This window comes from Amblyomma mixtum, chromosome 2, assembly GCF_055824585.1.
Source record: "Amblyomma mixtum isolate Tamu chromosome 2, ASM5582458v1, whole genome shotgun sequence".
Taxonomy (NCBI): domain Eukaryota; kingdom Metazoa; phylum Arthropoda; class Arachnida; order Ixodida; family Ixodidae; genus Amblyomma; species Amblyomma mixtum.
Window position 1 is genome coordinate 171,179,313 of NC_143013.1, and position 63,581 is coordinate 171,242,893.

At 47.1% G+C, this 63,581-nt stretch overlaps 1 protein-coding gene across 1 annotated transcript; it reads left to right on the top strand.

Moving 5' to 3' along the window:
• Nucleotides 1-37,811: 37,811 nt before the first annotated feature.
• LOC149361600 (uncharacterized) lies at nucleotides 37,812-54,440 on the top strand. The gene is made up of 5 exons (XM_089569548.1): nucleotides 37,812-37,925; nucleotides 41,814-41,971; nucleotides 47,744-47,817; nucleotides 48,168-48,251; nucleotides 54,289-54,440. Exons 1-5 carry the CDS (start codon nucleotides 37,812-37,814, stop codon nucleotides 54,414-54,416), a joined length of 558 nt encoding a protein of 185 aa, XP_089425674.1. The 3' UTR covers nucleotides 54,417-54,440.
• The last annotated feature ends 9,141 nt before the right edge of the window (nucleotides 54,441-63,581 follow it).

Sequence of the window (63,581 nt, forward strand, 5' to 3'; positions counted from 1 at the left end):
ATCTATGTAACCGCGTCAACCCTTCGATGTGCGAGACTGACAAGGCTAACAAAATTCTTAAAGTGATAGCCGATGACGCTTTTCAAATGCTCCTGGCGAAGAATCCCACCTCCGTCGGTGCCGTCATCGAGCTGTGCCGCAGCTTTGACGAGTTGCGCAAGCAACGCGCTTCTACGCGGAAGTCTGGTGCGCCTACCGAGAGTCTTGCTGGCTTGGCTCTTGGTCCCTCGTCTTCGGACCAATCCCTATTCATGGAACGTGTAAAAGATTTTATACGCGAGGAAGTCGCCCGCCAGCTTTCTCTTCTCCATCACGTTAAAGACCCTCTCTGCCCCACTGCCGACCTAGCGCCCTCCCTTGCGCCGACTATCCGCCGTGTTGTTCAGGAGCAGGTCGCTGCAGTCCTGCCATCCAGCCCCCCGCCTCTCCTGTCGCAGCACCACTCACCTAGGCTGAAGCCGTCACGCAGACACCGCGCTCGCTTGCCTGTCCCACGTACCGCGGCAGCCCTGCCTATTATGCTCCACCCCGTCCATGCCACTTCCGCCAGCCCCGTTTCCTCGAACAGGACGGCACCCTACGAACCCTTGGCGCACCGCCGATAATCGGCCCATCTGCTACGCTTGTGGGCTTCCAGGGCACGTCGCCCGTCTCTGCCGTCAGCGCTTGCCTCGCTCTGGGGATGCTGTGCTACCGCACGGATACGATCACGAGCCGCCCTTGCCCAATGGCTCTTCTGGCTCGTCTATGCCTCCATATGTATCAGCAGCGCGAACACCACACAGGAAGAAGAAGGAGAAGAAGGTAAAGAGCGCCATAGCCGTGTTAATTGTTGGCGCTCATCCCTTCGCATCGCTTACGTTGTTACCGTGTCTCGCCTTCTCATGTTTTTTTTTTTTTTCTTTGTTTCTTTTAGCAAAATTCGCGCCCTCAACCCTGTTTTTCCATTTTTTCCATTTGCGCACACTCAACCCTGTTTTTTACCTTTTTACCGTGTTCTTGCCTTCTCATGGTTTTAGCAAAATTCGCGCCCTCAACCCTGTTTTTTCCATTTTTCCATTCGCGCACACTCAGCCCTGTTTTTACATTGTCTTGTTTTTTCCGCATGTCATTCGTGCTTTTCATGGAAGTCTTTGAATAGTGCGATAGTAGTTATCATTTTGATGCCCTGGACATCGTGTTGGTCCCAATTCGATAGAACGCCTTGATTACCCCCTGGTGGGATTTTACCTGGTATGTGTATAAAAGTGCGGGTTCAATTTTTTGCTCAAATAAAAGTTGGAAGTTCAGCGCTCTTTACCTTCTTCTCCTTCTTCTTCCTGTGTGGTGTTCGCGCTGCTGATACATATGGATCGCAACCAACTAGCCCGACAGATGGTGTTAGTCTATGCCTCGCACCCAGTATTCGACACGCCGCTGGCCTTCCCCTCGCTGCCGTTCAATTTCCCCAATGCTTCGGCGACCGGAACCCCTCCGAGAGGAAAACTAAATGCCGCAGTTCCGGAGGCAAGAACCGCGTCTTTTGCGAGCTCGCCAAGTCCTCCGTTTCCTCCCGCTAACGTGATTCAGGCATTTGTCGAAGGTGTCCCTGTTCTCGCGCTCGTTGACACGGGCGCTGCCGTGTCTGTGATTACTGACTCTCTTCGCCGCAAATTTCGCAAGGTTACGACGCCCCTGTCTGACTTTTCGCTCCGTACGGCCAGCTCGCAGCGCATCCACCCCATCGCAGCCTGCACGGTACGAGTTTCGATCAACGACGTAGCATATCTCATCAAGTTTGTTGTGCTGAGTGCGTGTTCTCACGATGTCATCCTAGGATGCGACTTCCTCTCAACCCACTATGCAGTGATTTATTGTGCTCGTGCTGAACTCGCGCTATCTTCCGTGTGTAACGTTTCCTTGTGCGACCTGCCTGTGCCCTCCGCTTAACTTCTCGTCGCTGCCGACACCGCCATACCTCCCTTCTCGTCTGCCCTCGTCCCGCTCCTACCTGACTCTGCCTTCACAAGCCCTGTTCTCTTCACACCCACCACAGCTGCCACCCGCCGTCACCGCCTTCTGATTCCTTTCGCCGTTCTCAGGATTTCCGATGGTCACTGTGCCATTTATGTCGCCAACCCTTTTGCTTGCACGTTCTCTCTCCTTCCCGGCGAATGCCTCGGTCGTATCGAAGAACTGGACCCTGCACTTGCCTACGAGTTCTCCGATCACCGTGCCTGTCCCGAGGTTGCTCTCCTGGACATTTGCGCGGCAACGCCCGATCCGCTTCCCATCGACGTCTTTCATCGCGCCATCGCCGCCGACCTTCCGCCTGCTAACGTGGCCAGCTACTGACACTTCTCCAACGCTTCAGCACGTCTTTTGATCTTTCCCAACCTTCCTTGGGCCGTGCGTTTGCCGTCTCTCACGAAATCGACAAAGGTACGCACGCCCCCTTGCGCCAGCGACCGTACCGCGTCTCGCTCACAGAGCGCCGCGTGATCCGTGACAATGTCGACGATATGCTACAGCGCAGCATCATACAGCCCTCTCACAGCCCTTGGGCCTCTCCTGTTGCCCTGGTGAAGAAAAAAGATGGCTCCATCCGGTTCTGCGTGGACTACCGTCGTCTCAACCAGATTACTCGCAAGGATGTTTATCCTCTACCCCGAATCGACGACGCACTGGATTGCTTGCAGGGAGCGGAGTATTTTTCGTCCTTAGACTTACGCTCTGGCTTGTGGCAAGTCCCGATGGCTGCGGCTGACCGGCCGAAAACCGCTTTCGTCACCCCAGATGGCCTGTATGAATTCAATGTCATGCCATTCGGCCTATGCAACGCTCCAGCCACATTCGAGAGAATGATGGATAATATTCTCAGCGGGCTCAAATGGGAAAAGTGTCTGTGCTATCTGGATGATGTTGTCGTTTTTTCCAAAGGTTTTTCTTCTCATTTACTGCGCTTGCAGCGTGTTCTCACGTGCCTTACGGCAGCCGGGCTACAACTAAACCTGAAGAAATGTTATTTCGGTGCCACGAAGCTGACGATATTAGGCCACGTCATCTCCAAAGATGGCGTTCTTCCTGACCCTGCCAAACTTCGCGACGTCGCTGACTTTCCCAAACCGACCACCTTAAAAGAACTTCCTAGTTTTATAGGCTTGTGTTCCTACTTCCGCCGCTTCATCCAAAATTTCGCCTGTATCATCGCCCCTTTAACACAGCTTCTTGCCGGCAGCCCGAATCTCTCGTCTTGGTCACCCGCCTGCGATGCAGCATTCAACACTTTACGTCGCCTCCTGGTCTCCCCCCCCCCTCCAATACTCCGCCATTTTGATCCCGAGTGTCCGACCGAGATTCACACTGACGCGAGCGGTGTGGGGTTGGGCGCAGTTCTTGCCCAACGGAAGTTTGGGTATCCAGAATATGTTGTCGCTTACGCCAGCCGCGCCCTCACCAAGGCGGAATCTAACTATTCTGTCAAAGAAAAAGAATGTCTCGCCATCATTTGGGCTATTGCAAAGTTCCGCCCTTACGTCTACGGCCGGCCGTTCTATGTCGTCACCGACCATCAAGCTCTCTGCTGGCTCTCCTCCCTCAAAGATGCCTCTGACCGACTTGCCCGAGGGGCTTTACGTCTCCAGGAATTTGATATTCACGTCCTTTATCGCTCTGGACGCAAGCACTCCGATGCTGACGCACTTTCCCGTTCACCACTCCCTTGCGATTCCGCCTTTGCCCTCGTCTGTGCTTACGATTTCTCGTCGTTCGGTGTCCCTGATATGCTCTCCGAACAGCAGGATCCTTGGATTAACTCCCTCCTCACCTTCCTGTCTAATCCCTCGCTACTTTCTTCGTCCCGGACTCTTCGTCGCCAATCCTACCATTTTGCCGTTCGCGATCGCCTCTTATACCGGCGTAACTACCTCTCCGCCGGGCTGAAGCGGCTGTTGGTGATTCCTCACCACCTCCGTGCTGCGATATGCGCCTCTTTCCACGCAGATCCACAATGCGGCCATGCCGGTGTATTGAAAACCTATGCTCGTTTGCGTCTTCGATTTTATTGGCACGGTATGTACCGCTTCGTACGTCAGTACATTCGGTCATGTACAGCCTGCCAACGTCGCAAGAACCCTCCCCGCCACGACCCCGCTCCATTGCAGCCGTTACTCTGCCCCGCCCGCCCCTTTGACCGCGTCGGCATTGATCTTTACGGTCCGCTTCCAACCATTTCGTCTAACAACCGCTGGGTCATCGTGGCCGTTGACCACCTAACCCGCTACGTAGAAACGTCGCCTCTCCAATCTGCTACCGCACAGGATGTTGCTTCTTTCATCCTACACCGTCTTGTTCTTCGTCACGGCGCCCCGAAAGAACAGCTCAGTGATCGTGGCCGTGTTTTTCTATTGGATGTCGTCGCGGCGCTGTTAAAGGAATGCCAAATCGTTCATCGCTGTTACCAGCGCCTATCACGTACCCCCAAACCAACGGCATGACTGAGCGGTTCAACCGCACACTCACTGATATGCTCGCCATGTACGTTGATACCGCCCACTCCACCTGGGACAAAGTACTTCCTTTCGTAACCTACGCGTATAATACGGCTACGCAGACATCGACGGGATTCTCCCCTTTCTTCCTTTTATATGGTCGAGAGCCTACATCCACCATGGACACCATCCTTCCCTATCGTCCTAAGCCTTCCGAGACCACATCCCTTTCCGAAGCTCACATGTATGCCGAAGAATGTCGACAACTTGCGCGCTCTTTCACCACACAGCTCCAGCGGCACCAGAAGCACCGTCTGGACCCCTCGGACCCTCCCGCGTCATATCCCTCCAGCGCACTCGTTTGGCTCTGGGTGCCTTCCTCTACCCCCGGCCTTGCCACGAAACTGCTTTCCTGTTATCACGGCCCTTACCGCGTTCTACGCAAACTTCTCCCGTGAATTACATAGTTGAGCCCCTTGACCCTTCTCCGGATCACCGTCGCCGGGGACGTGAAACTGTACACGTCGACCGCCTTAAGCCCTGCTATGACCCGACTACTCTTTTGTCCCCGTAAGTCGCCAGGATGGCTCCTTTTCGCCGGGGAGGTAACTGTAATGGGAACGACCGGCAGCCGTTCACGCGGTGGGACGAAGAGGAGAACGAAGTGCTGTGCTGGTTTCGGTGTGACTCCTGGGTGTGTGCCTGCCGTGACGCGTCTTCCATCAACGGCCTCCGACCTGAGCTTCGAAGACGCACCCGTACAAAATAAATAAATAAATAAATGGTTGTGACTGTGAAAGAGGAAACAGTGTCCGTGCCCTTAAAGGCAGAGCTTAAGTGTCCCCCAATTTTTTATCAAAGCTTTAGAGGTGATTTGTGTGAAAATTACTATACGGTCTATACTGTTTGTCTATGATCAAAACGAGCTGTGAATTGTGTGTTTCTAATAACTTCGGTCGCTTAAGTGGGTCGGACGAAAACATATGGGCACCTACATGTACGAGAAAGCAGATCGAAGAATTTTTTTCTACCGGCGCACGCAGGTCTTCCTAAAGCATGTACGTCCAACCACAAAGAAACTTTTATTAATTTAACGGATAATCGTGGTCATTCTACTCCAGCTACAGACCTCTATCGCTCGTGCCATACTGCACCGCTGTGCACTAAAAAAATCACGCGCTTTTTGGGGCCGAATTCTTTTGCTTTCCCCCATTCATTCATTTCTGTTGCTCTACCAAATCTCTCTTGACCTTGAAGTTCTCGCGAGGTTCCACTCCCTGTCTTGCGCTAATGTGCAGTAACGCCTGCACGTTATTCGCGTCAATGCGTCCTTTTAACGGAATACCAAGCGCTAACGGAATACCAAATCAAAAGCTTAACCGCAAGCTAACACCACCAGCGTAATAGCAAAAACGGCACGTACGACCTTGTGCCGTTGCCTAGCAACCCGAGTTACTACCCGCGCTTACACGAGTTACTCGGGTAAGCTGGGTAGTAACTCTGGTAAGCTCGGGTAAGTTCGGACGAGCGTCGTGCCATCTGCTCGAAAGGTTGCCCGGGTAGAGCAACATGGGTCGCAAAATCCCGACGGGTGGCTGGGATCGAAACAGCCACCTTCCAGTGCAGTGGCGCATCGCTTAACCGCTGCGCCATTGCACTGGTAGTGCTACATGAGGACTCGCCGCCATCTATGAATCTTAAGTAGGAATTACCAGTTCAGCATACATGGGCATTAACCCACTAAAGATATCATTATACACCCCTAAAGCGGAGTTTAAGTGCCCGCTCCAATTCAAGAATGAACACCTGCTTTCGAAGGTCTACTTGGTTTAACTACATTAAGCTCATACCAGTTTTTTATCGTTTTCATCAATGGGAGATAACTAAAAACAGAAGAAAAAACAACCACATGCAGCCGTTGGAATATTAATCCATGATTTCTGAAACTCTACGACCTTCGCGAGGCAGAAGACTGGAGAGCCGTCACCGCTCCTACGTGGTACTCACGGCAATACACGACGTACTGCATCCGCTGCAATGGACAAGGATGACGCTGATGAATGACCTCAGGGTTAGGCTACACTACACGCAAATACCCCCGAAAGGAGATGATTGGACAGCAGTACCGTAGCTCGGTTTGTTGAGCACCGCAAGCGAAATTCGCAGGCCGTGGGTATGAATCCCACCGGTGGCATGTTATTTTATTGCGAAAGCAATACTACTCGCACTTTCAAGCCTTCGCGTGACCCGGCCGCAGTTACGTTTGACCTTTAGCGGAGTGAATATGGGCGACCAACTCGTTCCTTCAGATAGCCGGACTGCAGTTACGCCGCGCCGCGCACCTGTGGCGCTACTGCCGCTGTGACGTCATACGAGCTGTAGATTATGTTTTCTTTCTCTCAGTAGCAACAAGATCAAAAACAAAATTAAAAAAATTACCGAAGACGCTTTGAGTCAACGCGCAGCGGCGGCCGGTAGTCACGCGTGACCTGTAGACGCGGCGCACGCGTTCCTTCAGTTGGGTCGCTGCGCTTTTGCTTTCGCAACCTACCAGGCTTAACCAAAGCTAAGCCCCTACAAATTTTTTTCTTTTGCTTTTATTAATCTCCCACTAATGAAAACGACAACAAACATCCCATGTCCTAATTGCTTTCGGTGTCTGTTGGCTTGCGTCATGTTGATATTTTAGTGGTAAGACAATTACACTATTAATATCTCATTAATTAAACCCACAAAACATAAAAAGAATAGCATTCCCTAATGGTACTTGGTTTCAGAGAATGTTGGCTTACTTCGTTCGTTGTATGACGAATCTTGTTGATCGTTTATAGCTGGTTGTGTATTGAAGCGGCAGTCTGGAATAGACAGCTGGTTACTCCTAATGTTACCCTTACCACTCTTCGCACTTCTTGGAGAGATTCAGTTTTTATTTTGTGGGTAGTTTGTACTAAAAGAACCGTACTGGATCATAATCTTTCTCTTTCCGAAGAATTTTCAGGAACGCCTATTCTATATCTGCACTGAGCTAAATGTTGCGTGCGCTTACATTGACCATCATTTCCAAAGGTACTGGATATAATGATTCGTTGGGCGGCACGCCACTCTCTCAATAGCGCCACACACTCCCTTCAAACCTTGGTTGGCAGGCTATCAGGCGTAGCACAGCTCGATGAGGCATGCAAAGCTTTTTGTTCCCCGTCCTACTCGCTTTTTTTCTTCGAGGTACTGATGTATGACATCATCGTTCAGCGTTGCCTCAACCTACAACACTTTCTTTCAGGTGAGGTGGGCTGAGCGATTCGTCGCAAGTCCTAAAATTGTCGTCAAGGGGCAAGGACTCTGACCTCCCCAGAAAAACAAGTCTACATCGCCGTCGATGAGTTAAAAATAGATTCAAATGCGTTATGAGCCTATCTACGCTCTTGCTTAGATGGAGGGTATTTGACAGGTTCCACTGTTTCGAGCTCCACAGAGAACATCAGCTCAGTGCCAGTGCACATGTTCTGTCAGTTATACTGAGTGAAAACGGCAAAAAAAGGTTGCACTGGCATTGGCACGTGGTACTGTTCCTTGAATTTTCCACCCTACGTGTGTGTGCGTAAATGCTACTACATCCCCATGCAGCCTCGGATTATCGCCGGTCACTAGTTTCCGATAACAGTTACCACAATACGAGGGGGTACCCAAAAGAAACCGGACCTATTTTTGTTTGAACTTATTTGTTCACAGTTTAAGCACAGACCTTCAATCTCCTTCAAAGTATTCCCCACTTGCAATGATACGCTTGTCGAATCTTTCGTTCCATTTTTGAAAACATTGTTTAAATTCATCTTTTGTGATGCTTGACAGTGCCTCCGTCGTTTTTTTCTTAACCTCAGCACCACCAGCGAAACGCTTTCCATTCACCTATTTTTTCATTCTAGGAAACAAAGAAAGTAGCACGGGGCAAGTTCGGGAGAGTATGAGGGTTGAGGAATAGGGGTCATGCCATTTTTGGTCCAAAATTGTCGTAGAGACAGGGCTGTGTGAGCAGGGGCATTGCCATGGTGGAAAAACCAGTCACCCGACCACCACAAATCTGGCCGCTTCCACCGAACACTATTGCCCAATCTTTTCAAAACATCCAAGTAGAAAGCCTGGCTAACTGTATGACCCTGCGGAACAAATTCTCAATGGACGACTTCTCTCACGTCGAAAAAACAAATCAGCATTGTTTTGAGGTTTGGTTTCATCTGACGAGCTTTCTTGAGGCGAGGTGAATTTGAAGTTTTCCATTGGCGTGATTGTTGCTTTGATTCAGGATTCGATTCAGGAACACTTGAGTTGTCCCCATAGCATCGTCCTTGTACGTCTTTCTTAATATTTCAAGAGTTTCCATTCAACTTTTTCCGATCAAAAATCAGAATTTCACCGGCGCACGCTGTTCACGAAAATCAGCCATTGCAAAAACGACATTCATACAAAACAGTCGTCAATCTAAAACTCTGCCTAAACTTGTCTGACCTCCTACAACGATGGCACTCGGCTTACTGACTCTGGAATGTTCGTTCTATGCGCTCCTAGTGGCAAAACGCGGTACCAGAGAAGCTTTGCCGACCAAAAAATTTAGTCCGGTTTCTTTTGGGTACCCCCTCGTACCTCTGCCATTTCTTGTCGATTCTGCTCGTTTTCAAGGCACTGTCCGAAAGCTCAGTCACTTTCTTTTTTTTACTGCTTGTAGTGCAGCCTCTGGGAGCAAAAGCTCATCGGAAAAGATTACATCTTCAGACAACTGTAGATAATGCTCTTTTAAATCATACTGGCTCCTCAACCTAGTTAGCATTTGTTTGCGGTTTTTAGTATTTAACACTGCCTATCTTGCCAAAGGAATGAATTGATATATCTTCCTCGCCCAGTACCCCCAGCCGCAAGTGACGCGGAAGTTCTATAATTAAAGTTTGTTGGCTTTTACCGTCAAGAGCTCCGTTCCGCGTTCTTTGCTGACCAGCGTCTGCCCAAACTTGAGATGCCTGAAGCAGCTCATTGGGGAAGATCACTGTCTTCTTATGCGTCCACAGTGCGACTGAGAGAGCGTGTTATTAGACCTTCACCACGTTGGTTTGCTCATAGCAGTAATATGGCTTTTTCTCAACTTCACATCTAAGTCTTTCGTTGCGACAGTCCTTAGGAGTGTACCCTCTGATTAAATCCCGGAAATATGGGCCAGCGTACGGCAACTTTTTCTTCTTTTCCTATGAAGATAGCGACGTCTGGCACCCCTGACGAACGCGACCTTTCGAAGCACAAAATGTGCAGTCCTCATTCTGCTTGAGTTGACTAGTTAAAAAGAAGCTGCTGAACATTTGCGAGTTGCATACCATTTTGGATTCTGGATGTTTCATTCAGTTTTGGTTCGTGGCCTGCTGCCTTCCTTTCCCACTAGCCATTTTAAATTGCTTTCTGTAGACTTCAAACTTAAAAACTACAGGAAGTTCTCTGTCTTCAAGTTGTCAGCCAGCATTAGCCAACGGCACCCATGTTAACCTCGTTAACTTATTCTCCCTTGCTTGAATGCCTGCAATACGTGACAATGCCATTCCTACAAGAATTGATCAAAGGAAGAAAATTTTCAAATCTATTGAGTGTGGCACTGTGGTGAAAGACCTGCCGAAACTGCAGCCAGAACGGCTCTGATTCCACTGAGGCACGGGTGTATCGTGGTAGCTTCGTTTTGGCAGTTTCGCTTTCGATGCACCGCTATTCCTAATTCTTTTGGAGACCTGGAGGGCATTTCGGCCTCTAGACCACCTATCTCTTTAGCAGAGCCCCTTTCACCCTCTCCCCCAGCTTGGCTGCGCTGTTTAGCTCAGGAGATCAAGGAGACCTTTCACAAGGAGACGTTGCTCAAGGAGACCTTTCACAAGTGCAACATTGGTGTAACACGTGGCTCATGTCTCTTAATATTTCAAAGACCTCACTGATTTCTTTTCACCGTCGCCCCAACTTCATCGCGCCACTGTACACTATTAATAACTGCCCAATTTTTTCGGTAAATCATTACAAACACTTAGGCATCCATATCTCTCGTGATCTAACTTGGACTCTTCATGTCACCAGCATAACTAACTCCGCAAACAGTGTCCTTGGGTATCTTCGGCGCAACCTTGCTCTAGCACCAAGTTCTCTCAAATCGCTCGCTTACAAGACTTTCGTCAGACCTAAACTTGATTATGCTAATTCTGTATGGGATCCCCATCAGACTAACCTAATTAATACCATTGAGTCAGTTCAGAATCGTGCCGCGAGGTTCATCTCATCCGACTACTCCTATCATACCAGTATCTCAGGTCTGAAATCACGATTGCAATTGCCTACGCTAGTCACCCGTAGGAACGCAGCACTCCTCTGCTTATTTCACAAGTTCTTCCACAACTTTCCCGAAGTCAACCAATTAATTCCACGAGTGCATCGCATTTCCCGCCATAACCACCCAAACGCTGTTTACCCTGAGCGTGCACATACCACCACATTTCAGCAATCATTTTTCTTAAAGACTGCCCCTGACTGGAATGACCTCTCTGCTGAAGTGGCCACCATCATGAATCATCGAATCTTCAAGACCACTATCGAGGAAGCCCATTCATCAATGTAATTTTTGTCCATTTTTTTATTAATGTATAATATTTTTTTGCCCTGTTATCCCCACCCCTCATGTAATGTTCCGAAAGGGACCTTTGAGGAATAATAAATAAATAAATGAATAAACTGTGCAAATATAGATTTCTTCAGTTTCGCTATCTGGTACGGGCCGTTCTATAGCGCCACCAACTTCTGAAGTTTGCGTTCCAGAGCACTCAGTGTTGCACAAAAAACGTTCATGTTTTATTCGCCGTCATCGCTCTGGAGGGGAGACTCATTCTCCGCAGCCAGCTTAGTTACTGTAGCGCTCAAGGCCTCGTTTTCGGGGTGAGCCGCTTCATGGCAGCTTGTCCGGCTTCGAGTGGCAGGGAAGCGCTGCGTCCTTACAAAACTACACATTGAGTTTCAGTTCGCCGATTACTGAATACATGCATGGTCTATAACATTTCAATAGCAACTCAAACTTCATTGTGCTCATTTTTTAAGCTGTCAAAACGTTCGCTCCCGATACGCGTCCGCACGAAGCCAATTAACGACAGTTCAATAGTCTCAAGAGAATGTGAGCCATCAAGAAGCCATTTGCCCAGAGGTCAGTTCAGTCTCATTTAAATTTGAGTCACTAGTAAGCCAATTGCCTACGGGTCAAATAAACCTGAATTAATTTCGTTCCGTATTGATTTTCCTAGCGCTTACTATTTCCTCGCGAGCTCAATAAAAAGCTGATCTGTAAAGTTGTAACTAGACCTCTCAGCAATAATTATGAAACATTGGCTCGAAGCGACAAACACTGGTGCCGCACAAGTAGACGTCTGCATCAAGCATCGATTTCAATTGCTAAAATATACTATCTTGGACTATGCATTGACTAAGGACTCACTACAACATAAAAAAATTTGCACTTAATCATATTGGTTTGTGCTGCCCACATATTGCGTCAACTGCAATGAAATTCTTTTCGAAACCTTAGCTTATTAACAGCTCAGCACTGATACTAGATCCTACACCCTGGGTAGATATAAAAGCATGAACACGTAGATTACACACAGGCGAATGTACGGGTGTAGCATGTTAATGATGCGTTGTAATATCGTTTCCACGCACTAGCTACTTGCTGCTTCCAGAATGTTGGCAGAGCGCACTTACTGTAAAATTTCTTGGTAGCGGTTATGTTTCAAAGAAAGTTGGGCCTACGTATTCATAAAGCTTTAAAACGTATCATTGGAATGTACGCGCATTCTTTCAGAAAGGTAAGATTATATGTATTATATTTTATTGCTTCCTGCTCAAGGAAAACAACTCTCTAACATTGGGGCCTCGTTTTCGTGCCATGATATACGTTGTTTGCGCGCAATTACCACTACAAAGAGGGAGCAAAGGGACGGAATACACATTAAAATTATATTCAAGGGACGTTATATTTCCACTAAATAGGACGTATTGAGTGAGCTCTGTCGATTGCCGCTCTGTATTCTGTTTCAGTTTGAAACTTTGGCCAATTCCTTGCGGTAGCTAAGCATAAAATACCAGTACGGAGTAAATATATCCAGGTTCTATTGAGCGAAGTTATTTAATGTCACTTTGAACTCACAAAGCATTTTTGTCATGCCTGGGGCTTCGCGCACTTGCATGGCAGTGTGCGCACTCCTCCTGCACCTGTGCGGTTGCACACGCCTTGTTCACACTTGTGGGAAGCGTTGCTTCTCGGTTTAAAATTCCATCGTTGATGTAACTGGATCCAAAGCTCGCGCGTTTTTGTCCCGAAAATAAACAAACTTAAGTAAAACAGCGACACATCCCCCACCCGTGAACGAAAACGTACGATTGATGTTTATTTCAGCGATTTATTCCGATAAGGGTTAGGTAAGTTCATGGTTTTACTGGAGGTAGATTAGAATTCCTTGAATTTGCAGCTGATATAGTGCCAGAATCGCTTAAAATTTTAAATTCTCGAAGAAAAGAAAACGCGCCGGCGTAAGCAAAGAGATGTAACCAAGAATGAGACATCTGGGCCGGTTAAACACTCCCTAAACCACAGAAATGCCTCTAGAGCAGGCCCTCCTCGATATCCTGTCAAATTTCGTCCTGCCCGTGACCTCAGCGAAAGCGAAGACTGGTCTCCTGCTCACATCGCTTCGGTGTTGTTATGGTTGCTCCTTGCCGGTTCATACGCGGCCAAGAAAGCAGAACTCTGTCAGTTTTAACGAGATAGTGTTAAGAGCCCCGTGTCGCAGAAAATTAGGCGTCTTCGTAGGCGTCGTTAGCCCTGACCCAAAAATATACGAAACGTCCACAGAGGAGCAGCCAGGGGGCTGCTGGGTCAACTAAGAGAATTGACCTTGCGGCGTCATCACAACCGCCCCATTGGATTGTGAGCAAACTGCTCACCGCGGCAGGAGTCAGTTATAGTAATGATTGCCAGCGTGAGGTTACTCGAGAAAAGCAAGCTTAGTCTCACAAGCCCATTCTCACCAGTGTTAACACCTGCCACCGCAAGGTAGAGGTAGACGCGCATCGCGTAAGCGGCGTACCACTGCGCCGGGAATGCTATGCGGACTCCAAGGTATCTATGAATGTAATGTAGAGACTGAGCATTATCGCATATATGGGCATCAAACCATTAATGTATCGTATCATACTCTTAAGGCGTAGCTTAAGTACCGCCTGCAAATTTCTAATCAGATTATTCGCACGGATAGAACGTGCAAACTTAAACGGAGGGCCGTCAGCTTACAATGGCAAACACATGGGTGTATGGGCTTCGTTGCGGGTGGGACTAAATACAGAATTGGCTAGAGAGGCGTCGGCGCCTAAAATATTCTTGTGGAGGCATCAAATATTCTTGAATAACGTGGTGTGAACCTTAAGAACTGGGGGCATAACGAGTGGATGCAACAGTTCGTATTTCCGAACACTCTGTAAAAATGCCATAAATGAACACAGAGATAAGAGCCCCGATAAAGCGTGGACTTCATGCAGTGTTTTTCCGGGCGATTCGTCTGTTTAGGCGGATAAGCCCCGAGCTTTATTTCACCGTCATCATCAGCCTGACTACGCCCACTGCGGAGCAAACGCCTCTCCCATGTCTCTCTACTTAACTCTCTCCTCCGCTACCTGCGGCCCCTGTATCCCCCCACACTTCTTTATCTCATCCGCCCACATGACTTTCTGCCGACCCCTGCTACGCTTCCCTCCTCTTGGAATCCACTCCGTTACCCTTAGGGACCAGCGGTTATCTTGCCTTCGCATTACATGCCCTGCCCAAGCCCACTTCTTCCTCTTGACTTCGACTGGGACGTCATTAATCCCCGTTTGTTTCTTCGCCCACTCTGCCCGCTTCCATTCCCTTAATTTTACATCTCTCTTTTTTTTCCATACCTCGCTGAGTTATCCCTATCTAAAGCTGTACCCTTTTCTTTAGCCTCCACGTTTATGTCACATAGCTGAGCACCGGTAAGATACAGCAGTCGTATACATTTATCTTGAAATATATTGGTAAATTGTCATTCATGATCTGGGAGAACTTACATGCTCCACCCATTCTTATTCTTTATGTATTTTCCTCCCATAATCCTGATCAGAGGTCACTACCTGCTCTCACGTGTTCCTCTACTACTTTCAGCACCTCGCTACCAATTTTGAACTGCTGTTCCCTTGCGATACTCTTGAACGATACTTTCGTTTTCTGCATGTTAATTTTTAGAACCACCGTTCTGCTCAGCCTGTCTAATGCACTGATCATGCTTTGCAGTTAATCCCCTGTGACTCAGCACGCAATGTCGTCAGCAAATCGCAGATAGTATAGTAAGTTACTTTTTTTCTCTTATCCGCAACGGTTCCAAATCCATATGTGTGATTTTTTTTAATTTTAAATTTAATGGTTTCTATTTTTTATTCCTTCACTTCATTTTGAAAACCAGGCTTTGCGGCCTGGAAAATATGCCTGGAAAATCTGCAACCTTGTCCTGTGGACGAAATATTTGGGGGCCCCTGCTCGAGAGCCTTTGGCATCAGTGTTGATTATAACCGTTATCTTCACTTTGGCATGTCCTGTAGGTCAGGTGTAGTCGACGATCCCTGCCCTGAACTGCACAGGGAACAGTGGCACCCCGCTGGATGTAGGAGAATTCCTACCCTACCTGTATTACTAAGCCACGGAGCCACCTTAATTGGAAGAATGGAATTCAATCAATAATTTCTTCGTAACTGGTGGTGTGTCGATCTTTCATGGCACAAGGGCAGCTTTCACTAAATAGCGTCTTGGCACAGGACAATTTTCTGTTCTCAATGATGCATCAGAGACCAATTTTTCAGTATTGCATTGCATCTCGAAGAAACCGACCCTCAGGCCAGAGGAAAGCTTCTACTGTTGTATCAGCGGTGGGTACCCGGTGGCACTGGGGATCGATCCATGTACCTCCGCATGCGAGAAGGATGCTCAAACTACTAGGTCAACGCTGCGGACCTTTCTTCGATACTCTTGATATCGCAGGCCGTGCTGTTAGTCCCCATGAACCGGGAAGAACCTGTCTTCCGAGCAACTCCATGCCTCATTTTACTACTCAGGATAATACTCCCTAGTCAGAAAAACCACAGGGTACGTCAGAGCTACAGCGATGGTTTCTGCAGGTTGTATCTGGTACCGCTGATCCTTCAGTGTCCCAGCCCTATGAGTAGAGCATGCGTATTCGAAATGAAAGCAGCCTCGAAGATCCCAGCGTCAAAAGTATTACCAGAGCCAAAATATCTGACCGCGGTCCTATAGCAGCTCCACGACGATGTCGATTCCTAAAAAGAAGGCACCTTGAAGCGGCTGAATTGACCCAGACAGACAGGGGCGACTCAAGCGTGCATTGAAGCACCATTTTATGGAAGCGGTGGTTTCTGGTTTTTGGGATTTAACGTCCCAAAGCGACTCAGGCTATGAGAGACGCCGTAGTGAAGGGCTCCGGAAATTTCGACCACCTGGGGTTCTTTAACATCCACTGTCATCGCACACCACAAGGGCCTCTAGAATTTCGCCTCCATCGAAATTCGACTCCCACGGCCAGGATCGAACTCGTGTCTTTCGGACCAGCAGCCGAGCACCATAACCACTAAGCCGGTGGCGTCATTTTTATGGATGCATGACACAGGATTTACAAGAGCATGCGCAGACCTTTTTTTTTTTGAGCAGAAACCATACAAAAAGATGGCCGGTGACACCTTCCGTTGGTGAGGCCCGGGAACAATTCACTTCGCACGTCATTGTTATTGTCACACGTCTTTCCCTTTTTCCAGGAAAAGCACGCTGTTTTCAGTCACAGTAAACTGCGCAGCGCTCGCATAGGAATCGCTCTTGTAAATGAATAATTGGCGAAGATCTCACCTTCAACTGTTTGACTGAAACGCCTGTCGGTTGGCTGTAGCGTTAAACACGATAAGTGGTATCGTCCACGGGGGCCACTTATTGGCGTCTTCTAGTCACAAGCCTTCTGCTGAAAGCAACAAACAAAACAGGCTTGCGCATGCTCCTGGCAATCATGCTACCGTGCTTGCACTTAATTTTTTGTCAAGTCCAGCGTTTTTGTCGTTCATATCTTTACGTCTTGGTCCATTCTAGCGGTGCAAAATGTCTCGTCCTGTATAAAAAGGAGTTCAACCGGCCGAAAGTTCTGCTCTGAGTGGTTGGTACCCCCCACGGGTTATACACGGCAACCCAGATTGAACTTCGGTGACGTCTCAGCAGCGCCACGTCGCTCTGCTGGCGGCGAAAGGAGAATTTGCCGGCAGCGTGAAAAGGCGTTTAGTTGTGTCAACGCGCGGAGTGCGTCATGGTATTCTGCTTTTTGCAGTGCAGTGGAACGCACTTTTTTCTTCACGGAAAGCTGAAGGTCATTTCTGTAGCGTTTTAAGGGGCCACAAGGCCTTCCAATATTTTACCGCTTCCGGGCTTCTGGTACGGTAACCAGAGGCGCAAAGCATGGACCGCAGCACTCCGCAAAGTAAAGTTTTTTCATTGCAGTTTTTTCATTCACATCATGTATAACAGTGTAAGTAATTGTAGGAACACCTATGATGCTATGATAGTGCCGGCTTAGCCGACTGCCGACGCAAGGCGTTAGAGCTTATGATCTGATGTTTTAGCGCTTGCAAAGGCATTGACGTCTTTAGTAGGTACACGTAAATGAATACTGCAAAATCAGAAAGATTAACTGGTTGGAGAGTTGAGGTAATTTTTTCTGATCCATTCTGAATTAGCTAGGCAAGCCCGAAATACTCAAAGAGAAGCGACATGCTTTCAGAGCTGTGTATGTGTTACTTTTTGCCGTTTTCGGTCTCGTATTGATTGAGGGTGCTTTCTGATTCGAAATCGCAGTTGACAGCACTCTATCGCAGTTTTTTTTTTTTCGGCTGCAGCTAGCAGGGGATCATGATAGCGCCGCTAGCGATTGCTGGCTTTACCTTTTAAGTGCGTCTAGAAGCAAACTGTCGTCAGCAGGATTATGGAGGCCTACGTACGGGCGGCTGCTTTTTGAGCGCAGCTTATTATTAAATCCAAATTAGCCAGCAAGCCGTTGTCCTTAGCGCCCTGCAATAATTCTGCCGAGGAAACGTTTTAGGTGTAACAGTAGCGCGCTGGTTTGACCCTTTATCATGGTCGTCTACTGCTTTATTATTCTATTATGCTTGTCTTATGCATCAGAGTTGCACCTGTAAGTTAGTTTGACCAAATTCGTTTAGAATGGACGCTGAGTGGTCTTTGCATTAAGCACTGGGTCTTTGGTTTAGCTCCCCTCTGTAATAATTTATGCTACTAAGGGTAAAAAAATATAATAGAATGAAATAAAAGTTTCGCATCCACTTCATATTATGCAGTATATGACAGCTTAGCGCTCAGCATGTTCTAGAAACGAAGCAAGGGCGTCGATATCACCAAACAAACGTTCATCGCTTCGCGAGCACGCCAGTAAATATCGCTGGCATGCTACTCTGCATAGGGAATGGATTTTAAGAGAAATCGGGAGGAGAGCGGTGCGGAAAGGTTAAAATATAACAAAAAGCGGAGAAGGTAAAATGCAAACATTAAATGAGTACTAAGGTACATCGGCGACTAATGATGTCACATATGAAGCGACCCAAACAACCGCGCCTCCACTTCATGAAATTCGTGCGAAAGAGGACGCTGATTGCTCGCCCCAGAAGCGCTGTCTCGCGCAGGTTGGGATCCCTAAAGCCCTAGTAAGCGTCGAAAAGTATTCGCGGCGTATGTTGCTGAAATACTAAAGGGTTTTCATACTGTTTAGCAGGAGCTGCTTGTTACTTCTGCTCTAGATTGCTGTTGGACGACAACATGTACATTACTCAGAGTCATGAAATGTTGCCCCCCTTACTGCTCTCAATTTTGTTGTGAGCATGCTGCCACGTATAGCGGGCACACGCAAAAAAAAAAAAAAAAACTTCTGATAGAACGCGCCGCCACACCACTTGGCAAAATACTCTTAGAAGTCCGGCACATTTTCGGTTTTCACATCGTCTGCACCGCTCACCTCAATGGCGTCTTCGGAATGTCACACATGTGCAGAGCAAACGTTAGTTCAGTAGTCGTGATTGGGACCCAACATGGAATGCTTTTAGCCCAAACACACGGCAAACTCACGCAGATGTTCCGAAACCACAGCGATACTGCAGACCTCCTTGACCTACTTGCAGCGTACTTGAAACCGAATTTTTCTTATGCATTCCGAAGCGCTCCGCAGCCGCACCTCTCGTTAAGGCGGCCAATGCAGGACAACGCGTAACTAAGGCCGACGAACAGCGAACGAGCGCTATGCCAGGTGAAGCTGCCAAAGTGGCGAGGAACTGTGAGCGGGCTGCCAAGATGAATGATAAGTGCCTGAAGGCAGTGGGTTCTTACAGCGCAAAACAGCTGGTCAGTACTAGAATACAGCTATACCAATGTCCTACAAAGGATTCCGTGCTTACACCTACCCTCGGCAATCCCGTAGATAGCATATTCTATTCATCGTATAGTTACTTTCAGCGTAGCAGATTAATAAACTATGAAGAAAAGTATTTCGCAAATGCACTTCAACATTGCCAGACAAAGCTATGCGCGACAATGGTGGGGAGCATGAACATGACTTCCATTGTTACGCTTTAAAGGTAAGTACATACCTGCTGCCATGCATAAGCTCTCGTAGTGGAAACTCACTGCGCGCTAGCAATCAGCTGGTTTGGGTGAATCGGCTCTTCGGGGATTTGCAATCAAGCAGCCATTTTTCGGGAGCTCCCATTTGAACATACAACCTACTCCAAAAATGGAAAAAACCGTGCACAGTACCAAGTTCCACAACAGCAGACGATGTTATGTTCAATGCCCTTGAACTAATTTAATTTTACTCTTGCAACAAAGAACTCACGGGTAATAAAGTTGAGGGATTAAATATTGCCTTCAGTGCCGGCATCGACGCCGCTGTTATAATTCGCTTGTTATAAAAACAGCCGGAAGAGCTCCTTGCCCCATCCACTAACATGACAGTTCTGAACCTCTGTGGTTGTCAATGCATTTTTATGTATGCATCAGGCACGACTGTCGCCGTTCGGCGCCATATTTCTCCTCTAATTGTCACTCAAAGCGAGCACATAGTAGTCAGGTGTCGAAAATTTGGGACATGAAACTGTCAGGTTTATAAATAGGTTTTCACGGTAATGGCAAAATGAGAACAATAAAAACTGATGTCTAGCAGAGTTGGTTTTTGACGTCTGGCTGATAAATATAGGTAACTATGAAGGTGACTATGACTCTGAAGTTACAGCGGTCAGGGAACAATGCACTGGCGTGTGGTTTAACAATTTGAAGAAAATAACTGCAGATTGAGGATGATCACCTCCTGAAACGTTATTTGCATGAGCACTCTCATCTGAACCGCGCGAAGCGCAAGCATTATGCTGCGATGAAAAAATGCGTTCCTTGACTCATATTTCCCACCATTGCCGAAAATTGCCGTGTTTGACCGCCAGAATTCTGGACCAACTCAATGTAGTCGAATTATTCAAACGATAAAATGGCGAACGCAGCGATGATTTGTGAGGCTACCATTTCCCTAGTTTGGCAACCATTTATTTGAAGTGTAAACTGTTGAGATACACCTTCTTTTGATTGCGAAAGGCATTAAAACAGCGTCACAATGCAGCATTGTAAATGAGCACGCCTTCACAACAATAATAATGAGGGCTTAAATTTACAGTGACATTAGGGATCTTCCTGCTCTCCTGTTGCAAGCGCTTCGCTCACGAGCAGAAGTCATCAATCAGCGAGGTCGCTACAATGCGACAATGTCGGGGACCGTATTAAAAACTGCCGTTGGTTAACTTGACCTGGAGGACACGATGAATGACGCCACCAGATCATATGGAAGATGATCGCTTCTTTGAAATTGGCCACAGAAAACAAGCAGTGTCTGGTTAGCTGCTTATCGAGCAAAAATGGTGAATAACCCATTGATGTTTAAAGATAAATGAAGGAACTTTAAGTGAAGGCGACATCTCTCTTCTAATGTAGCTGGTTTTCAAGTGCCATTTTAACAATGGCTGGAGAAGTCCAGATTGGAATTGGACGATGAGGTAAAAACAGCGCTTCATAAGCAGCAGCAGGGACAACCTGAATACTGCTGTCTATCAGGAATATAGGTACTGGGGTAATGCTGGAGCCGCTGCGCTAGAGGTGCTGTGCCCTTATCAAAATGGCAAAAAAACTTTCCTGCAAAGCACCATTTTTAACAAGAAACCAACTTAATTCAAGCCCTTTGTGGCCTTCACTTCTATGTTTTTCGTTTGTGCGCCACCAAAAGGTGTCAATCAGTGTAATATAAGCTTCGAGCTTGAGAGTAGATTTAACCTTATTCTCTCTTGCTTACCTGCAGAAAAAGGTCATGCATGCGACAAGATAAAGGACGGCAGTATTCTGCCAAGATATCACCTTCATTTAGATAGGCTAGCTTAGGCGAGCTCGGTTAATGAAAGCGATGGTAGGCTAGCCGCAGAAAATGTTAAAAATTACAATTATAGACAACGAAGCTGAAGTACTTCGAAGGGATGCATCATCACGTCATGCAAGGCACGCTCCATAAATTCTAATTTGATTGCGTGGTCGCAACATATTTTTGCACTGGCAGTCGACAAAGCCAACAGGATAACTACAAAACAGCATTTAAACTTTCGGGAGTGTATCTTTATGCTGCCTGCAGAGAGGAGCGAAAAATTTGCTCTCGAGATGCACTAGCATGCAGCAGTGTGCATTTGTCGGGAGCCTTCTGAGTTCTGGACCATCGGTCGGTTATCGGGCTCTAAGTCCTGGAAGAACAGTTTTAAAGCGCAACTCATCAGCGTCCGTTCATCGTTGAGCGGTGTGCCGTGGGGCCGGCATCGGCGTAACCGGGCAAACCGCCGCCTGGGGGAGGAGAGTGCGAGCCACTTCCGTCCCGGCTAATTGGAGAAACTTCCGCTGGAGCCGTAACTCCGTGCGTCATCTGTTGTGAACATAACTCAAGGAGAAATTGGCACTAACGTATGTAGTAAAGGACGAGATCTAACCGCCACAAGTAAGAGGTCTCTCGCTGTCTCTCTCACTCTCTATCCCTTTCGAATTTTTGACCCGCGCGGCCGTTGCAACCGCCACGTAATCTTTGCATGTTCCGCGCGCGTCGTCAATCACGTTATCTAAAGTGTTGTCGCCTGCTTTGCGGCGTCTGTCACAGACACTTTGGCATCGTGTCTCTTCTTTTGATTGTCACGTTAGGGCTGCGAACACTACGGCGGCGTTTAGTTTTGTGCTTGTGACATTCAAAACTGCTAAGAGCGCAACGAGACCCTCATGGATCAGGCGGAAACCTCTACCTGCGCTCGTTTCTCTAGAGCCACCAGTAATTTCGGCACCGGAGATCATGCACACCGATTTAGTCACTGCTGCTGACGAAGCAGTCATCGGGTTTGGTCCGCAAACAGTTGGCTCATCGTGAGAGCCGATTATGAAACTGCATGTTAACTGAATTTTGTTTGTGTCCCATATATCAGTATGGCCGTAGCGGGATACTGGTTTGCTTTCACGCGTTTACAAAAATACTAAACAATTTTTTTTGCAGTTATCTACGATTGTAAGGTACACCGCGCATGCATAAATTCATACAGTCCCTGTGCACAAACTGATCATTCAGTACAACGTGAACATTATGCAGGAATAATATCTTATGGATTGTGTCAGTGATACGCGAAATGGTGCACTGAAAATGTCAGCTGTGCCATTTTAGATAAAATTAACACCTCCGGTACGTCGACACACATTATCTGTACTTTGACCCGTAGGCAATTGGCTTACTAGTGACTCAAATTTACATGAGGCTGAACTGACCTCCGGGCCAATAGCTTCTTCTTGGCTCACATTCTACAGTATTGTGCGGAATTTTGTAACGTAGATATATAGTGCATCTTGAGAGATATCTCTTTTAGTCAAGAAAGAACGACAAGGATACACGTATGTGTCAATAAAATCATGAAAAATATGTTCTCAGTTCTCCCTACTTTGTCCCAGTGCTGCGGTTACTATTGTTGACCAGCAGCGCAATAAATTTCATCATTACACAGGAGCAAAGAAATGGAGCACGTAAACCTAGTTAAGCGCGGCGCGCGGCCGCGCGCACCAGGCCGACAGCGATACATCCGCTCACCTCGCTTAGTGGGCCAGCCCGCGCGTGAAGCAGATGCCATGCAAACATATATTGTTATCTTTTTATTTTGTTTATTTTCTTATTTTCATTTCTGTTCATTTTTATTTTCGTTTCGTTTCTTATTTAATTTTTTTATTTCTTTCATTTTATTTATGAAACCCATGCATTCACTAGATGCGCCTTTATTATGCTCCAAACCTGAGCCCTCGTGCCGGAGTGGTAGCGCCTCCACTTCAAATGCCAAAGGCTCTGGTTTGGTTCCCAGCCACGGCACAGTTTCTTTTTAAGCAGTGACGCCAAAACGCGGGCACACTTGCTAACATACTTTGGTCACGACAGCATGAGGCATTAAACGCTTTCGCCTTAATACCGGCACCGTGAAGAATACAGAAGTGTACCACGCGCCGTCCTCTGCTCGCGATGACCTCACCGACGAGGTATGCATCAGTCGCCGGAGATGCGCCAGCTCTCAGTGACTACGGCGATAGCAGAGCGCGAGAAGGAAAGAGAAGAAGAAGGGGAACGGCGGCAGTGTGAAGAGTAAAGAAGAGGAGCGCGCTGGTCGTTCACCCGAGGCGGAACGATGAGTGCGCTGTGCAGGTTAAAACCCAGAGCCGCCTCCAATCGGCACTGCGTGTTCCGTACGCAGCCACCTTCGGTTCGAGTACCGCAGCAGCTGCGCTCAAAAATCTCGTTACCGAGAAGCGTAATCGTCGGTTAACTTCTGCTCTGCTGCTCTTCTACCACTGGAAAGCCAAATTAGGCGTCTTTACTTCATTTCGTAGCGGACGTAACAAACGTGTTTCGCGTTATTTAGAATAGTACAGGTCAGTTTATGAATCGCAGAGCATGCCCGACACCTGCCCTTTTAACGAGCTTAAACCGCAGAAACCACTTAACTTTTAAAGACTTGTGAGGGCGAGAAATTAATAGACGCAGTGACTGGGCACGTCACCCCCCCCCCAAAGCGAGATAACGAGGAGACGCAAACTGAAGAAATGACCACTGACTCCTTCATCTATAGCTCAGGTCGATAAGCTTCCTCGGGATATGTCGCTAGTGAAGCAGACTTCACCCCCACATGAGGCGTCACAAGCCTCAAAAAAAGGCAGTCCGTGCATGGGTCCGAGGAAGGAACGAGCCTGTACTCCGCTGTAGTACAAAAAATATCAACCATAGCTTAACGAAGGCTATGTCCGGGCGTCAAATACAATGAAGATATAAAAAAAAAAGCGGAGATAAAGGAGGCCACAGTTACGAAGAAAATGTTTATAGGATACATTTGTTGCAGTTTACACGAAGTATGTGCAAAATGATACGGTTTCGGGAATTGAGTTTCTCAAAACGACGCCGCGCTGGATGCCAGAGGTTCAATATGCTGTACTTGTAATCCGAGGGATAGCTTCAATATTGACACAAGTGATGACCGGAGTACAGGTAGTCAGGAATACAGCGAAACGTCTTTTTAAAAGAAAACTTTATTGGGCGGACCTGCAGCCACATTGGACTAAATGACTCAGTGGTGGCGACAGAAACAAGCTTGCTCAGGGGTCGTCGAACAGAATTCCCGCCGCTCTCAGCCCAGCTCAAATTAAAGCTGATAGTGAACTTTCGAGATACGGTGTGCAATGTTACTACAATAGTTTGGAACAACCTAAAATCGGCTCCGCCTGAATGCTATCAATCGAGATAAATCTAGTCGCGTCTTGCATCACAAACAAAGGGATAAATCTGCGTGCCGGCTTATTGAAACAATGAACAGACAAACACCACAAAGATTCGCCACATTAGTCCATTCCTAAAGAAGCATTGTCCTGGTGCTTTAAAACAAATAATGTGTCTAGAAAATAAAACGGACTGCGTACGATAAACACCGAGAGTGAAAACACAGCGTCCTTTCACGCGCTCAATAGGACTTTAGACGGACGACATTGACAACTTCTCGTCGTACGCGGCGTCACAGCTATGCAGTCATTTCCTGAAGCACGACTTCTTAGTCACGTCGACTCAGACGACGAAGAACCTTGTAGGGGCCTAAATAACGGCGCAAAAGTTTTTCACTCAGTACGAGGCGGCGAATGGGCATTCAAACCAGGCTCAGTCCCCTGGCTTGTATTTCGCGTTGCTTCTTCGTAGGTTCTAGCGTCTGGCGTCGGTCTGCTGCTCGTCGTTGACCCGTAATCGGGCTAGTCGTCGTTCTTCTGTGCGCTTAAAGGTATGCGGCGACGTCGGCGTTATCTCCGTTAGTAACGTTCGGCGGCATGGCGTCTTGCGTAGTCACGGCCTCTCTGCCATTAACGAGCCTAAAAGGCGCAATTTTGGTGGTCTCCTGCACTACGGTGTTGAAGGCGAAGACGATGTAAGGTAGGATGACGTCCCAAGTCTTGTGTTCTGTATCAACATACATGGCGAGCATGTCAGCGATGGTTTTTTTCAGGCGCTCCGTCACTCCGTTTGTCTGCAGTTGGTATGCAGTTTATCCTCAGGTGGCTTGTTTGGCTGCAGCGCAGCATGGATTGCGTTATTTCCGCGGTGAACGCTATTCCTCTCTCAGTGATGAGCACATCGGGGCCACGATGCCGCAGAAGAATGCACTTCGCGAAAAATTTGGCGTCTTCTGCTGCTGTTCCGTTCGGTAGAGCATTTGTGTCAGCGAAGCGGTTCCGGTAGTTGATTGCCATGATGATAAAATTATTGTCATGAGTTGACTTAAAGAAAGGGAAAGCAGGTCCGTGCCGATCTGCTGGAAGAACTTTGAGGAGGGTTCAACTGGCTTCAGAAATCTTGCTGGTCGGGTGTCAGGGGTCTTTCATCACTGACAATATCGGCAGGTTTTCACATAATGTGCGACATCGGCTGACAGTCGGGGACAGTAATACATGCCCTGAATGCGGCGGAGGGTGCGAGAAAACCTATATGTCCAGCGGTCGGCTCGTCGTGTGAAGCCTGTCGAACGTCTTCACGGAGACTTCATGCTACAGCAAGGAGGTAGGCTATTTTGTTCGCTGCGAAGTTCTTCTTCACGAGGACATCATTCTGTACACAGAAGGAAGACAATCCTCGCTTGAACGAGGCGGGAGGGGAGAAGAAACCTTACCTTCCAAGTACTCCACGAGGCGTTTTTGCTCGAAGTCCGAGTGTTGCTGTTGTGCAAAATAGCTGGAGTTGAAGGCTCCCAGGAAGGAGCCCTAATCGTCGTCCGGCGGCGCTGCATCTACAGGGACTCGTCACAGGCTATCGTCATCAGAGTACTTGCGTCTGGACTGGTAAACGACGCCGACGTCAAACTCCTAGAGGCGCAGGCTCTATCGAGCGAGACGGCCGGAGGATTCCATCAAACTGGAAAGCCAGCACAGTGCTCGGTAATCGCTGGTCACCTTTTACTGTCGTCCGTACAAATAGGGGCGAAATTCCGACGTAGCATAGATACTGGCACGGCACTCCTTCTCAGTTGTCAAATAGCTAGCCTCGGCTTTGAACAGGTAACAGCTATCGTGTCCTATTACTTTCTCCAGTCCGTCAGTTTTCTGAACATAGACGGCGCCTAGGCCCACGCTGCTTGCGTCGGTATGAACTTCAGCCTCAGCGTTTTTCAGTAACGTTAATTACTGTTGCCTCGAATGGGGGAAAACTTCGAACACAAACATTCATAGGCTGTTTGTTTCTCAGAAAAACGTTATTTGTACCTGATGCAATAATCTCACGGCTTTCATTCCTTTCCTCTTTTCATTGTGCTCAGAACCCTAACATAGTCTGCCTTAATAAAAAACCTCTTAACGACCAGTTACAGAAGAGATGCAGAAAATATTCGCGTTCTCACGTCTCTCGCTAAATTCATAAAACACCCAGCCCCTTAAACAACTCGTGCTAACGAGTCTTGGTGTGTTCCTCAGCTGCGTACTAATTATGACCCGCAAATGTTATGCCACCGGCTGCCGCCCTGCTTGATGAATATTTCCAGATCTAATATTGATGTACTCACTTTTTCCGCAAGAAATCCGCAAGTATAGGTAAGGGCAGAATTTCGACGTAGCCCAGATGATGGCAAGGAACTTCTCAGTTGTCGAATAGTTAGCCTCGACCTTGGACAGGGAATGGCTAGCGTATGCGATTACTTTCATCACTCTGTCGGTTTTCCGAACCAGGACGGCGCATGTGCCCAAGGTGCTTGCGTCGGTATGAACGTCAATCTCAGTGTGTTCATCAAAGTGCGCTAGGATCGACGGAGACTGCAAACTACGCTGCAGTTCCTTGAATTATTCTGCATGCGGCGCTTTCGATTTAAACGGCACCTTTGTCAATTCAGTCAGAGGCTCGGCACTGCTGGAAAAGTTCTCGAGAAATCGTCGGTAATACGCGCACAGTGCGAGAAACCTGCGCAGAGCTTATGGGTAGGCTGTGGAAACAATGCGAAAGCAGCTGTTTTCTGCGAGTCTGGGCGCAGTCTCACCTTGCTAACGATGTGACCTAGAAACAGCAGTTCTTCATAGACAAAGTGGCACCCCTCTGCTTTCAAGCTTAGGCCCGACGACTTGGATGTCTCTAGAACTGTTCGAAGCCTGTTCAGGTGTTCTGCAAAGCTCCATGGAAAAAAAATAAGTGCCCGATTTTCGCCGCATCACTCCAATGGTTGAATGATGCCACGGGCTCAGATTGGTCCAGCCATTCTTCGCAGTCTTCGCCTTCGGATCCATTGAAAGTTGGCGGAACCCGCGGCTGCTACAGCACGATTGGGGTCCACATTTGTGGCGAGGTTGTGGCGCTCGTAGCAGCGTCTTTTCGCTGTCGGGTGCAGTCCGGCAGGGTCCCGAACTCAGCTTGTGTACCTGCAGACGTCGGCTGGAGACGTCGGCTGGCACAGTAAACTGGCGCCTCGTCCTCTGGTGTGAAGCACAGAGGGCTGGCGTCACGGCTTGCAGGGGTTTTCGGTACATCTACAGTTACTCAGCACTTCCATCAGAAGTCACGTGGTAGTAACGGCAGTCCGTGCGTGTAGGAAGAGTGCGAAAAGAGTTTCCGAACGAAACTCTTTATTTGGCTTACTTGCGCCCACCGTGGACTGAATCACGCGGTGGTGGCGTAGCAAAAAATGTGCTCGGCGGTCATCGAAGAGACTACCCGCCGCTTTCGGCCATGTTCAATTTAAAGCTGACAGCGAACTTTCGAGATACGTCGTGCAAAGCTACTACAACTGTTTGGTCGCGTCTTACATCAGAGAAAAAGCGATAAAACTTTTCTTACAGTTAACCTCCCTGCCTTACCTCTTATTCCTCCTCCTGCACATAGCTGCTGAATCAGCCATTTTTACATTTATAGATCACTGGGAGTCCTCATACCACTCCTGGCACAGTGGTGCAGCGCTTAAGCGATGCGCCACTGCCCCGACAGGGGTCTGTTTCAAAGAAAACCACCGAGGGGGGGTTGCGAGATGCAGGGTGCTCTTTCCGGCCAACCTCTTGCGACCAATAATTAACCGCCACCTGTCAGAGTGGGCAGCTTACTAAAAATCGGGTGGGTAGGTTATAATGATGCCACTTGGTCACGTGACCTAGGTAGTGGCAGGTGGGCAACCTGCTTCGCTGGTGATTTTTTGCTCACAACAACGATGACGGCCACGGCGATACGGAGTTTTCAGCTGAGCGGTGTTTTTTTTTCATTGCGGGAGTGTACCGGCTGGCGTAAAGTATTATCTCTCAAAGGAAGTCGAGTAACGTCCGGTGGTGCAGCCCAAAAATTCAGTCTTGTACATCCTGTAGACGCCCTGTGGGCGATTCGCACCTGCGTAGGGTGTTTCTGACGAATGGCATGCAGAGACAGGCAGGTACTTATAACGTTCTCGCGATAATAAAGAGGGTACTGGCCACCAAACTTCCTTTTATCAGTCATGCTGTTAATGATCAAAGGTATGAACGCATGCTATGCGCATGGGGGAAAGGAAAAGCAAAAGAATATTAGGAATATGTAGCATACACTTAAAAAAAGGTAGTAAAAAGGTAGTAAGTGCAGCGGTTGCAAACTCTGACCTCGTTCTACTACTTTTTGTCAGTTATTTACTACCCTATTTAAGGTATAGCTAGTAAAAGTAGCCCTTGCTACCTTTTTACTAACTATGGTCGCTACTCCTACCTAGTTAGTAAGCGTTCCTTTAACCCTAACCTAAAGTCAAAGAATATAAACTGACAGAGATTGTCGTGCTAATAAATTGGTTTTGTAATTAAACATTTCTACAAGGTCGTATGGTTAGGTAGACTAAGCTATTTCTACAATCTCAACTTCATAATTAACGTTTATGCTCAACCGATCAGAGCCACTAAAGCGTAAATGAGAGTCTGATTTACGGAGTATATAAGACTGATAAAGTATTTCCTACATGTGCACGCGCAGTGAGCCAGTGTGTCTCTTTCTGATTCGGGCTTTTCGTGCATTCTGAACCTTTGTGTGCGCATGGTACAATTGTTGATGACATCATCTCGCATAATTTCTACATGTAATGCGCGATAAGCTTGATCCTAAGTGTGTGATTTACGGCCAGCACGCTTTGATAGTTCTTTCTGGATACGGGAATTAGCCAAATTGACTGTCTAGCTTTTTTGTTTTTAGAGTACGCACAAATTTTACAAGCCACGTCAGCACACCATACGATGAATCTAGCAACATATGCTAGTTTCTATTCATATTCTTAGTAGATAGTACAAGCTTCGCGTTACTAACTGCAGTTAGCAGCCGTTACTAACTCAATGGGTTAGTAACTGTTACTAACCTTCACGTTCTAACTGCAGTTACTAACAGGGTAGCAACATATGTGACAGCCAGTTACTACCCCAAAAGTTAGTAAGCACTACTACCTAATTTTCTAGGAGTGCAGGGTGGGCAAGGTGCTCTCTTCGACTTACAAGATGACAGACCCGAAGCTCCAGGGCATCCTGCAGAACGGACGATAGGACGAGCCTGCTAGCGTCCCTGATCCCAGTGGCCACACGGATTAAACTGCAGGGCCGCATGAAATCCTTTCAGCTCCTATTCTCGGTAAACTCCGGCGAATATTGTTCGAATCTGACAATGAACCTCTCCGAAACATGGTGAACTCTTGTGTCACACAGATAGGCAACCGAAAAAAAAGTTTCACTATGCTTGCAGCCCTTATAGAGATTTTAACTATGGCTGGAAAAAAACAGCAGCTCCGTTTTGCGATCCTTGAAAACTTTCAGTTACAACCCTTTATTTTCCATTTAGTGGCAGCGTAGTGGACAAAATAACCAAGGCGTAGTACAAATATATGGCTGTAAATAATCTTTGGATTGATAACATTGCCTAAAATCTTTCTTTGCAGGAAGTTCATTGCAGTAAGCATCTCCAAAAGACTTTCATGGACATTGCGCTTCTTCAGCACATAGTGACACATGTAAACAATTTCGTCTAGGTAACTGTATGCAAACATGCGTCTATATCACAATGACGTGGAGCCAGTCGTCTGCGCCAAGTAGTATGAAGGCCCATTAACATTATTTTCTCTTGTGATATTATTCCGTTTGCACTAGAAAGGCCATTTTCGACGCATTATAGACAGACACTTCTTTTCAATGTTTCTTTGAGAGCATTCCAGTAAATACGGCATTTAAAATGTCCCTTTTCTTGCCGAGCCACGTTTTGACTGGTAAACGGACTACTTGGAATTTGAAAAAGATTTGGACCACCACCACGCCCTCTCGTTCACATTTATTTATTTATTTATTTATTTATTCATTTTATTATTTATTACAGATACCTGCGGCGCCCGAGGGCATTATTGCAGGAGGGGAAACACAATAACTTCTGTTCATTTGGCTGAAAGTACACATGACAACAGAACTACAATCACACAACTAATAGATGAGGAAAAGCATGCACTGAAGGAAGACAACCACGCTCCACAAATAAAATGACACTAATGAAATGAAAAAGACACGCGCAAGACAACTGCGCGCCGCGTCACACATCAGATAAAAATGCGCGGAATTGGCCTTCCGTGCAGCACTCAGTGACGCCGGCTGGTAGCCTGTTCCACTCATTGATCGTCCGTGGAAAGAACGAGGTTTTGTAATCATCTGTGCGACATTTAACAGGAAAACTCTATAGTTACACACCGTAAATTGTTGACTCCATCATGCATCTTTCGTTCGTTCTGCAGTTACAAATGCTCGTCCGCAAGCTTCCACTCTTGCAGTGCAATTCTGCCGTTTTAGTCAAGAGACAGAAAGTGTCGCCATTGTCGTCAGCGCTGGCTATATGCAGTTATCGGCAACAGTGAGAAGGCGAGCAAAGGCATTGCTCGGGCCGATGAACAAAGAGTGCGCGTCATAAAGCTTCAAAGAGCGAAATATGACAAGGAAGTAGAACCCCCTGCCGAGAGCGAGAAACTGAAGCGGCTGAACGGCGCAGCATGTAAAGCACCAGAATCGGCGACGCAAGGCAGGTGCACTATCAAGATAAGAAAAGAGAAGGCGCCTCAATGCGCTAAAGCAGCCAGAGAGATTATTCGCGCTGCCCAGCTCGAAGACCAGAAAAGGGCAGACAGGTGCACGTTCAGTAGTAATTGAACGTGGTTGATATTGTGGCCTGGCTATAACCACCAGTGCGTTCTTCTATTATGCGCTGCGCATTACAAAGAATAAATTTCATGTTTGTACAGTCGCGGGTAAAAAGATTAGCACACATGACGGAACACCGGAGCGCCGGAATGACAACGCGTGGCGCTGCGGGTGGCGAAGAGGCTGATAACGAGAGTGCCGGACCCCTGCCATTCTACAGTATTAAGGGGGTTCAGCGGACTGCCGCGGACAGCAAAATTACCGGCTAAAAGCAGCGCTATCATCTATTGTTCCCGCGAGTTCCTTTTGACAAACCATCGCGGACATTAAAAAATAGCAATAAAAAGAGGCCATCTTTGCTCATGATAACCGAGCCAAAATAAATGCCGCAAGCACAGTCACGTAGGGTTGCCACTTCGACGCTCGGGCGGCGCACGCTTGATAAAGCTTACTTCATGCCGTCCACCCCTACGCTGAAAACATGGAAACGGCCCGTTAGGCAGGTTTGCGTACCGCAGCGCCGCGTGGTGAGATATACGAATTTTGATCGCCAATGATCTGGGCTAATTTTTTTGGTCGCGACTGTACCATCCCTTGGCGCTGACGGACTGCAAATATGGCCTCTCTTCAAAGGTAGCAAATTTTCCTTGTATTTTATTTCGTTCTTATTATTAAATGAAAGAACGAAATGAAAGCTTCACAATCCGTGAGAGTTTCACAAAAGTCGAGTTATAGTTGAATAAAACTGACACTATAATCAAGAGAACGTCGCGATGTAGGTTGCTGTAACTGAGATGATCATGCGCGAAAGCATCCCTGGTTGGTGGTCGCGCTCAAGATTTTTAACAATAGATAGATAGATAGATAGATCTTTATTTTAGACAACAAGGTCTCGGATGCAGCGGCAAAAGGCAGATGCACTCTGCCTGACGGGGCCCAAGCACCCCACACAATGCTCACGACAAGCGGCAAAAGAAGCAAGAGCTTCATACACTCTCATCACAAAAAACAACACATAATTATACAAGGTAAAAGTAGGAGGAAGGTGCATACTTTTTCAATGACATAATTAAAGTAAATATTTATAAGACACATCACAACAAGAAAAACACGAGAATTCAAAGAGTTGACGGAAAAACAGGGACATCAAGAATTTTAATCATTCGGGCGAGAAAGGAGGTAAGCTTTAGCATTTCTATTGAATGACTTTTGGGAAACAGATTTCTGAATAATTTCTATGGCCTGTGTGTGTTTATTTAGAAGACTGGGAATTAAATATGAAAGCATTTCGGTTCCATAGTTAGTCCTTACGAATGGTACTCTGTAACTGACGTGCCTTAATTTATAAGGCGCGTCACTACTAGAGTTTAATTGAACATATTTAGTGGGATGATGTTTGAAATCGTTATATTGACATATGCTTAAAGCTTTGCTAATTAGGCTACCTTGTGCTAATTTGTTCTCTTCGTAGTTCCTTTCCCGGTAACTGGCTCTTTCTATAGCCCGAACTGCATGATGAGAGCGCTTGCTTATTCATAAGGCATCAATGTGTGCTATAGGGCTAGTCAGCTAGCCGTTGAAATGACCACAATTGTTCTGAAATTGCGGACTCTTGCTCACTTAGCACAGACGATTCGAAGGGACAGGTGTTACTAACTTGCTTGATTCCACTGCATTCATTTGCAGTAAACATACAGTGCAATTTATTTCGAAAAAGCCTTGAATTGCTGCTGTTGTCCGCACCCACCACAACCCGCCGCCTTCTTTTGCTTAAAGCTCAAGCACAGATGAGTGGGCCAGTAATTACAACACTAATTTTGAGCCATAATTAATAATTAAGCGTATCTCATTGAACGAAAGACGACCATTCCTTCTCGTTTCTTCAGCGAAAATTTTTCGATCGCTTTACTTCAGCACACGCACGATTCCGGAAAGGTAGCCATTGAAAACTGAATCTGGGAACATTTCACATTAGAACCTCATGCAGAGAGGTAGCTTAACATTGCTATTCGAGAAATTAGCGAATGTTAAGTGGGATGTCATAGGGGTTCGTGAGGTTAGGAGGACAGATGAGGCGTGTATAGTACTAAAGGGCGGACATGTACTCGTATATTAGTGGACAGACGAGTACTAGGTGAGGCCTTCCTCATCAATCAGGATATAGCTGGCAACATAGAGGAGTTTTATTATATTAACGAGAGGGTGGCAGCTATCATGTCAGGTTGTCAGCTTAATAAAAAGTTCGAGCTGAAGGTGTTGCAGGCCTCCACGCTTACATCAAACCATGGTGACCAGATTGTTGAAACCTTCTATAAAGACATGGAATCGGCAATGAACAAAGTAAAATCACAGTACACTGCACTGATGGGTGACTTAAATGCAAAGGTAGGCAAGAAGCAGGCTTCAAGCCAGGTGGTAGGTGACTATGGCATAGGTACTAGGAATAGCAGGGGATCATTATTGGTAGAGTTCGCCGACAGAAATAATTTACAGATCATGAATACCTTCTTCTGCAATCAAGAAAACAAGAAGTGGACGTGGAAGAACCCCAATGGTGAGACTAAAAATGAAATAGACTTCGTACTGTGCGCTCACCCTGGCATCATAGAGGATGTGGAGGTCCTCGGGAAGGTACGTTGTAGCGACCACAGAATGGTAAGGTCTGGTATTAGATTAGATTTGAAGAAGGAACGTAGGAAGCTTGTGAAGCGGAAACCCATTAGTGAGTTAGCGATAAGCGGGAAAGTAGAGCAATTGAGGACTTCGTTGCTGAACAGATACTCTACTTTAACTGAGAAAGACGGCGGTAATGTTGAAAAGTGAACGATAATCTCATAGCTATCGTTACAGAGTATGCTGTGGGAGCAGGCGGTAGGATATGCTCGACAGGATACCGGCAAGCTATCTCCGGAGACGAAAGATCTTATTAAGAAACGCCGAACCATGAGGGCGTCTAACTCTGCAGACAGATTAGACTATCAGAGCTATCAAAGTTGATAAATAACCGCAAGGAAGCCGTCATAACGAAGTTTAATAAGGAGAGAATCGAGCATGTTCTAAAGAACGAAGTTAGCCTAAACGCAGTGAAGAGTAAATTATGCATAGGTAAAAACCAGATGTGTGCGTTAAAAGAAAAAGACGGCAATTTCATTAGCAATATGGACAAGGTAGTTCAGAGAGCCGAAGAGTTGTACACAAATCTATTCAGTAGCCAATAACAACGTTAATGAGAGAGACGCGGCGTAGAGCAATGGAACATCCGCCAGTAACGAAAGAGGAAGTAAAGAAAGCCCTAGGAGCAATGAACGGAGGAAAGCATCTGGTGAGGATCAGGTAAAGCAGATTTGCTGAAGGTCGGAAGCGAGATTGTGCTTGAAAAACTAGCCACCCTGTATATGGTATGTCTTGTGACCTCGAGCGCACCACAAGCCTGGAAGAACGCTAAAAATAACTTAATTTAAAAATAACTTAATTAAAGGAGACTTCAACGACTTGAAAAATTGCAGACCAACCAGATTACTTTCTGCTGCCTAAAACTTATTCAATAAGATTATTAGAAACAGAATCCGGACAACCTTAGACTTCAGACAGCCAAATAATGATCAGGCAGGCTTTCGTAAACGGTACCCGACAGTAAACCTTATCCACATTATCTATCCATTAGGTGATAGAGAAATTCGAGAAATATAACCGACCCCTATATACAGCCTTCATTGATTAAGAGAAAGCATTTCACTCAGTGGAAACATCAGCTGTTATGCAAGCACTGCGGAATCAGGGAGTAAAAGAGCGTTATGTGCAAATATTGGGAGATATCTATAACAACTGCAAAGCTAACATAGTGTTCCATAAAGTCACCTATAAAATTCCAATAAGGAAGGGTGTCAACAGGAAAACACGATCTCGGCAATGCAATTCACCGCCTGTTTGCAGAAGGTACTCAAGGGCCTGGATGGGGAACATGATTGAAAGTTGGGAATAAGTTTAAAAGGACAACACCTTACTATTCTCCAATTCGTTAATTGCTTGTTAAATCACTCAGGACATGAACTGCCAAGCATGACCAATGAATTATACAAGCAGAGCAGTATGGTGGGTCTAAAAATTAATATGCAGAAAATCAAACTAATGTTCAACAGTCTCTCAAGAGAACAGCAGTTCGCAACTGGTAGCGACGGGCTAGAAGTAGTAAGGGAATATGTCTGCATAGGGCCGGTAGTGACCCCTGATGCGGATCATTAAAGGGAAATGGCTGGAAGGATAAGTATGGGGTGTAGCGCATATGGCAGGTTCTCTCAGATCATGAATTCTCAGTTTACCAACAACCCTCAAGAGAAAAGTACACAACAGCTGTATCTTACCGGTACTCACCTATGGGGCGGAAACGTAGAGACTAACAAAGACGGTTCAACTGAAGTTCAGGACAACGCAGTGAGCTATGGAAAAAAATTATAGGTGTAACGTTAAAAGGTCGGAAGCGTGTGATGGTGGTGAGGGAACAAAATTGGGTTAATGATATCCTAGTTGAAATCAAGAAGAAAAATGGGCTTCAGCAGGGCATGTAATGCGAAGCGAAGATAATCGCTGCTCGTTAAGGGTAACGGAGTAGATTCTCAGAGATAGGAAAGCGTAGCAGGGGGCGACAAAAATTTAGATTGGCGGATGAAATTAAGAAGTTTGCAGGGCTACGTTGGTCAATACTGGCAAAAGAAATGGTTAAGTGGAGAGACATAGGAGAGACCTTTGCCCTGCAGTAGAAGGCATTGCAGTGAGCGGGATAATAAGGTTGATGATGATAATTCTGTAACCTACAGTTCTTGTTTCCTGCTTAGTTAGAATACTAAAACTCCCCGAGTGACTGGTTGCAGCAGTACCTCCGGTCAAACGATTTTTTAATGAAAAACACGGCAGTTCACTTGTCTTTAGAGAAAACATCTTTCTCATTCTTGCTCTAATAATTTCCAGTCTCGTGTGCGTTACCAGCGTTCCTAGTATTACGTACTAGAAGCGAGTCACCAGTCTGTTTAGCTCGAGAACGATACCACGAGAACTTTGTTTTTTTTTTTTTTTTAAGGAGACTGTTTCCTCTGTTCGTCAACATTGTTGCTGAAGGAACACTCCTAACAAATGTGCTGAAAGATCAACTTCGTTCTAGTCTACCATGCCGCATGCCCTCGTTGCACTAAGCAAAGCAAGGCATCAGTTTTGTGCCGATAGGCTCCCGTTTTGAGGAAATGTGTATACACTTCGAAAGCTATACAACCTCTCTCCCCACCTCTCTGATATAAAGTGCAGGATTTGCTATTATTTAGCCACCACTTTGCGTGGCATTCAAGCACCCTGCGCTCCATTCATTCTGTGTTTCAAAGAAACCTGCGTTCAGCGGCACTGCGTGCTTCGTATTCGACGAAATATGATCTCTCTTCTAACAGGCTATTCCATGGAGCAAAAGGGCTGTAGCTGCTCTTAAATTAGCTTGTCATGCCTAGTGTGCCGTTCTCGGTGGAGTGTCAGCTGAGCTGTAAGAAAAGCTGCTGATACTGGCACTCAGAATCATTTCTTTCAAAGGTGCGACATCAGTAGCGTTCCAATAACGCAAACTTGTTTAATTTGAAACCGTGTTCTGGTGCATCCGTCTTACTTGTGCCTGCCAACAGTGTGTTGGGGGCAGTGCACCTGAGCTGCAATAAGTGTTTCTGGGCTCCGATCAGTCATGCGGCCGCAATCACGCCACATGACGGCTTTTGAAATGGATACCCAAACATCTCCAACATGGCTTGCAACCTCATATCACGCTTCACTCATTTCCAACTTCCTGGCTTTCAATTTCAACTGTGGAGGTAAATAACCGCACTGCAACTTTTGTGGACTCCACAAGCTTGCCTTCGCCTGGTTGCTGCCGTTTTTCTTTTTAAGACTGCTTGACTGGCGTAGCGGGAAACAAGGGCACAATGCCTCAATTAGCCAGGCACTGACCGTTGCCAGCAGGAATTTCGGCTGGGCGTCTTTGAAGTGATGCGACCTCGTCTGGCGAAAAATGCACTTGACTTGTTGGTAATGCCTACTTCAAAATAAATTATATATCCTGTCACCCTTGGATGACAGCTCCGCACGGTGTGGCTTTTCAAAGTGCCTCATGTTTATTTCTTACGGAATTGATTGCTTATATTAGATCTGTCTCTCTGAAAGACGCGCGAGACGTGGCGAATTAACTTGCAATTTTTTTGCAGTGCATCATGTAGGATGTTTCTTTTTCGTTTCTCGAGCGTTGCTGCGGTTGAGCTATCAGAGTGAGGGAAGCCCGACAGAGGCCTATTCTGACAACTTTCAAAAATGTACCCAAGTGTGAGCCCACCCCCAGTTGCGTATATATACTACAACGCCTCGTAGCGCTAGACTCTAGAACGGCAACGCAAGTGTTCGGCAATCGTCGCCAGGACAGTACTAGCCCAGACATGCTTGTTCTCTCAACTCCGCTTGCTTTCCTGGTCGCCGTGTGCCCCTTCGTAGCCGGCCAGCATCGGCTCGACCTAAATCCCGACCTTGGACCTTTCCAGGACGACTCGGAGGTAAAGCTGTGTTTCTCAATGTAAACAACATCGGGAGAAAAATTTAAATACCGGACCACTAATGCTTCCTGGAGAATGAAAAATTCGGCTGTGGGGGTGAACTTAACATAAGTGCGAAGAATGACTTTGGAACCAGGAAACACTTCATTTTATTTATTCATTCCTGCTTGCTGTGCGCCGCTGCTTAGCCCAAGCACGAGCGGCTTTGCGATTGTACGAGAACTGACAGGAGTTTAGCGTAGTTAAGCCGAGTAGACGTGCGAAAGCATGTGTTTAGCCTGATTGGCTTAGGGTTTTTCTTCGTTTGTTCGTCGGCGCGTCTGGCGGCGATACTGAACACAGGTTTAGCGCTCATCGAAGTTAAGATGATTTGATCAAATCGCGCCGCAGATCGAAGTTGATGAAAACAGTGATGCGCAGTGCACAGCGCGAGAGTGTGTTGCTTTTTAACACGAGGCCTGACCTTCTGCGGTGATGGCATAGTGCTCTCGTGCATTGGCCAGCGAAGTTGATCTGTTCGTACCACCACGGGCCCACACCCCGTCGCGGCAATATTTATTCATTGCTGCACCTGTTGCACCCGAAATGTATGAAACCGGCGCTATGAAGGAAGTGATTGATTTACTGGCCGGAGTGTTAGAATGTAAGATGGCATGCCGAAGAGAGGCGCGTGCCGCTGGCACGAGAGTCGAGCTCCATTCGGCGGAATTTCGGCGTCTCGTCATCGGCGGCTGGTGCGGCTCCTACCGCGTGAGGCCGCTGCTAATGCTACAGTAGCCCCCTTCCTCGCTAGTGAAGGAGTCCGGTGAAGCTGGGAGCCGGAACGATACCTTCCGCTGCTCAGGGGTAGCAGGGAAAGATGGCGGAGGAGGGCAGGTGGGCGGTTGGGGCAGAGGAACCACACACGGAGGCCCTGTGGACGGGGCGTCTTCTGTGAAGGCTGGCTTCAAGCGGTCGATGGAAATGGTGTCAGTGCGCCCATGAAGGTCCACGATGAAGAACTTCGGTGTTCTTTGGAGTACACGGAAAGGGCCGTCGAAGGGCGCTGAAGCGGCTTGCGGACAGTCTCGGCGAACAAAGACGTGGGTGCAAGTCCCTAGTTCGAATGGAGCATATGAATATGGCCGAGACTGGCGTCGGAGATGTTGCGCTCGGAGATGACGGCAAAAACGGCGGAGCTGCGTCACGTAATCATTAGGGTCGGGACTTGTGGACGAATCAGTGGATTCGAAAAATTCATCAGGAAGACGCAGGGGCGAGCCGAAGACAAGTTCTGCCGGAGTGCAACGAAGATCTTGTTTTAGTGTAGCACGGAGGCTGAGCAGAACCAGTGGTAGGGATCCAGTCCAGTGGGTAGTGTCGAGTTGGGCTTTGATGGATGTTTTTAGCGAACGATGGAAACGTTCGATCATGTCGTTGGCGAACGGATGGTAAGCAGTAGTTGTGATTCAGGGAGTGCCAAGTAAATTCATAAGGTTATTGAAAAGGGCAGATTCAAACTGGGCGCCACGGTCGGTGGTGATGGTCGAGGGAACCCCGTAACGGGAGACCCAACCGGTGATGAATGTCCTGGCGATGGTGTCACTGGTGACGTCAGGCAGAGGGAACGCTTCGGGCCAGCGAGTAAACCGATCGACGGTATGTGTGTCCAGCGGAAGGTGGCCAGGGACCCAAGATATCGATGTGGACGCTGTCGAAACGGGCGGACGGCGGAGAGAACGAGCCGTAAGGAGAGGTCCAGTGTCGCTGAGTTTTAGACTGCTGGCAAGCCTGGCAGCACGGGCCCAGACGCGCACGTCCTTGTTGATGCCGGGCCTGACGTAACGTTTTGTGAGAAGATGCTGCCATGTCGTCCTTTCTCCCCTGATCATTCAGCCCTCTCCAGCCGCCGCTCCCCTTCGCCATGACGCCGCTCTATCTCCGCCATGCGACGTCGCCATAATTCTCCTCAGTAGGAAAACTAGGCGCCGCAGTTCCGGAAGCAAGAACTGCGCCCCCGTCAAAATTTCGAAGACCTCAACGATCACCTGCTAACCTTATTGATGTTTTTGTTGAGGGCGTGTCTGCGATGGCTCTGATAGACACCGGTGCAGCGATTTCAGTAATGGACGCAAAGCTATGTACTTCTTCAAAGAAAGTTAAGACGCCAGTTTCTAGACTCATGCTGCGCACGGCCAGCGCACAGCCGATTACGTCGTTAGCAGCATGCACCGCTCGAGTTCGAATCCAGGACACACTATACTCCACCAAGTTCGTCGTACTGCCTTCTTCCTCCCATTCTTTAATTTTAGGGTGGAATTTCTTGTCGCGTCACGAAGCTGTCATCGACTGCGCTCGCGCAGAAGTTGGGTTCTCCGCTTTGCTAGATGTCTCGCCAGACGCTGCTCCTTCTGTTCGCTGCGCTAAATCCGTCGTCACCGAAGACATAGACCTTCCTCCCAGCTCCGCTGCGCTTGTAAGCATCTCTTGTGACTCTGTTTGTGATGACGTTGTTCTCTTCACGCCGGCTGGCACTTTGCTGCGCCGCAAGTCCCTCCCGCTGCCCTACGCTCTGCTCACTATTTCTGCTGGCCTTTCCGTGCTATGGGTCTCTAACCCCTTTTCGTTCCCTGCTGTTTTGCGCCATGGCGAATGTCTCGGCAGTATACAACCTATTGCGTCCATTCTCGCCTTTGAAGACCCCGCCGATTCGCCTCATCTAGCCATGTCTGCGAACCGAAAAGTATGAGGCCGGCACGATGAAGGAAGTGATTGATTTACTGGCCGGAGTGTTAGAATGTAACATGGCCTGCCGAAGAGAGGAGCGTGCCACTGGCACGAGAGTCGAGCTCCATTCGGCGGAACTTCGGCGCCCTCTTCATCCGCGGCTGGTACTGCTCCTACCGCGTGAGGCCGCTGCTACTGCTACACACCCTCAAGCTCATGGATGCCTTGAGATTCTTGGTTCAGTTTGACTTATTGCGTTAGTGTTTTCGCACGAAAACGAATACACATGGACTTCAAAGCAAATGGCAAAAAATCTAGGAGCCACTAAAAAATTTTCCGACCGCTCCACAAAATGCTTTTATTCAATACAGTTCAATCAATACACTTTTATGGAATAGAATCTTCTAGGAAATAATATACTACAGCCCATTTTTAGCGGACAAGAATTAAGTATACCGAATGCTCATTTTCAAGCGGCGTTAAGTATCTGTGCGGGATTGAGAGGTTTCTTTTATGGATACGTTGGAAGACGTTTCAGCAGAATACAGCAGACTAAGAATTAAAAAGGGGATTCTCTACACGATAGTTTCGTACATAAAAAGCAATTTGTCAGCCTTTGCAAAAACACACCACTATTCCGCACTATGTTTTCAATGCAGGTAAACTTAGTCTTCGTGCAGAAAAAAAAAATCGTCTGTGGGTCTCTATACCTGCTTCTCCTGCTGTGCAAAGTGTGCATTCAAGACATAATTTGCAAGCAGTAAATACGTCATGTGGAGCAATGCTATCCTTTGGCTTTCTTCGCTCTGACTACTGGCACAGTAGAACTGAGTGATGGCGCAAATATTTGCCGAATCAACGCAGGCGGTCTTTACACGTTGGGATTGTAGGTGGCTGCTGTGACAAGAGAGGAATTCCGGTTTCTATCTTATTCTTTCTGGCGGCTCTGACGGATGATGGCGAGCAATCCTCAAGTTACTATGCGACGAACGCTTACTGCAGCTGCGGCACGCACTTCGTACAAAACGAGGCATGTAATGGAAAGTAAAATGGATCCGCACAAGAGTTTTTTCTCGTTTGTACACTGACAAATGCCTTCCTGAAGGTCATCGTCATATAATCCATGTCATTTCGTTTTTCGAAACAGTTTGCTATCTACAACTTGTTTTTTTTTTCTTTCAGTGCTTTCCACTGGAGCAGTCATGGCATTTGATACACCGGGACTTCGAATATGACCCCTATTTGGGCGGAAATGCAAAGTGCGTGAAAGGAACTGAGACTGGTGACTACGTCGGTGACTCGGCCGTCGTTTTATTTGAGTATCCACCTGACGGGATGCTGTAAGTCTCTCTTTCTACCTTATGCCCAAATTTCGGCAGTTAACGCCTTTGACTGTCATGATCCGGGGCATAATATAATTCAGTAATCAGGCTTCAGCAGCTTATGAGCAGCATTTATTACCGATTCTACAAGGTGTGCTACTAAATCTATCATTGGTCAGTGCACCCCAACTAGAACCAAGCCCAGCTAAGCATAGCTCGAAGGATCCTAAAGGAGCATCAATTTATCAAAAAGGCCTCGAAGCCCATCTACCCACTAGTCCATTCGCCTTGACTTAGCTCGTTTTCAACATGCTCCCAGAGAGAATTTGCAGAGGGGCTTGGGAAATCCATAAGCGCTACATTTTACAGGGGTGCGCTTCCCATTATTCATACTGCTACAAAAACCGAATCTTCAAGCGTGCGATGCATATGCCACTTGCGCAGGGGTCGCTAAACAGGTACGTCGAACGGCAGGGACTGCATTTTAGAGCGAAGGCTCTATTGATTTCATAGCCTCGAAAATGCCGGTGTGTGGCGAAGCCTCTCCAGTTAGTCACGTGATGCGTGAAATGGCGGGAAATAAAGAAGACTGAATAAAAGCGACTTGGGCCAAACTGGAGAAAGAAAATAAATTTTGCCTCGACTCGGTTTTCAAGCCGCAGCAAAGCGAACTGATCAGCTTCTCTGGTCACTGCACGAGAGCACTGTGGTATCGCGGCTGCCAATCACGCCTCGTGTTAAACTGCAGCACACTCTCGCGCTCTGCATTGCACGTCATCGTCTTTATCAGCTTGCATCTGTGCGCGAGTCACAGAACGATACGAAATTCGCTTTCAATCGTGTTCTCATGTACATGGCCTTGGTGACCACCTGCACAGACCTGGTTTTGCACAATACTTCATGGTTGGAAATGCTAACGCGTCAGCAAATTTTTCCATTCCCGTTAATCCAAGTGCCAGCAAATATAATCTCAGCAGAAACGAACATATTGTGCACATCACGAAATTTAATCCGAGTGCAAAACATTTAGCTAAGCGCCATTGCATATAATGCAATCCCCGACTTGCTTATCACCAGCGCGAACCAATTTAACCCGAATGTCAGTGCAATGCGGTTTTAATGGGGGGGCCATCCATTTTAATCCACCCGCGCGAAATGAACACGGCGGTCGCCTTAAAAGCGAAGAGGGCGGATGCTAGATACGACGACCTGTTGGCATCATTCTGGGCCACAAGCCGGCTAAGGGACAATACGGTTTCGTCACATGAGAGTCATCTTTCTCCACAAGTTTGTCTTTTTCAGACGTAAGATTTCTTCATTGCAAAGCAGCACAGGTATCACTACAGTGGCTCATTGGTGGTCATTTATACCAGGAGAACGAAGAAGTCCACAAAGATGCACACGCATTGTTATAAATCAGTGGAATGAGGGACATCACTGGATCAGTGTGCCGCGTGTACGGTGATAAAGCGGTAAAAGGAAGGAAAATTTCTGCGGTTCAGTAATTCTTGTCTCCCGGTTTAATTTGCCATCACACTACACTCTTGGTCTCGATTCTACTAGTGGTGTCTAGGCATGATTACAGCTCCAAGAATACAATTTGTGCCGCTTACGATGATTTCATTAAAACAGCCGCCTGTTATGTGAGGACCGTAAATCGCATCGGCATTAAGATTCAATGAATGCAACTACTCAGCACCGGCACCGCCTAACTGGGCAATTCCAATATGATAGCCGTATTTATTCACTGTATTTGCATCGAACCTCTAAGTAGTACACAGCGCTAATTGCAGAAATATTGAAGAGGCCTTTCCCCTGCAGGGGAAATAGTCAGGCTGGTGATGGTGGTCGTGATGCTAGCCTCAAGAGTTCTCTCAAACACTTGACTTTTGCACAGTTTTCTGCGACTCTTATTTGCGGCAAGAAATAGCTAACGAAAGAATGAAGCAAAATAATGCATGATATTATGCCGCTTAGACGGCGTATGAACCTAAAAATAATGTCAAATTCGCTTTATTCTTCTTATTTAGGCTCTGTGCTTTGAAGTTATCAGACAATGCTCATTTTCCGCACTTGAAATTAACTACTTGGCGCTCGGATTAAATTAGTTTGCGCTTGAATTATTCAGCTTGGCGTCTGAATTAAATACGCTGACTCTTAGATTAACTGTCCTGGATTAGTAATAAATATCATAGTGTGGAGTTTGTATCGGTGGCGGCTAAGAATATATTTCTTGGGAGTAGTATTAAATTTTCCGTGGGAACACCTGCATTATCTAAAGATCTGCTAAAGCATCGTCGTTATAGCTCGTTTCTTCCAGACAAGATTTGTTGGCATACGAGTGTAATGCTACCGCGAAAGACACTAACCAACTTTTTACTAAGTGCTGGCACGCATAGCCTTCTCAGCAGAAATAAATAAGCATTTTTACTTATTGATTGATTTTTAGACTATTGCATATCCTAAGAATAGCAGCAAAAAAAGGCGCCATTTACGCATAGCCGTCATCATTCTAACTCGGACATAAAAGCGCAGTATTCTAATAACGAAATCTGCGAGGTCTACCTGTAGTGTGGCTGGCATATGTGCCTGGTTGTTCAACGTGGTTTTCACATTGCGGAAAATAACAGCGCGAACGGACGAAAGACAAAGCAAAGAACGGACACCACAAGCGCTGGCACGCAAATGTGCTGGGTGGGGAATAATTACTTTTCCTTCTGTTTTTCCTCTAACCAAATACTTAGCGGTTGTTTTTCTGCTAAAATACTCGCGCTTAACACACTATTAAAGACAGCTTTCAATTTTCATAGGTTCTGAATAGAGAAAAGGAGAAAGTAATATGTCAGTGAAACTGGAGAGCATGTTTCATGTCCATAGCAATTAAATAATGGCTATTTTACGGTAGCCATCACTGCTGTTTCTTAACCGTTCATATTTGAAATGCTTCTCTTCACCAGAGCGGCGAGTAACGGAAGCTTAATTCAATGCTATAGCACACGAAAGCACCCAAAGTTGCTGGCCTAAATACAGAGTTATTCTGAAATCAGCGTTCTTAATCGCGCTTTGTTTGCTTTGCGTGTTGCATTTTGTTGGATTTGAGCACATTTTGAGGTTGAAGACTCTATCTTATTAGTGTCAGTGCTTAAAAAACAGGAAAGAGAACAAAACGCTTGTTCAAAGATAGAACACGACAAGATCATCGACTACTACGTAAACTTTGTGGCGCTGGCCACAGCTAGCATCCCTCAAATCTTCCCAAAAAACTTAAGTTCTAAGGGAAAATACACAGTGCAGAACCCTTAGAAGCAGTCTGGTCCGTTTGACCAGATATAAAGAATACGCGTGAAGCAGCTGCTGTAATCTATATTCGAACATGCAGAATGCAGAATTTTCGTTGACTCAGCGGCAAGTGTTCCGAACAATTCCTTCCGTAAAAATACTTCGGCCTATTCTTCTTTCGTAGCGCGAGTTTCTTTCGTCACATCCTCGAGGCACTCAGCGCTAACGCCCTACCAAGGCTTGCCATTCTCCATCGACCTTCTGGTGCCAGCCAGGAGCTCAATGTGCAGGGCAAGCGGCGATCCTTGACACGCCGTGGCCTCACTGAAGGCCTCGACTGAGTTTAATTTCACTGTTTATTAGAGGGGTTCAAAAGCGGCACCATCTCTTGTTACTGGCCAGCTGCTGTCCTAAATCAGGTGGCAGGTTATTTCATGCTGCCTGGTTTAGGACAGCGGCTAGCCTTTCACCTTGACAATGCAATTATTCAGCTCCCCCCTGTTTAGGTGGGCCGCCGCGGTGGCTCAGCGGTTATGGTGCTCGTCTGCTGACCCAAAAGACGCAGGTTCGATCCCGGCCTCGGCGGCTAGAATTTCATTGGAGGAGAAATTCTAGAGGCCCGTGTACTGTGGGATGTCAGTGCACGTTAAAGAACCCCAGGTGGTCGAAATTTCCGGAGCCCTCCACTACGGCGTCTCTCATAGCCTTAGTCGCTTAGGGACGTTAAACCCCATGAAACCAAACCAAACCAAACTGTTTAGGTGGAGGTGATACTGCGTGTTGTCAAGCGTCTTTAAAGAATAATAAACAAAAATCGCTAGAAAGACAACGGCCAAGTTATATTCGCAAACACTACCTTACCTTCCACAGCCTCCGGGTTGGTTTTCAAACAAATGTTGTCCGCATGCAGTGATTGCTTAGCGGATTGAGTATTTGTTTTTTGCTTCCCATTCGGGAGATGCGGCGCTCCATCCCCAGTGCTGCCAGGTACCCACCGGCAATAGATTGGGTACTACAAGCTTTCCCCTGCCTGCCCGGTGCTTGGTTTGTTTAGGTGAAATGCTTGGGAAATTAGTATCTGGCTCCCCCTTGAGTAGAAGAAAAATGCTTTGTGCCATGGGTCTCTTCGGCCACAGATGCCCTTGTGACATAAAAAAATCCTCATCACCAATATTTAAAAATAGCCTTTTAAATAAGAGGAGGCCTTTTTCCGCATATAGTTAGCAGTGATGTGGAGCATCAGAACACAGCTAAGACGTACTAACAAGTAGACTGCTGAACTATTATTGAAGAGTTAACTTTCTGACTTTTACTGTTAGTCTCCGTATTTATTAATAGGCACATTAAAAGAAATCGAATTCGTTTTCGAATTTTTAAAAATTCAAAACGCAGTTACTCTTGGCGCTCTGGACCAACAAAGTCAGCTGTGTCGACGAGGTACGTGCACTGGAGGAGTTGCTTAGCCTGGAATGTTTTCACAAACACCTGTATTTTGCCGCTATGTAGACTATTTTGCCCCGGGAGTCCTGGGTTGATTTTCAAGCACCTTTGGAAGAAATATTTCTTTGCTTTGATACTGTATCAACGTCATCCGGGATGTTTGTAACCACTGCTGCTGAACAACGCCGAAGCCAGGTTTCGTTGCTGATGAGTCATATATTGCTTTCACATAGAAAAATTTAAGTAATTATTATTAGCTAACCGTCCTACTACTAAAAAGCACGTCTTAGTTGCATTCCGATGCGCCACGTCATTGGCAATACTATCCCGAAAGAGCGCTCTTCCAACTCAAAAAGCCTGTTTTTAAAATTGCAAAACATCTGATGTGAAACGCACAGGATAACACTGCTTGATAACATGGTCGTCCATAAACTGCACCCGGAGTAAGGACAAAAGAGCAGTTTCTGTTGTTGTCCTCCCTTTAGCGCAGTCGCCGAACTAGATGGTTTCTATCAGTTTTTCCACCCGCGCACCTCGACATGTCTCTTCATTACAAGATCATGCTCGCCCTTTCAAAATGTTTTCCGCGACTTTGACACTCTTACCGAAATTATCACGATTGTGTCTTTCCTGACCCTTCTTTTTAAAAAAAAAATAGGTCACTCGATAACGAGCGTACACAAAGGAAATAATTCAGAAATAACTTTGGCGCTGTTGCAGCCGTTTTCTTGTTTATACAGTGCAATTGTTATAAATGAGCGCCAATTCTGGTGAATTTCGATACCACGATAGCGAAGACAACTGTCTATGCAACACAAAAATATAATACTCGGAACACAGGCTAATTTTCATAATTTCTTTACTCTAGTAGGCATTAGACCTTCTTTCAATCTATGATGTCCTTCGAAGAAGATCTGTAATTCCTGCTTCATATCGATGATTTTATCAAGGTACTGCCATGTGCATACTCTAACTATTTTTCTCTTATTTTTGGTTGGTTTCTAAAGCATCTGTTTGAAAAGCCCGTCCACGATGTTAATTGCGCCTTGCTCCTTCAATGTATTTTTTCAGGAACACTACGTTCAAATTGATGTCGTCGCCTGGATACACGGCGAAGAATGTTCTCAACGTGCAGCCCATAGATAGTGAGTAGTGGTTCTTAATCTTGCACTTATTATATGATAAGGATTTAAGCAGCATTAAAAAATATCAACATAACTTAAACCATCAAGATGTTTACAACAAAGCAGAATCTGCCGCATTTGCGTTTACATCTCTCAAACATCTGCTGTTTCGACCGGTACAGCGCTACGAGTCTGAGCAGAGAGTGCTGCACAACAAAACTTCACAACCCTCTTATCAGAAAAGCTATTTATCTCTGCAGCTACACGTTATCGTCTGCTTTGTATGACTCTAGCAGCAGAAAATGAAGCGATATGCAGATTTGTGAGACCAGATGTAGATCTGAAGGTTACTGCTTCTCACTGCTTTCCAGAGCCAGGCGTTTCCATAAATCTCACGATTTCTTACCGGGACTGCCATTCCTGCAAAGTTCTCCGCCACAGCTATATTGAAAATGGTGAGTGGGCTCCTTCTTTTGGGGCTTTTTTATTGCGAACTGCATTCGTCTCTCAACCTTCCTTGGATTTGTGCACTAGGTGCCCCATTACGTAGGGATATGTTTTTCGCTCCCTAATTCAAAACAGAATGCTCAAACTGTGAATTAACACTGCAGCGTTTATCTCTGAACGTAATATGTGGTGCCCAACTGAACGCTTGCCTACTTGCACGCTAAAGACCTTTCCTCGCCTGCCTGAACAGTTTGTTTCACTTTACCGCGGTAGTTAAAAGACTCACTGCTGAATTGAAGAAAATAATGTTGAAGTAACCACTTTATAATAGAAATGCGCCGAGAAAAGGAGGGTTGCTATAGTATGTTCTCACAAACGAGCCCATCGTTCAGCTGCTCACAGAAGTGAGTACCGCACAGGCGCGGCTCGAAGGCCTATGTTACATGGGGACCCCAGTGTGAGCGTCTTCTGCGTGCATTATGCGCTGCTCTCAAGAAAAATTTCACAATCCATGTGTGTGTTTTTTCCGACGCCCTATTTACGAGAAAAGTAGCGGTTAAATCCGTTCTATGCTTATACTACCCCGATGCAGGAATGCCTGCTTTCAAGTCGATTACGCAGACGTTCCCGGAGTGACTTCACTATCAATAGTGACATCGTCAGGAGGGCAAATGACTCCGGCTCAATAACATTACAACTCTACGGCATTGACCTGCAGCTCTCGCAGCTTAGTGCATTTTGATTTTAAAAAATTGCACTAATATACAACACACAAGGTGTTAATAACTGAGCAAAAGCTAATGGGAACGCATCAAACTAAGTGCTGTAATACCTAAACGCTGAAAATATTGCATTAGTAGTTCTAATATCTAAGAAGCGTGATAGCAGCTGTTAACCGGGCACCAAAACAACAGCACTAAGCGCTTGTATGACCCCTCCCGTGGATAGACGTGAAACGAAGGCGAGCCATTGAATGCAAAGCCTTTGTTCCAAAGTTACTAGAATATATTGGAGACTGACAAAGCTCGCATCGAACGATGGCGTGTTCTAGTGCCCATGATAATGTTGCTATCCCACAGAGGTTATTTTTTCAACGCGTTTTTCCACAATTATGTGTCTAATCATCATTGTACCCATCCGCAGCCGTTCCATGGTTTTCAGACTTTAAGATAATGGGTAAATGAAAACAAAAATGTCTCAAAAACCTGTCTGTACGAACCTCTTTAGTGTGCGAAGATAAGTAGAACATTTTAATTAAGGTATCTGCCGTTTGCAAGCCTTTAACGAGACCAGATGATTACCGCACTTTGCCATGGGAAGTGAGCGGACGCGCTATTCAATGAAGGAAAACGGGCGTTGTGTTATTTCAAACAGCGGTCTCAGCAGCGCGCAGCACGGCGAAGACGAGGGCCGGCCCCCCGGTTATAATTTACTATTTCTTATGGCACCAGGTCTTCGTTTTCACTTCATACCACCGAGAGTCTCTCCACGAGTAGGCATACGGCGGGGCATTAAGTAATGTAAGCGCATGAAGTTGGGCTAGTTGGTATTCCATTGAAGTGAACTTCGAGCAAAAACGGGGCACAAGAATGAACAGCGCTTGTATTGTCAGCTGTTCCTTCATTTGTCCTGTTTTTGCGCCACATTCACTTCACTAAAGAAAGTGCTTTCCACAACACGAAAAACTCAGCAGTACACAGGACACGGTCCTTGCTCCACAGCCTGCATCTACTTTACTTCGAAACGTATCTTACACACAAATTCACACCGGCAGGAAAGTCTCTAGGCGGGGCATCGACAGGCCTCCTTCCGAACATTGTTATGTCTCCGGTCATTTCAATGCCGCTGGCTTGAGGGGAAAACGAGAGCTAACAGATACACTAACAATTACTATGACTGCTATTTTCCAGAGAAACGTGAAGAGTCTAAATTATAAAGCTGGCCGGCGCACAGACGTCCTGAAATTGATTCTTAGTTCGGTTTTTCAGAAAACGTACTACAGTTAATTTTCCGTAATATTCATCCTTAAACACTAATGAGCCGGAAATGAGGCTTTCTTACTCTCTTGAAAGGCCAACTAGCTATTAACAACTTAACCAAAAATTATGAAGTTTGTGGAGGTACAATGTGCCGGTAGAGTCACGCTGTTCGGGGTTAGTACCGTATTTACTCGCGTAATCCTCGCACTTTTTTTCCCTGAAAATCAACGCGAAGTTTGGGGGTGCGATAATTATGCGGGGAAAATTTTCAAGCAAATGTTTCGGAGTGTTAAATGAAAAGATGAATGGGTGCGAGATCGGGATTGTCAGGTCCGCTATTGTAAATATAACGAAAACATTACTTTCAAGCGGAACTTACCTTCGTCAGTTTACTGCGGAGTCAGTTTAGATTTTTCGAGCCTAAGCACCCCCTCTCAGTTTGGGCATCGCGTTGGGATCGCGATCGTGAAAAAAAGGGGGTGCTTAGAATCACCTAAATACGGTAGTTGTAGCCGCGGTCAATAGATGGCGACCGCTACGACAAGCAGACGGCTCGCGGCAGTAATTTTGGGGGTGCGATGATTATGCGGGGAAAAAATGTTTCCCAATTTTTGATAGCCAATGTGGGGGGTGCGAGCATTACGCGAGTGCGAGCATTATGCGAGTAAATACGGTAATCTATTTGTACTGAAATATATCTGCACCGTCCACTTATATAAACTTGTGCTCTTCCAACCGAATCGTGCAAGAATACGGTGTCAAAATCTGCTCGAAAAAAAACGAAAAAAAAGAAGGGCAAAAGAGGGTGGGGGATCATGAGCACCTTAGCGGTGCTCATGATAACAGTTGGTGACAAACCTCGAGCAGGACTGCTTGAACAGAGCTCTTGCCTAGTGCCATATAAAGCCACGGCGGCTCAAGCAGTCAGGAAATTTCGGAAAGTCGGTGCCCAAGGCTGCCGAAGTGTTCCCATGATGACAGCGGCAAGAAATGCAGACAGGACTAGGATCGGCTCTAAACGAAATGACCCACAAAAAGTCAACTGACACCATTGCTCTGAGCTCGCGTCTGCACAGTGACAGGTAATTTCTAGTGACATCAAAGGCCCTGCGATTTCCCGAATACTGCGATTCTGAAGAAATTTTACCCACACCAAATTAATTACTCAGTTTGTGTACCTGCAAGCAATATTTCATGCAAAATGCATATGATAGTTCACACTACTGCCTTTGTCGCTCAACTCTTCGGGACTACTTATATGACTGCAAAAAATTGTTGCTAACATTATTTATATTTCTTATATAAAATCTAATCCAAGCCCTCCAGAATCATTTTTGATAACTCAAGAAGTTGCAACTAAATCCTAACATAGACCAATACCCAAGCCTGCATTCAAGGAAGCGCTCACAGGTTGACGGAAGAAGCACAAGTGGCGCTAGCACCTGGCTTCCGTAGAAGTTGCACAGTTCCAATCCCAGCGGCTGCACACATTGCCCGGCAGGAGGTAGATTTAGTTTCTCCGCAGTTGTGTGAATCAATTTTTAGTACTAAAAAAGGAACAGCATGAGGTATAGCATGCCCAGAAGAAGCAACATTGTGCAAGGAAATTCTTTTTGAATTGTATATTTCTTCGACACAGAAAAAAAAAGGAATTTTCACGGCTTTCCAACACAGCTGCTGCTCAATTATGGCAAACGTAAGTGATGCATTGACCTGCACAAAACAAATCTCGATTGGTTTGCAAGTGGTGTTGCCTCCGACAAATCCGGTTATTCAACTCCTGCCTTCAATTGGAGGAGGACATGTGGAAAGACACACACTGTTCAAATCGACGTTCCGCTGACGACGCGCATGACAGTACCATAACGACGAGCTCAACGGTTGCTTGTTCTGTAGTTCTGCACCGCAACAGCCATGTTAAGTGCCAGGTGTTTGAGGAAACGTGATCACTAATTTTTAAAAATAGGGTTTTTTAGGTAAAAGGAATCCTTTTACGGCACAGTAATACCAGAGTTGGTGGACGTCAAAAAAGAGGCAAATCATGTTACCTAGTAAAGTCATAAACTAAATTTTACTAGTTAACTTTTCAACTATTGCCGATAGGCACCTGATTTGGAATAGAGATTTGTAGCCGGCCGTAAGCAATAGCTATGTAAGTTAATAGAATTTCGAAAATGCAATTTCCCTCGGCTCTGTGGCTCGTTAAAAACGGGCTAATTCGAGTAGTTACGTGCACTGGAGGGGTTGCTTTGCCTGCACGTTTTCTGAAAGCACATGTATTTTACCATGATGTAGACAGATTTTGTCCAGCCACAGCAGCGGTGGTATTCGCGATTTCGAAATTCAAACAACTTATACGGCTATTACTAATGACCGGAATCTCTAATAGCTTTCAGGTGCCTATCTGTAATAGTTGAAAAGTTAACTTGAGGATTTAGCTAATCACTTTACAAGTTAACATGATTATCCTTTTTTTTCAATGTCCGCCAACAATGGCATTGCCATGAAACAAAAAGATTCAATTTACCTCAAAAACCCTGTTTTCAAGAATTAGTCATCGCCTTCTCTGAAACGCCTGGTGTTTGTCAGGACAACCGCGAGCAGCGCCACAAAGCAACCGTTGTAGGGGGAATTCATAGCGCATCTCAGGATATATCCAATATAGGAGCAAATTTGAAATAACAGCACTCGTACCTGTCCTTACTTGACTTTATTGTTTCATGCTCTTTTGTCTAGCATGCATATTAATCAACTCGCCCAAGTTTCTGCCCCTATCTCCCACAGTCACCAACTTCCTACCATCACTAACGTGTCACAGTTTTTAAGAGTGAAATGGGAATCTGAACTGACAGCGGAGACATTTCGCAGTCAAAAATAAAGGAGAGAAACAGAGACACATTTCCGCGCTCTGGCCGACACATTGTGTGTGCCTCTGCATGCAATCATCGCCAATGAAGAATGCGCTCTTCAAGTAAAACTCGGACAAGATGCCACTCGGTGTACTCTAGGAGACGCGTGCCACAGGTATAATGCGCACGATATTCTTTCCCCCCCCCTTCCCCTAAAAAATCGCGAAATGGGCGGTGAACCACGACGCGGCGTTCATTTCTCCTTTCGGGTTACTCATTAGCATCGCCCTCTCTCCCCCCGCGGCAGTTACTCTCCGCTGCCTCGACACTCCAATGTATACTAGCCCCTCATGCAATCTGAGTGGCAAGGCTCCATAGACGCCACACTTCTTTTCACGCTTGAACAGCAGGTTTGCGTGGGACTATCGGCTTCGAAGCAGTTGAATCTAACATCTCCAACAATATGCCAACGAAAAGTGGTTAGCCGCCTTTTTGCGAGAGAGATAGCGCTGAGGTTGTACCTGACGCATTTTTCCTTTTGTTCTAGTTCTATTAAGCATTCACTTTTCAGACTTAACATTTGTAAAGGAACGGTCCGCTTTGGAATCCGCCAAAGGCGGTCTTCAGCCCACATAAAGAACATTTTGAGTTGCCGGCAGGAGGGCGCAGATTTTTTTTGACAATTTTTGTTTCATATTTTTAAGCAGTGTTTACTCATTGGCGAATGGCTTACAAAATGTGTGGTACTATTAATTACTCTTCAGTTGAGCATGAGTCAGTGAGCTGTGGAAATTAAAATGATAGGGGTTGTGTTAAGCAACAGGAGCCGGACAGAGTTGGTCAGAGAAGAAGTGCCGGTCATTCATACCCTACAGTCGAAATGGCAGGGCATGTAACGCGAAATCAAAATAATAGATTATGCTTAATAGAACGGAGTAAATTCTGAGAAGGCTGGCATAGAAGGGGGAGGCTCAAAGTCAGGTGGGTGGAAGAAATTAAGAAGCATGCAGGAGTAAGTTGCCCACGGCTGGCACGGACAAGATTAAATGGAAAGATCTGAGAGAGGCCTTTTCCCTGCGCTGAGAGCGATCAGGCTGATGATGATGATGATGATGCAGGAAGATGGTCACTAGAGCTGCGTCTTTCACTGGGCAGCGAAAATTTTTCCCTCTATGTTTTACTCCAGTACTCATGGTTACAACTTTTTCCTTGTACAGGGATTGGATGCAGCCTGTGGGTGACAGGCGATCAACTTGGCCAGGAGCACCCTTGCTGCGCATATATTTTCGAACTCCTGTGCGGATTCAAGAAGACCTATCAGATCTACGACAAGAGCTGCTCCTAAGCCAACATTAAATGCCAGGAGCCCTGAAACATAACGGAGTAAGATGAAGCTCCTAAACGAAAGGGAGCTGCAGAGAAAATCCTTGTACTTATTATGAATGAAAAATAAAGTGTGTCTCCTTATTTTATTTATGACGCATGATTTTTAATTCCTCTGATAGGCTCCAGAGGCTATATGAATATCATATCATCCCTTTATCAACATAGCATAGCATAAGATAGGACCGCAAGAAAATTGATTACCGTGCAACAACCTCCCGCTCGGCCCATATTCCGCAGTCAGGGGCACTGGATAGTGCTTGAGCTAATTTTTGCAGTTACATCTCTTACTTCCACGCTCCTAGTAAAATGCCGACTACAGTAAAGAAGCGAAGAGCAAGTGTCGTACAAGTTGAGAAAAAAAAATATAGATTGCAGAAAATTATAAGTGTAGCTGCAGTGCAATTGCGATATACCAATGTAGACTATACGAGCCTGTTTGACAACTTACAATCAAAGACAGCGTTGCAAATATCAACTTCAGGAGGGAAAATGTGTTAAACAATTGCGTTCCTACGCAGTCTACATATGTCTGCATTACGTAGTGACTCCTACTGTTACAATGGCATTCCAAAGCTCTAAGTTCTCTCCACTGTGTTTAGCGTCTACTTTGGGCTGTACTAGAGTGATTGTCTCATGACATATTATATAACTGGCGCTTACATAGTATTTTAAATCGATGTATCATTGTCTACTCTTATAGGTGAGTATTTATTTAGGGACGCACACATGAAAAACGATAAAAATCCTCTCATTAGAATTTTTTGTAACGCAGATTATATTAAGGGAATAATTACTCATTGACATCCACCCGAGCCGAGCCATACGGCTGCAAAGGAAAGCTATACAGCTTTCAGAATATGCAGAACAACTATTTAGGATGTGTCTCGGACCAGATTTTCCGAAATGACTCGGGGTAGATTTGTAAGTCACTATTGTGTCGCGCGCGCTGATTTATGAAATAACATAGATTTTCGTTCGACTCCCGCAAGATGACATTTCGGGGGTCGTCCGGGACTAATTTTTGGAAATGTCCCGGGTTAAGTTTGGAGGTCGCTGTCATGTCGGGCACGCCCAATTATGGATGGGCATCGATTTCGGACCAAATCGACCAAGCACTTAATTTTGGAGTGGGCCGGGCCAAATTTGGAGGTCGCCATCGTGTTTGGCACGGTCGATTATGATTGTCCATTCATTCTGGTCCAAATCGGCTAAGGTAAATCTTCGGGGGTCGCCCAGGCCAAAGTTTTGGAAATGACAGGACCAAATTCGGAGGTTGCCGTCGTGTCGGGCACAATCAGTTACAGTTTGATACCTATTTTGTGCCAAAATTGGCCAAGGTCAAATTTCGGGGTTGGTGCGAGCCAAATTCTTGCCGCTTGGCGTCAATGTTCTTATGCCACCCATCGATGCACAAGCAAGTTCCAAGATGCACATGCAAGATGAGCAAGCAAAATTTTTCCTCTGCTATAACGATCGTGTGAGTGCTTTCGCTTTTCCACTAAAAGGCCGAGCGGACAGCGCACGGGGAGATCAACCCGGGAGTGCTACCCACGGACTTCGTGGTTCTGGTGGCGCGAGCCAGCCACCGGCGAGACTTTCTCATTCTGCGGGAGCGGCGTCCTTCTCAGCTCCTTCACGGCTGGGCACTGGCAGCGTTGCACCAATACCTGGTGTGATAGGTTGCGACGCCGGCGGCCGTGTTATTTGTGAGAGCTTTGAGGCTGGACTGTCTCCAAGCAGTTTGTAGGAGCGTCTTGTTTTATCCGAGCATAACCGTTAGAACCGTCCCTCCATTGCGGAGCTCGGACGCTGCTGTGTTGCTCCGCTTGTGTGTGCGCTGCTCATTCCTTGGACCGCACTGTGAGTTCATTTCTTTCCTCGCATATTTTAGTGTTGCTCCGTTAGCACGCAATATACGGTATTGCCTGTGTTTGTGGTGCGTCGCTCCTCGGGCGATACCCTTACTCGCGAACCTTCTAAAGAAGAGTTGCCCGCACAATATATTCTAGACACATGGGAACACACGCCAGCGGATGGTTAACTAGACAAAGAACAGGAAATAACTTGAGAGCACGAACAAACGCGTATTCGTGCCCAAAAACACTTAGCGCAATCCACCCAGAAGACTATCATACACTATGTGCGCACCGTGCGCATTACTGCAAGGCCCAGTGCTGCAAGACGCATTGGGCTCCAGGAATAGGTGGACCAAAAATTTTAATTCCAATTCACATGATTTCATCATCATTATGTGTTGTGTGATGAAAGACAAGCAGCAGCACGGCAGGCATGGCTTAAGAACATGAGGTATAGCGTCCTCGCATTAACATTTGACTGGCTATCTTTTTCTCCCACTAAGACCTTTCTGTAACACACCTTTCCAATTCCATATCCCCTTCGTAAATTTTATTCAATGCTACGGTTTCCCTGCACCATATTTTTGACATGTGCGATTTCGATATCACCAGAGCTCAACGGTTGCCACAGGTGACCATTGAGTGATGATAGATACTCTAGAAACACTATCTGCTGCTATTTTTATAGATGGTCCTATGCTGATGAGTTTTTTGGACTACTGACACTGTTATTGCTCACTGCAATTCGACAAAACTTGATATAGCTTTTTGACGAATCGAAAATTCAAATTTTTGCTATCGTGGAAGATCAATGTTCGGATCGAGCAAGGAAAGATATGCGGGGATTGGCGGATGCAGCAACTATATCTGTGGAACAGTGATATTAAATCGACCTCTGATCTTGCGCATCTACTTCTTTTTTTGCAGCTCCTTCCATACTGCTTGTATAGGCAGCAAGCTGCAACATGCGACCGTGGCATGCAGACTGCAACTTGCACACCACCGCTTGTGCGGCACATGTGGCGCGCTCTCGACTCTTGTGTAAATGCAGTGCATTTGGCAGCTTTTCTTGAGAACGTGTATATGGTGAGCTCAAACATTGCGCTTTCTATATGGCCGATAGCTACCCGCGCCGTATAGGGACTTGGATAAGAAGGATTTTTGTCCTTCCACAAAGATGCAGACACTAGAGATTATCTTCCGTTTCATGAACTCTTCAACTCTCAACAGCTAGTTTGAAGACAAGGGCGAGCCAGGACCACTCTGCCTAGTGCCTGCACACCATTTCGATGTGGTGGGCTCCGCGCTCAGCTTTACTGAAGCGCTTTATAAAGCTAGTTGGAAAAGGTCATTACAGATATGGGAAGAGTATCGTCCACAATCGCCTGCAAGGAAGGCTATGCTACTTTTGAACAAATGTGTTGCTGACCTCACTTATCAATAATAGAATACACGCTTGTATGCATCCACAACGAGGCTATATGATACGATTGCGAATCAGAAAGTCTTTGCCCCTAAGCTTTACCAGACAAAATGGAGCATAAGCAGGTAATTACAAATATAAATACAACTCTACGTATATTACACTATTTTTCCACATACTCTCCACACCGCTCCAGACATTCGTCCCGTCGCAGCACTAAGTTTGAGATGCTGCTTTGGTAGAATTCGTCCGGCTAACTATAGAAACACCGTCGGACTGCTGTCTTGGCTTCCTCGACGAACGTGAATCGCTGTCCTGCCAGGAACTTCTTCAGCTGACCTAAAACATGGAGATCACTAGGGGAGAGGTCTGTACCGTTTGGTGGGTAGCCCAGACTCTTCCAATGAAATGACCGGAGCTTTTCGGCGGTCGTGAATACCACATGTGGTCTCGCATTGACGTTGAAGATAACCGCGTTGTCCACACCCAGGGTTCCTCGACGTTTTCGCCTGATGGCAGCCAGCAGATATGACAGCTCTTTGCTTTGATGGTTCCACTTTGTGGCATGAAATTCATTAGCAGTGGCACTCGACGAACTCAGAAGACCATTAACATCAATTTCCCTAGCGATGGCAGTGAACAGAATTTTCTGTCACAGGTGAGCCAGGATGTTTAAACATCATTCTTTGTAGCTTCGAATCCGGCGCGAAATCCAGTACCCACGTTTCATCGCCAGTATCAAAGCGGTCCATGAAATTTTCTCCCTTCTTGGCATACCGTTGAAGATGACTCAGTGAAGCAATCGTTAAGTTGCCTTTTATCATGCCATCCAACTGCTTACGCTCCCACCGACATGAAACCTTCCGTTACCTTAAGGACCTGTCAACGATGTCGTACACACTATCATACGAAATTCGAAGGTCCTGGAAAATACCCTTGAGGTGCGCATGTGGATCCGCCATTTCCATGGCTTCCACACGGGAAATGTTGTCTTGAGTCAGCAACGCACGCGACCTTTAAATTCTTACAGCGCGTTTATGAGGCCTCAGACAATGTAACAACATATGAAAAAAATTGGTAGGGTTTTAACTCATTTAAACTGAGTAGACGTGCGAAAGCACGTGTTTAATCTGGTTGGCTTAAGGTTTTGATTTGCTGGGTCCTCGGCACGTCTGGATTGGTTTATGCTTTATGGGAGCTTAATGTCTCAAGAAACTCAGGCTATGAGGGACACCACAGTGTTGGGCTGCGGAGATTTCGACCACCTCAGGTTCTTTAACTTGAACTGTCCTCGCCCAATAGACGGACCTCTATAATTTCGACTCCATAAAAATTCGTCCGCCGCGGGCGGGAGCGAACCCGCGTCTTTCTGGTTAGCAGCCGAGCTCCATAACCGATGATTTACTGCGGTGGCAGGCGAAGATATTAGACTCAAGCTTAGCTCTAACCGAGGTTAAGCTAATCTGATCTGATCGTGCCGCAGATGGAACTTGATGAACACGACGATATGCAATGCACAGCGCGAGACTGTGTCGCAGTTTAACACGGTGCCGCTCAATACAATCTAAGCGAAATATAGCGCGCACAGTGTCTGAATACTCCAGTGACGCTCATGAGCAATTAGCACTGCTGCAAACTGACCTGGCAAGGTGTTCGATCGGGTGTCCCATTCATTTCTTTTTCTCGAATAAATCACGTCGACCTTGGTTCAGTTTTTTTTTTTACTGGGTTACGCCTTTGTTACAAAAACTCTTCTAATGGTTTTAATGGCTGTCTCTTACAACCAGTCCAAATTCAGTAATCTGTGAAACAGTGTTGCCCGCTGTTACCGCTTCTGTTCGCTTTATACTTGGAACCGCTTTGTCTAAGTGTGGAACTGTAAATGGTTTTCATACTACGGGCCACGAACTGGAGGTACTAGCCTATGAGGATGATCTCGCGTTTTTCTGCTCTGAAAAAACAAGCATCGATGAGGTTGATCGTTTAACGGAAGTCTTCGATTCAGTGTTAGGAGCTCGAATTAATCGCTGTATGTGTTGCGGACTCTGGTTTGGTATGTGGGGAATGACGCCTACCGAATATGCCGGTATACAATGGACACGTGCGCCACCAAAGTATCATGGCGTTCCTATGAGTGCCTATAAATACAGTGCACATTACTGGAAAGACCGCGTGCCAACTCTTCAGTGCTATGCTCAGACTTTTGTGCGGCATGGTCTCCCGATTGTTGGCGGGGCACCGCATGCAATCTGTTTCTCGCCACTAAAACTTATACTGAAAATTATTGGCGGTGGTGTACAGCGGTACGCTGTACACCACCACAGAGCTTCCGCGCCGCATCGATGATATCCATCGAAATCTCAGCTTCCTTCAACGACACCTGAACCAACACTTGCCGACGCGGCACCCGCAAAGCCGTGACAGTAACACCGCCCCGTCGCAGCAGCCTGGTGTCGACGACCGGTGCTACTACAATCGACGCTTCGGGGACAGAGCACGAAAATGTCGACCACCCTGCTCTGATGGACATTACGGAAACGCCAACGGCAGCTCGTAGACACGGCCACGAGCTGCCAACCTGAAGGCCGTCGCATATTCGTCCCCGACCGAATTACAAAGCAGCGGTTCCTTGTCGACAGCGGTTCCGACATCTGCTGCCACACACGAACCCACCTTCAAGGTACCCGTCATCCTACGTCCTTCGAGCTCAGCGCGGCAAACCGGCCCACAGTCAAGACTTACGGCTCGCTCCGCCTGCACGTCCAGCTTAAAAACCTACGCCGTGGCCTTCATTGGAATTTTGTGATCGCCGACGTCATCGAGCCAATTATCGGCTCAGACTTTTTGGCCCACTACAATCTCTTTCCGGACTGACGCCACGACCGTCTCATCAACGCGATAACGGGACATTCTACGCCAGGACAAGGACAGCGAACGACTACCCACCAGCCCAGCACCAAAGTACTCGGTGTTGAAAATCATTCACTGTACCACGCTATCCTCGCCGAATTTCCCGGTTTAACGCGCCCTTGCGGGTTGCCACGTGATGTGCAGCACACCACTGTGCACTACATCTGGACCATCCCAGGCCTCCCGGCTTTCTGCCACGCCCGTCGCCTTATCCCGGACCGCATGCGCATAGCCAAAGCAGAGTTCCAAGCCATGCTCCGTGAGGGGCGAGCGAATCGCCCGCAGCTCCGTCGGCCCATGGGCCTCGCCACTCCACCTTGTCCCGAAGAAGACCGAAGGCTGGCTGCCCTGTATGGAATACCGTGCCCTCAACGCCCGCATCATTCCGGACAGGTACCCCGTTCACCACATACAGGACTTCGCCCATCGCATTTATGGCTGCCACGTTTTCTCCGTGCTAGACATGGTGAAGGCCTACACGCAGATATCCGTCAACACTGGACGACGTCCCGAAAACGGCAATCATCACCCCTTTCGGCTTGTTCGAGTTTACCTTCATGAGCTTTGGACTGAGGAACGCTGGACAAACTTTAAACGCTTCATCGACGAAGTCGTCCGTGGCCTTGACTTCTGCTTCGTCTATCTTGTCTATATTGGTCTTTTCCCGTAACGCCAACGAACACCACGCGCACCTTCGTCTACTTTTCCAACGCCTCGATGACCACGGCCTACTTGTCAATGTCCCAAAGAGCACGCTCACCACTTCAGTCGTCAAATTCCTCGCCCATGAAGTTTCATCAGAGGGAACTCGACCTTTGCCTCAATACATCTCAGACCTACAAAATTACCCCCAACCCACGACCGCTAAAGACCTTCGCCGGTTCCTTGGCATGTTGAACTTTTACAGGCGTTTCTTGCCACACGCAGCCGACTACCAGGCTCTCCTCCATGATGCCTTGGCCGGTCTACGAGGAAACCAACCCGTCACGTGGACACCGGCTTCAACGCAACTTTTCGAATAATGCAAAGCTGCTCTCTGCATCGCCACGCTTCTCTCCCATCCCGTGCCAGACGCTCCCTTGGGGCTCTTCACGGACGCCTCTAACTTTGCCGTCGGCGCCGCCCTTACGCAACGCGTAGACAACACCTGGCATTCCTTGGCATTCTTTTCCAAGAAACTCTAGCTCAGAAAACAACCCCTTCTGCGGCCAGTCCCACAAACGAAATCATGAACCCCGCCCCGTCGAGTTCGCCAGCTTACTACAGAGAACTTCCGGTGATATACGAAGCAGTTCAACACTTTCGCCACATTCTCGAAGCACAGCATTGCACTATCTACACCGACCATAAACCTCTGACCTACGCCTTCTCTCAACGCCGCGACAAACTCCCGCCGGCGCAGCTGAACCAGCTCTCGTTCATTGCCCAGTTTACCAACGACATCCAATATGTTAGCGGGAAGGACAACGTGGTCGCCGACGCGCTTTCACATGTGGCAGCTATCAGCCCTTCGAAGATCACAGCTGACGTCCTCGCCGAGGCTCAGACTACGGACGCCTAACTGCAAGAGCTTCTTAAGGGCGGGTCCTCACTATAGCTGCAACAAGTCCCCATACCTGGATCGACAACGACTACCTACTGCGGCATGTCAACAGCACGAAGCAGGCCTTACGTGCCCCTTTCCAATCGCCGTGGCCTCTTCAACCAGCTGCATAATCTCAACCATCCCGGCATACGCGCCTCGCCACGCCTCGTGGCTGACCGCTATGTCTGGCCCTCCATGCAGCGGGATTGTCGCACCTGGGCGCGCTCCTGTATTCAATGTCAGCGTGCTAAAGTCACCAGGCATGTCACTTCACCGCTCGGAGCATTCGCCCAGCCCTCTGGTCGGTTTAAACATGTCCACTTTGATATCATAGGGCCCTTTCCCCTAGCTGGACCCTATCGCTACTGCCTCACCGCCATCGATCGGTATACTCGATGGCCTGAGGCATGGCCCCTCGAGGAAATCACCGCGGAAGACGTCGCCTCAGCCTTCTTCACAGCCTGGATTGTTCGCTTCGAGCCCCCTCGCCACGTCACCACCGACCAAGGACGACAGTTCGAATCGCACCTGTTCGGGCTCCTCGGGCTGACCATCGGGTTCGAGCGCTCAAGGACCACCAGCTACCACCCCTGCGCCAACGAGATTATCGAGCGTTTCCGCCGACAGCTCAAAGCAGCCATCGTGTGTCACCCGGACTCAACCCGGCTCGAAGCCATTCCAGCCGTCGCCCTTGGTCTTCGCGCCACCTTCAGGCCGGAGATTCAGGCTACACCCGCAGAGCTCATCTACGGGGAACCACTCCGTCTCCTAGACGAATTTCTTGCTGCACCGCCATCCACCACCGCGACGTCAGATCCCACCGATTTCGTCGCCCGGCTCCGACGCACCATCGCTGCTCTCCGCCCGTCACCCGCAGCTCACCACTGTAAGACTGCCCTTTTCGTCTTCAAGGTTGGTTGGTTTATGGGGTTTAACGTCCCAAAGCGACTGAGGCTATGAGAGACGCCGTAGTGGAGGGCTCCGGAAATTTCGACCACCTGGGGTTCTTTAACGTGCACTGACATCGCACAGTACACGGGCCTCGAATTTCTCCTCCAAAGAAATTCAACCGCCGCAGCCGGGATCGAACCCGCGTCTTTCGGGCCAGCAGCCGAGTACCATAGCCGCTGAGCCACCGCGGCGGCTTCAAGGATCTGGCAACGTGCACGCACACTTTTCTCCGCGACGACACCGTCCGCAGGTGTTTCCAGCCAACTTACAGCGGACCGCATCCAGTTCTCCGTTGTGATGACAAAACCTTCACCCTGCGCGTTAACGGGAACGAGGTCCGCGTCTCTATCGACCGGCTGAATCCAGCCTACATCGATTCCACCGAACCCGGAAACAATT

What these genes read in the sequence shown, in the direction of transcription:
- LOC149361600 (XM_089569548.1), top strand. Translation starts at nt 37,812, where the DNA reads ATGCTTGTTCTCTCAACTCCGCTTGCTTTCCTGGTCGCCGTGTGCCCC. An exon ending in CTTTCCAGGACGACTCGGAG is followed by an intron (nt 37,926 to 41,813) that starts GTAAAGCTGTGT and finishes TTTTTCTTTCAG; the next exon opens with TGCTTTCCACTGGAGCAGTC. An exon ending in TATCCACCTGACGGGATGCT is followed by an intron (nt 41,972 to 47,743) that starts GTAAGTCTCTCT and finishes GTATTTTTTCAG; the next exon opens with GAACACTACGTTCAAATTGA.